This window comes from Orcinus orca, chromosome 14 (genome assembly GCF_937001465.1).
Source record: "Orcinus orca chromosome 14, mOrcOrc1.1, whole genome shotgun sequence".
Taxonomy (NCBI): domain Eukaryota; kingdom Metazoa; phylum Chordata; class Mammalia; order Artiodactyla; family Delphinidae; genus Orcinus; species Orcinus orca.
Window position 1 is genome coordinate 32,696,459 of NC_064572.1, and position 69,967 is coordinate 32,766,425.

At 47.4% G+C, this 69,967-nt stretch overlaps 4 protein-coding genes across 18 annotated transcripts in view; 1 reads left to right on the forward strand and 3 right to left on the reverse strand.

Moving 5' to 3' along the window:
- KAT6B (lysine acetyltransferase 6B) overlaps positions 1–6,725 on the forward strand; it is a 181,681-nt gene extending 174,956 nt beyond the window's left edge. Inside the window, 1 exon segment of the mRNA XM_004273083.3 lies at positions 2,587–6,725. Coding sequence (XP_004273131.2) covers positions 2,587–5,111 — 2,525 coding nt within the window. The 3' untranslated portion in view covers positions 5,112–6,725.
- A 5,044-nt stretch (positions 6,726–11,769) lies between these two features.
- DUSP29 (dual specificity phosphatase 29) lies at positions 11,770–40,931 on the reverse strand. 4 transcript variants are annotated; one of them, XM_049697251.1, is made up of 4 exons: positions 39,024–40,931; positions 35,093–35,326; positions 21,062–21,282; positions 11,770–12,073 (listed from the first exon to the last, which is right to left on the reverse strand). In XM_049697251.1, the coding sequence occupies exons 2-4, from the start codon at positions 35,290–35,292 to the stop codon at positions 11,844–11,846; spliced, it is 651 nt and encodes a 216-aa protein (XP_049553208.1). In that variant the 5' UTR covers positions 35,293–35,326; positions 39,024–40,931; the 3' UTR covers positions 11,770–11,843. The 4 variants fall into 4 exon arrangements, with proteins under 4 accessions (XP_049553208.1, XP_049553207.1, XP_033289818.2 ...); XM_049697250.1 differs by lacking the exon at positions 39,024–40,931 and adding an exon at positions 37,944–38,074; XM_033433927.2 differs by lacking the exon at positions 39,024–40,931 and having other exon boundaries at positions 35,093–36,647.
- Positions 40,932–43,071: 2,140 nt separating this feature from the next.
- LOC125961093 (uncharacterized) lies at positions 43,072–49,575 on the reverse strand. 4 transcript variants are annotated; one of them, XM_049697256.1, is made up of 4 exons: positions 46,430–49,575; positions 44,765–44,939; positions 44,083–44,156; positions 43,072–43,426 (listed from the first exon to the last, which is right to left on the reverse strand). In XM_049697256.1, the coding sequence occupies exons 1-4, from the start codon at positions 46,591–46,593 to the stop codon at positions 43,390–43,392; spliced, it is 450 nt and encodes a 149-aa protein (XP_049553213.1). In that variant the 5' UTR covers positions 46,594–49,575; the 3' UTR covers positions 43,072–43,389. The 4 variants fall into 4 exon arrangements, with proteins under 4 accessions (XP_049553213.1, XP_049553211.1, XP_049553212.1 ...); XM_049697254.1 differs by having other exon boundaries at positions 43,072–43,440; positions 46,430–49,562; XM_049697255.1 differs by having other exon boundaries at positions 43,072–43,440; positions 44,104–44,156; positions 46,430–49,556.
- A 16,394-nt stretch (positions 49,576–65,969) lies between these two features.
- Positions 65,970–69,967, reverse strand: part of DUSP13 (dual specificity phosphatase 13) — a 14,369-nt gene continuing 10,371 nt past the window's right edge. For 8 of the 9 annotated variants that reach the window (XM_049697241.1, XM_049697240.1, XM_049697245.1 and 5 more), the window contains 3 exons: positions 68,690–68,863; positions 67,072–67,292; positions 65,970–66,417 (listed from right to left, as the gene is read on the reverse strand). In XM_049697241.1, the coding sequence (XP_049553198.1) occupies positions 66,215–66,417; positions 67,072–67,292; positions 68,690–68,863 (598 nt within the window). In that variant the 3' untranslated portion in view covers positions 65,970–66,214. Of the gene's footprint in view, positions 66,418–67,071; positions 67,293–68,689; positions 68,864–69,734 lie in introns of all 9 variants that reach the window. The other variant, XM_033434048.2, reaches the window with a different exon arrangement.

Below are 69,967 nucleotides of genomic sequence, written 5' to 3' on the forward strand. Positions count from 1 at the left end.
GGCACTTCTGAGGCTGTACCGACCCACCAGAAATAAGTGCTCATCTGTCCTTTCTCATTCATAAAAGGTTCTATCCCTTCTTGGAATTGGATTTTTATGTTCAACAACTCTAGAAGTTTAACATAGTCCAGAACATCCCTCTAGGTGGGTTCATCTTACTTTCCAGAAATTGGCTTATCCTCCAAAATTCTGAAGTCTGTCAATAAGAAACACATTGCACTTCCTTGATTCTAATATGTACTTTTTTTCACATTTAACATTTCTGAAATCAGGGTGTATATTATTATTGATGTGAGCATTGAATGCAGTAGTTTCTTTCTTCCTGAAAAACAAATATTAGTAAATTGATGATGTGTCCTATAATCAGTGGTGTCTTTGGATATGTTCTTATCAAGAATCATCTAAAACCTACACACACCATCACTTTTAGCTTTGATAATATAGGATAATGTGGAAATCAGGAGATTATCCTTCCTTTCAAATTACTGTTTTACAGTTGCTATTGGCAGGGACACCCCACCCCATCTTCTAAAAAAAATATTAAACACCATTGACTCCTGTTTGATGCCCTATTTAAAAGAAACCATCCCTTGCCTGTCAGGCTGGGAACTTGAGCTCCCAGCTGAATCGTGAGGATTTGTGGGACAGTCTACTCTACAATGGAAATGACTCTATTCAAAACCTTACTTTATTTCAGTCTAGAGAACAGGCCATCTCACTTTCCTGGAAACCACAGGTTATCACTCCTGCCTTTGAAAAGCCACTGTTTTAAGAACATGAGCAAGCAGCTCCTTGACTTTCTTAATTAACAAGAATACTATTGCCACATACATACTTGGCTGAGGCAGTGACATTTCGCCCTGGGTATAGAGGAACCAAGCCTTGTTTGTTAGTTTCCTTAAACAAATAAACATACGAAACAACTGCAGAAAGAGGTCATTTTTTGGTCTGGAATTTGAGCCTTATTTCCACTTCTTAGCTGTCTTCTCGGGAGCCTGTACATGAATCATCACTGCCTTCATGCTCCACTTTGTGCCACTTGCCTTTAAAAATTCCAAGTTGCCATATTATACCTGATTCCTTTCAGGATCTTCTTTCTTAAAAAATAATTATTGGAAAGCTCATCTTCTGACTTAGAGGGGTTTCCTACAAATGCTGATAGGTCTAGTAGCACGTGGAATAAGAATGTGGAATCCAAGGTCATTGGCATGCCTGTTGCCTGTCCATACGTATAGAGATATGAACTTAGTGAGATGTCTATTAACTGGAGATTGTACTTTGCACTTCGGAAGGAATCAGTCTACAGCACCGTATCTTTTCAGCTAACCAATTTGAATGTAATACATTCAGGTAAGTTTACATGTAATCCTTTTATTACATAAATGAGCTAAGAGCTTACCCTGTTCTGCACTGATAGGATTAGATATCCAATCTGGCAAAAGGGATCTCTGTTCCACACTGATTATTAGATCTTGTTTTTGTTCTCCAAAATAGTGTTTCTAATAAGGCTATTTCTCTTTGTGAAGCTTTTCCTTTAAATTGACCCCTCTAGGAGATTAGTATAATCTTTAATTTTATAAATATCTTAAGACTTGGGTGTTTTATGTTTGTATTTATTCATATATTTACTTGTTTGCTTGCTTATATTTATATAAATATATTTATAATATATAAATATATTTACATATTTATTTATATTCATATATGCATATAGGTACAGTAAAAATAAGATTAGCTGAGCTAAAATGAACTTGACAGTTATGGTTTGCTTCTTATTTAATATTCAAACCATACCATACATTTGCACATTGATCCAAAATGCAATGTGGATAGAATTAGTGATAAAAAGAATACCTGTATTTTAAATGTTCAATAATTTCATGGTAAATACATTATAGTTTGTGTCATCCAGAAATGATGATCCTGGAGTAGATTACAGATGTATTTATGTTCTGGTTATTTAGTTATTTATTCATTTGTTTCAGAGGTACATAGTTTATTTTTATGCCAGAGAGAACATTCACATCAAAGTAAATAATGTCATCTGAGATCATTTCAATCCAGTAAATGTCCACAAGCTGAAGTTCACTTTCTCAGGATAAATATGCAAGTTAGTTCTATTCATTTCTCCAGTACAGTGGTGATTGGGATCTGAGCTAACTTTAACCCTTTCCCCTGCATTTCCTAATTTGCAAATATTCAAATTGATTCTCTTTACATTGTGGAATTCCAGGCTTTTGTATCAGACAATGTCTTGTTTGTCAAACTCAAATACGTTTATTATAGTGGCCTGTATCCATGTGCTTCCTATAAAAAGCACAGCTTTCTGTTAAGAGTGGGTTGTGTGTGGAGGTGTGTGGTGTGTGCGCCATATATTGTTTTCCGGGCCTAGGTTATTTACTCCATTTATACCACAATATTATTCTGTATTAGGTTTGACTGTGTCGTTAGCATCAACTCTTAAAATGCTAAATTGAAAGCAGTATGTGCTAAATTGTTTAGAAGAATAAATTCAAGTTGTTCATGGTGATGCTTTCTAAGATTTTATTTTCCTTCCTCTCTCTTTCTGTCTGTCTCCTCACTAAGACAATATGGATGATGATGCAAATAACTTGAAAGAAGCCAGTAGAGACAATCCTGAACCTCTAAAGTGCAAACAATGGCCAAAAGGAACAAAGCGTGGTCTATCTAAGTGGAGACCAAACAAAGAGAGGAAGACTGGATTTAAACTGAACTTGTACACCCCACCAGAAACACCCATGGAGCCCGATGACCAGGTAATAGTGGAAGAACAGAAGGAGACTCCAGCAGACAAAACCAGCCCCGCTCCCACCAGGACTGAGGAGGAGGTCAAGGAAGCCGTGGAACCCCTGCTGCCTGGGGACGAAAACAGAAGGGAGGAAACGTGTGCACCTGTAAGTCCAAATAAATCACCAGGTGAAAAACCTGAAGACGATCTAATCAAACCCGAGGAGGACGAGGAAGAGGAGGAGGAGGAGGAGGAAGAGGAAGAAGAAGGAAATGTAGAAAAAGACCCCTGTGGTGCCCAAAGCCAGGAAAAAGAGGAGCCAGAAGTCTGCACGGACAAAGAAGACCCCGTGCGTTTGGATGACCATGAAGAGGAGGAGGAAGAGGATGAAGAGCCATCTCACAACGAGGGGCATGATGCAGACGATGAAGATGACAGTCACATGGAGTCTGCCGAATCGGAGAAGGAAGAACGCCCAAGAGAAGGCTTCAAAGAAGTGCTGGAAACCCAGGAGGCTTTTTTAGACCTTAGTGTGCAGCCTAGTCATTCAAACGCAGAGGTCCTAATGGACTGCGGCGTTGACCTTACAGCTTCGTGTAACAGTGAACCTAAGGAGCTTGCTGGAGCCACTGAAACCGCCCCTGAATCTGATGAGGAACCCGCAGGAGAACAGGCACAGGAGCAGGACCAAAAGAACAGTGAAGAAGTAGATTCTGAGTTCAAAGAGGGAAACACAGCAACCTTGGAAATCGACTCTGAGACCGTCCAAGCGGTTCAGTCCTTGACCCAGGAGAACAGTGAACAGGACGATACCTTTCAGGATTGTGCCGAGACTCAAGAGGCCTGTAGAAGCCTACAGAACTACACTCACGCAGACCAAAGCCCACAGATCGCCGCCAGTCTAGACGACTGCCAACAGTCAGACCACAGCAGCCCAGTTTCATCCGTCCATTCCCACCCCAGCCAGTCAGTACGTTCTGTCAACAGCCCAAGTGTCCCTGCCCTGGAAAACAGCTATGCCCAAATCAGCCCAGATCAAAATGCCATCTCAGTGCCATCTTTGCAGAACATGGAAACCAGTCCAATGATGGATGTCCCATCCGTTTCAGATCACTCACAGCAAGTTGTAGACAGCGGATTTAGTGACCTGGGCAGTATCGAGAGTACAACTGAGAACTACGAGAACCCAAGCAGCTATGATTCTACTATGGGTGGCAGCATTTGTGGAAACGGCTCTTCACAGAACAGCTGCTCCTATAGCAACCTCACCTCCAGCAATCTGACACAGAGCAGCTGTGCTGTCACCCAGCAGATGTCCAACATCAGTGGGAGCTGCAGCATGCTGCAGCAGACCAGCATCAGCTCTCCCCCGACCTGCAGTGTCAAGTCTCCTCAAGGCTGCGTGGTGGAGAGGCCCCCGAGCAGCAGCCAGCAGCTGGCTCAGTGTAGCATGGCTGCTAACTTCACGCCGCCCATGCAGCTGGCTGAGATCCCCGAGACCGGCAATACCAACCTTGGCTTATATGAACGAATGGGTCAGAGTGATTTTGGGGCTGGGCATTACCCACAGCCGTCAGCCACCTTCAGCCTTGCCAAACTACAGCAGTTAACTAATACACTTATTGATCATTCATTGCCTTACAGCCATTCCGCTGCTGTAACTTCCTATGCAAACAGTGCCTCTTTGTCCACACCATTAAGTAACACAGGGCTTGTTCAGCTTTCTCAGTCTCCACACTCCGTCCCTGGGGGACCCCAAGCACAAGCTACCATGACCCCACCCCCCAACCTGACTCCTCCTCCGATGAATCTGCCACCGCCTCTTTTGCAACGGAACATGGCTGCATCAAACATTGGCATCTCCCACAGCCAAAGACTGCAAACCCAGATTGCCAGCAAGGGCCACGTCTCCATGAGAACCAAATCGACATCTCTGTCACCAGCCGCTGCCACCCATCAGTCGCAAATCTATGGGCGCTCCCAGACTGTAGCCATGCAGGGTCCTGCACGGACTTTAACGATGCAAAGAGGCATGAACATGAGTGTGAACTTGATGCCATCCCCAGCCTACAATGTCAACTCTGTGAACATGAACATGAACACTCTCAATGCCATGAATGGGTACAGCATGTCCCAGCCGATGATGAACAGTGGCTACCACAGCAATCATGGCTACATGAATCAAACGCCCCAATACCCTATGCAGATGCAGATGGGCATGATGGGAACCCAGCCATATGCCCAGCAGCCAATGCAGACCCCACCCCACAGTAACATGATGTACACGGCCCCCGGGCATCACGGCTACATGAACCCGGGCATGTCCAAACAGTCTCTCAATGGGTCCTACATGAGAAGGTAGGCAAAATGGGCAGTCACAAAACCCCTGGGCATCAATCTCGGATTGATCTGCACAAATACCTTCGAAGAGTACGATTTCAAAACCAGCAATTGGTGTGAATGCAAAAACATTTGTTGGCACCATTTATTTAAAAAAAAAAAAAAAGCTGTATGCAGCAGAAAGCCTTATACAAGTTGTTTTTCTTTCTTCTTTTTTCTTTTTTTTTTTCCTTTTTCTTTTTTGGTACCTTTGTTTCTGTTCCTTTTATATGAAATTCTCTGCAAAGGAAGGCCTCTCTTTGGACTACAGTTTGGAGCCAGCCACTTGCTGTGCCTGCTTCCATTAAACAATGTGGATATCAAGCCCCATGCCCCAGCCCACCCCCAATTATCTGTTTTAATACTGAACCTAGATTTTTTTTTTCTTCCCCGTCTACTCCATGTAAATGCCTTTAGCATTTCAGTTATTGTATATTTTGTTTGAGGTGACACTTCAGCATGCCGCTAATGTCTTTGTTAGTGACAGTGCATTTTGTAGTACTGTACAAGTGTTGTGCTAACGGTAAGCCATTTCTTAAGTTTTTTGCCTTGATTAGGGTGCCCTAATTTGAGGGTTTAAAAAAAAAACTATATTTTTGTTAATTATAAAACTGTAAAGAGCTATAAAAGCTATTCCCATTTGGTTAGTCAAAAGGGTTTTATTGCTAAATGTTTGGTGTAAAGTTGAGACCCTTTTCCATTTTGGTGACAGATTTCTTTGGGGAAAAAAAGGCAGCTTTCTGTTTTATAAATGCAGACTTCTGTTTATTGAATGAAGCATATCTCAGTGTTTATCTGTCAGGTTTTGAAACATTTCATATATGTCCAAATACTTGGCAGGATTTAAAAAAAAATAGTGAATTTGGTGTAAAGTTGCTATTTTATGGAAATGCCTCTAACTTTACATTTTCATTCCATCTGTAGATTTTTCTATCTTTATAAAATATTGGAGTTATTTTTTAAGGAAAAATAGAGAAGTAGCTTGTGAATAGCTCAAACTAAGCTTACAAATCGCATGTAAAAAAGCAAAAAAGTTATTTGTGTCTGTTTATATTGCTTCCTTTTTTGTAGCCTTTGTACCTGTACAGGGTGACTGTAAGGGCCAAGCAGGAGAGGCGTAATCCTTGTATAAAATAGGAGCCAGCGACACTCTTGTATTTATCTGTTCTCTTTTTAGTCAGTCACTTCAAGAAAAAAAAACAAAAAAAAAACAAAAAAAGCTGTACATTTTAACATAAAATAAATTATGATGAGCCATTTTTAGCCTCTTGTGTCCTGTCATATTATGATTGATAGAGAATGACCAATTGAACTGTATCATGTGTCACATCTCAGAACACATACACATTTTGGGAAAATAAATTATTTAGTGTAAATCAGAGTTAAGAGGTTTTCTGATTTGTTTTGACTTTGTGGGAGGGGGTTGGCAATAAATAAGAGTAATATCTAATAAAACCATCACATATACCAAATACCTATTTAATAAATTAATTTATAATGGATTTTAATGCTTTTCATGAAAGTTTATTTTATGCTAGTGCATACCTTCTGTATGCCAATCATTGTCTTTAAAATAAAGTGAATTTGTTTTTTTCTTTTTGACTTTGATCTTCATTTGCAAAGGGATCCTGCCCAAATACCCAGCTGCCTTATTTATACAGTCTGTATAAACTCGCCTCAGGGCCTAGTCCAGTGGTAGCAAACTTCATTTTTTTAAAGATTAATACAAAAAACACCCAATTTGGACTTGTATGTTTGAAAAATCATTTTCTTGAAAAAGGCGTGAAAGTTTTGCTCTGTTGTGAATGAGTGATTGGATGTTATTTTTTAGAATCTAAAGTTTAGATTCTAAAAAAAAAAAGTTATTGTTCACAAACGTTATCTTACGGCATTCAGAGAAAGTTCTGTCTGACTGTTAAAACATTTACTTATTCAAGTGACAGGCCTTGAAATGAATGCTTGACTTGGCACCCATGTGGAAAGGAGGACAGTACATACAGCCCCGAATCATAGGTCCCAATGGAGGGAGGATGCCCGGCAGGGTTTTGCCTTCTGCACTCACCCTTATTATCTTTTCCCACAGTTACGAAGCAGTCTGGGCTTAGTGTCAAGATTTTATCTTTTGGTCCCTTCTCCCCACAACTGCATAGCCAGTGGGGGGAGTATCTGTAGTGGCTGAGGAGGGCTTCCAAGAAGACGCGTCTGCAAGGGCTGTCATCACCACGAGGAGAAGAGAAGCTTTAAGGTGCTTTGCTGGTAGGAAAGGAAACCTCTCATCCCCCTCCAGAGCGGGAAGCGATGGTGTGCTGCCTGTTGGAATCAACTGCTGGCATCTGTGTGGGAGCTGCTGAGGATCTTAGCAGCCCAGTGGATCCACACCTCAGGCAAGAGGCTGCCCCAGCCTGGACGTGGGGGTGGGGGCGGGGCGGGGGTGAACCTGGTAACCAGCTGAAGAGAAACCACGCAGAACCTCCCACAGGGCCCACCTTGAAACCTTCTCATGGTTGGTCTCCTCTTGGGTTAAGTAAGGTTCTTTGGGAACTGAGATGGTCCTCTGTTCCATGTGTTGCAATGGCTTGTAACCACACACTTGTGGTCTGTGTGGGGCATCTGGGCTCCCCCCACTCTGCCTGCCTCATAGTCCTCCCGGGAACTTGAGGACAAGTCCCAGTCACTGCCCCAGACCTGCCGCACCATAATTTAAGAACAGTACTGGGGACTCCTTGTGTTTCACAGGCTCCCTAGGGATTGCGGCATAGCCAGAAAGGGGAGCCCCTCTGCTGGCCCAAAGTCCTAACGTTCATTGACAGAAGGGAAAGGCTTGGTGTAGGAGGGAAACTGCTGATCTGAGGTGGCCTCAGATCACCCTGCCCGCTGCTCTGCACTTCCTTACTCTCAGAGAAATCAGCTCGGCCTTAAATGTGACCCCAACGATCTGGGAGAACAGGAGCTTGGATTCATCAGGACTGAAACAGAGTCACCATTAGGTGAGATTCATCAGCAGGCCCCATCTTGTAAACCCAGTAACGTGTTCTTTCATTTATAGGAGGCTTAACAAGTGGTTGTCAGTTGCAGCTTTTATTTTTTACCGGCACAAGTCGTGCCTACCCAGGTGTGAAGGCATCGGCTTTCCTCGCCAACATTACGTGTTAGAAACAATGGCTCACAAATAGTATCACAAAAATAATGACTCACAAACATCCACCCTATGTAGGAAATGGGGCAGTTTCTCCAATTTACACATGAGGGGATTGAGGCTCAAACAAGCTAACCTAATTGCCCAAACACACTCAGCTGAAATCTGTGAGCAGAAACAAACTTGGTTCTCTCCAAATCGCAGCCCTTTGTCCTAGAACACTTCCCTCTGGGAAAAAGCCCTAACTTGTCATCTCTCTGATTTAAAGGCATAGGTAACAAATACATGATGCTTTTAAAACTGTTAGGTGCTCTACATATATAGGTTACTTTGTTGTTACAAGCAGTCCTGGTTTACAGTACAAGTACTGTTATATTCTGAAGCAGGACCATCAATTTCTCGGTACCCACACTCCTGGTCTTCCTTCCCCCTCCTCCATCTTCTTTCCTGGATCTGCCTCCCAACAAACAAACACTCAGGCCTGGGGCTCCCTCTCTGTTTTCTCTCATTATCTCACCCAGTACAATGACTTCCAACACCACCTCTATGCAGATAATGCCCAGGATTATGTCTCTAGTAGTGGACCTTCCTTTGAGCTCTCTCTAGATTCAAGGTGAAATGACATGGGACGCCTTTTGTATGCCTTAGACATGATATAACTGGTGATGTCCAACCCCCTACCCCCATTTCTGGCCCTGTCAACCCCATCTCAGTATTAAGGCACCACCAAGAAACCGAATCACTATCTTCTAATTCTCTCGCCCCTCCCAGCAGGTTCTGTGTATTCCCCAAGATAATTCCAAAATAATCTTGAATACTAGTCCCCTGGCACTAGCTTAGTCCAGACCATCTTCCTCCTTCCTGTCAACAGCTCCACAACCTCCTTACTGGTTGCCTCCTCCCTGCAGTCCATTCTCTCTACTTCAGTCAGGGTGATATTTTTTTCTTTCCAGAGTGATCTTCTTAAAACATAGATCAGACCATTCTGCTGCTTAAAATTCATCGATGGTTCTTATTTGTACTTGGAATAAAGTCCAATCTCTCTACCCTTCTGCGTCCACCTGCCCTCTCACCCACAAGCTCCAGCTTCACGGATGGGCAGCTCCTGAAACACACCACCTCGGGTTAGAAACACATCTCTTTGCCACTTTGGTGCCACTTCACCTGTGCTGTTCTTCAGCCTAGAATGTTCCCTCCCCATTTTGCAGGTGCTCTCCTTCAAGTCTCACTCATCCCATCCGCTCAGGTCTTCTTCAACCACCTCGTTTAAAGTGGGTTTTTCCCCATCCCATCCCCATGCTTCTCCACCTCAGTACCTGCTTCCCTCATTCCACTTTATCACAGCATACATTTTTGCATTGGCCTCCTAACCCAAATTTTAGCATGTGGTAGGTTCTCAAATACTTGTTGACCAAAGGAATAGTTTATTTCTGAAGAATTTAAATGCTTTTGCAAAAACTGTTCCTTGGATTTCCCTGGTGGTTCAGTGGTTAAGAATCTGCCTGCCAATGCAGGGGACACGGGTTCGAGCCCTGGTCTGGGAAGATCCCACATGCCGCGGAGCAACTAAGCCCGTGCACTACAACTACTGAGCCTACGCTCTAGAGCCCGCAAGCCACAACTACTGAAGCCCATGCACCTAGAGCCTGTGCTCCACAACAAGTGAAGCAACTGAAATGAGAAGGCCATGCACCGCAACGAAGAGTAGCCCCCACTCGCCGCAACTAGAGAAAGCCCACGTGCAGCAGCGAAGACCCAACACAGCCAAAAATAAATACATTTATTAAAAAAACAAAAAACTTCTGTTCCTCCTTTCCCCTACCCCTGGCTCCCATCTTAAAGAGACCAGACCTCCAACTTCTGCTTTCCTTAGCAGGACTTACAGCCCCACAAAGAGGTGGGAACGTGTGGGAAGGTTGGAGAGAGAACACCGAAAGAGCACTCCAGGAACACCAGCACTGGACCTGTCCTTCCCACATACGGATTCATTTAAGTGTAAATACTTCATTATGATGGATAAAAGTTAACATTTTATTAAAATGGAAATCTTTCTTTCTGGATAAGTAATAGATCAGACCTAGGAGATAACTGAGTTTAGAGGGGGCTATTGGGATCCTACGATGGGAAGGTCTAGGTAGGGGCCACTAGAATCCCTTTTGGTCTACATCTCTTTCCCAAAAGCCTGTGTATATGGTTCCCCTTACACCCAAATCTGAGTCATTATAAGGACCCATTATGGGCCAAGGTGACCATCCCAGAGCAGATACTAGCAGTCCCAGGAAGCCCTACCAGCCACAGGGGCCCAGGCCACAGGTCCTCCTCTCTGGCACAAAAGCAGGGCAGCCGCCCTAAGGTTACAGGGTGACCCTCGGGTGGCTTTACAAAGCTGCTGAGCCCCTAGTGGGCCCCTTTTCCTGTTTTCCCCGTAGGCCTTTATCAGGCAGTTGTGATTTCTGGTCCTGGACTGCTGGCATCTCCATCAGCATCTCTCTCTGGGTTCTGTCTGGTTTCCAGCTCCTGGTTCTAGAAGCCAGCTCTCCCCGCTTGGTGCCAGCTGCTGTTTTCTCCTCGAGAATGAGAATCACGCCATCATGGTGAATGGCTTAGCTCTCAGGGGCGGGGGCATCTCCACACCTGAGCTCACCCGGCTGCCTGGTTCTCTCATTCCAGGGCAAACACATTTGCAAATACTTTCTTCGGGGACTGAAAACAAGCTCATGTTGCTTTGACTAGAATCAAAGCAAAAGAAGCTTCCCCAAGTTCCGGTCCCCCAAAGATTGTCTCCTTCCAAAATTATAAAGTCAAACTCTTGTTCAAATTTACCAGAATTTGTTGAATTTTTCTGGGTAGTGGCGCCTCTGGCTAAGATTCTGAACAGCCCTGGCTCCCTGAGGAAGGTAGGGGAGCCCAAAGCGGGCGGCCTCTGTGCAGGGGACCGCCACTCCCTACCCCTACCAGATGAATTGCTCTCTGCCTCTTCCACAGAGCAGCATCTATGGATGGTGACCTGAGCCTGGGGATTCCATCGAAAGGAAGATGCAGGAGCCGCCGGTAAGGAAATGCGCGTCCTCCCCATGCCCACCCCCTACCCCAGACAGCCGACTGACTAACAAGCGGTGCAAACTCTCCTGTAACAGCTCTCGCAGGCACTTTTCTGTGGTTAGAAAATAAAGTTATATTTTTAAATTATTTTTAAAGAATGTGACTTTCAGACAAAGCCAAATATTTAATCAGCACAATGTCTACGCATCTTTAAATCCTTTTCCGCATCCGTCTTACCAACAACAACAACAAAAAAAAAAAAAACAGAAAAACGGCGCATGCGTGCTCACTTGTAGCCAGTGCCTCTGGGAAGCCCGTCTGCCCCATTTTGCTGTGAAGCCAAGTGCTGGCCTCCTACCGGAGGCCGCTATGAATTACCCGCTCTGTTCACCGGCCCCTGGGAAGTTTAAGATTGTTCGGAAGGAGTCAAGCTTTGGTTTCACGTCCCTTCTCTGTGACAAAGGAAGTCACAGGCCAGAGCTATTTTCAACCTTGCCCCTTCATTCCCGAGTATCCTGCTCACCCCGTGAGGGGGCCTTACAGCTCCGCACCGTCCGCGCCGCGCCGGGCCTGTCGCCTCTGCTGCACCAGTTGCTTGTCCAGTTCCCGGAGCTGCTTCAGAAAGCCCCGGTTGGGTAGGACACAGCGGTTCTTGGCCACTTGTTGGATGGCGTCCACCAGGGTCATGTTCCTGTGGATCATCAGGTAGGCCAGGACGAGAGTCGCCGACCGGCTGCGGCCCATGGCGCAGTGAACCAGGATCTTATCTGCAGTGGAGTGGGGAGAAGAAACACCTGCGTTGTAGGGGCAGGGTGGCCTGGAGGGTGGGGCATAGGTGTGAGGCTCACGCAGAGCCAGCTCAGATCCTGACTCTCCCACTATTGTAGGACCCTGGGCAGGTTACTGAGTGGCTGGGAGGCCCAGCTTCCCCATTTGTACAATGGGGATACTGTCAGTATCCTCTTCATTAGGGTCGGTGTGAAGGCAATTGGTGCAAAGCAACTTGGTACACTGCTTGGTGCATATTAAAGGTTCAATAAGTCACAGATGTTATAATTGTTGCCTCGGTGAGGAGGAGGCGGGATTGAAACTGATGCTTCCCACCTGCCAAAGCACCTCCAAGGGAGAGCCTTATGAGTTTTTTTTTAACGCTCACTTTTAATTTATTATATTTATAATATATTCATGTTATTTATTTACTTAATGCTTACTTAGTTTGAATAGGGCAGCCACTAGGGTTCGGATTTCAAAAGGTATAAAATGATGGCATTGAAAAGCCTCCCTCGCACCCACCTCCTCAGTTCCCCAAAGCAACAAGTATTACCAGTTTCTTCTAACGGAGAATTATCTGTGCATATACATAGCAAGAACATATTTTTTCTCTTCTTTTCTTGCCCAAAAGGTAGCAAGCGTTACAAACTTTTCTATCCCTTGCTTCTTCCATTTAACAATATATCTTGGAGACCTTTGTATATCAGTCTCTGAAGAGTTCTCTCTTTGTTATTTTTTTCTTGTGGCTGCACAGAGTTCCTCTGTATGGATGAACCATAATCCACTTTGAACAGGATGCATTCCATCCCGTCCACGGCTGCAGGTAGATTGTGGAGGAGTGCAGGCTTTCTGCACCATTTGCAGTGCTGCTGCATTTGACCTCGGATAAGGAGAGAGCACCCACAGTCCCAAAGGGCCCTTTGAGGGGCCGAGACAGAGGGTGCAGTCTGCTTGCCGTGGAGTCTGTGAGCATTCACGTGGCCTCAGGAGCCTGCAGAGCCCTGGCCTTCTCTCTTGCAGTCCTGGGTTCGAGATCGGTTCTGCTACTAACCACCTGGGTGTGGGGTAAGCCACTCAGCCTGTGGCGCCTCTACTTCCTCAGCTGTCAAAAGGGGCAGCAACCTCAGATCAGCTGTGAGCAAAGCCAATTCAGTAAAAATCACACGGTCAGATTTTTTAAAAATTAAAATAGTTTTATTGTGTCATGTGGTATAACCAGGGGATGAATAGTCTTACAGCTTAGGTGACCAAATTGTCATCTAGATCAGCGGTTCTCTAAGCATGAGCCAAGACCCTGGGGGTTCCCAAGGTACTCTGAGGAGATCTGTGGAGTTAACATTATTTTCAAAATAGTACTGCGGCGATGTTTGTCTCTTCCACTGTTTTGACATTTGCACTGATGGTACAAAGGCAGTGGTGGGAAGAACTGCTGGTGCCTTAGCGTGAATTATGGCAGGGACACTGAACTGTAGTAGTAATCGTTGCATTCACCACCAAGCACTCTTGGGGAAAAAACAAGCCAATTTCCTTTAAGAATATCTTTGATGAAGCAGTAAAAATTAATTTTATCGAATTTCAGCCCTTGGTTACACTTCTTAATATTCTGTGTGATGAAATGGGACGTGTACATAAAGCACTCTGGCTGCATACCGACGTACGATTGTTATCTCAAGGAAAAGCTTATGGGAGATTGAGTTGCAAGCTGAATTAGCCACTGTTTCATGAAACACCATTTTTACTTAAAAGAGTAAATGACAGAAAAACCATGGTAATTCAAACGGGTATTTGGCAGACTTTTTCTCGAAGGTGAACAAAGTGAGCCTGTCACATCAAAGAAAACAATTGAGAGTATCCGTTGCCAGTGATAAAATGCAAGCTTTCAAGCAAAAATTAGAATTTTGGAAAACTTGTATCTACTGTGAGATTGACAGTTTCACAATACTCTTAAGATTTTTCTGTTAAGATCGGCAGTCATATTAACAAATGTGTCTTCTGACAATGTACAGTGAAAGTGTCAACATTTGGAAGATCTGCATAACTTAGTGAACAAGATTTTCCACATAACCAATGTGAGATATTACAAAATCATGTGTGGGTAAAAAATCCATTCAAAATGCAAGAGAGACCAATGGATTTTCATGTAACAGAGTACGAAGTTTATAGGTATGGTTTCAGATTCCACATCACAACTCACCTTTAAGACGCTATCACTTGTCAAGTTTTGGTGTAGTATCAAAGAGGAATATCCACAGTTTTCTGAAAAGGCTGTTAACGTAGCCCTTTCTTCTCCAGCTATATATCTGAGTAAGGCTGGATTTTCTCCATATACTTCCACCAAAACACCATATCACAACAGACTGAATGCAGAAGCAGATATAAAAACCCACCTGGATTCTCATAAGCCTAACATCAAAGAGATTTGCAAAAATGTAAAATAATGCCGTGCTTCTCCATACTTTATTTTGGAAAATATAATTTTTTTCATAAAAATATGTTAATATGCAGTGGGTTCACTTTATTAGTTTTAAATAAATATTTTTACAATTTTCAGTTCTTATTTCTAATAGAGTAGATATTGATAGATCTACCCTACATAAATGCTCTTTGAGGCCTTCAATAATTTTTAGGAGTGTGAAAGGGATCTGAGACCATAAGGTTTGAGAACTGGAAGATCTAGAAGCATCTCCACACTGGACTTCCCTGGTGGTCCAGTGGTTAAGAATCCCCCTGCCAGTGCAGGAGACATGGGTTCGAGCCCTGGCTGGGAAGATCCCACATACCACAGGGCAACTAAGCCGGTGCACCACAACTACTGAGCCCATGCTCTAGAGCCCGTGAGCCACAACTACTGAAGCCCGTGCGCCTAGAGCCCGTGCTCCGCAACAAGAGAAGCCATCGCAGTGAGAAGCCCATGCACCACAACGAAGAGTAGCTCCCGCTCGCCACGACTACACAACTAGAGAAAGCCCTCCACAAGAAAAAAGCTCCCTTCCGCCACTATCATGGCAACAGCTGGGCCGAATGAGAAATCACCATGAGAAGCAGCTTTCCATCCTTCAGGCCTCCATTTGGTGGCACTCGAGCTCACAAAGCACCTCAACATGTTTTATCTCATTTCATCCTTAATACAACCATCAAGATTTCATCATCCGCATCCCTGCTTTACAGATGGGGAAAGAGTCGTGGCGAAATGACTGCTAGAGGTCACCCAGAAAGATGGTGCCATCTCCAGAAATAGTTCAAAGCAACTTGTTATTGAGACCCTACTGTGTGGTGGCTACTTGCTGCTGTGCTCTGGGGACAGAAAAAGTAATGAGATTAGCGTCTCTGGCTGTCCCCAGCACTGCCACCACTGCCATCCCAGTGGCGGCCCTCTCCTGTGGTTCTGGGATCCCTTTGCTGGGGTCAAGCTGGCTGGGGCACCTTGAGCTGTGTGACCCCAGTGCTGTCCCTGTTCCTGATTCTTATGCCTGAGGCCTGGAAGGATGACCAAGGAGACACTCACGGACATCACCGGGTTTATGGAGCACCAGCAGGAGATGAGCTTGGCAAAGAACACTTCTGAATGGACGTGGCTCCCCGTGTCCCTCTCACCTCCACTCCCCACCTGCCTCATGGGACCAAGCCCAGGACAGCGGTGATGGTCAGCAACCGTGGCAGCATGAGCCGTGCAGATGGGCCCGATACCAGGCACCAGGATTCTCTTTACCCACCCACCACAGCTGGAGAGGCCTGCACACCCTGCCCTATGGTAAGGACCCTGCTGGTGGCCTTTCCGCACACACAGTGCTGACACAGAAGGCGCCCATAAAGAACTGTTAATTTTATCACGATTCGTTTCCACACATCTCCACAGGCTAACCATGCAGGCCTCCAATCCCCATCGCTGAGCTGCAAGAGTGTGGCTGCCTTTTCCCCTCGTGCACCTGGGCCAGAAAGGCCAGAGGGCGAGAAGCAGGGCGGCTTCTTCAGTGCTGGGTGGGGTTTGGGGGCGGCTGGCCCAGCTCATGGACATGACTGTCCTCCTGGACTGGAACGTCTACCTCTGGCATTCTAATCCCCACAGACTGTTCCAGAGGCTGCCTGGCCCCTTGCCAGCTCTGCCGATAACTAAAGCGTTTCTTCCTCCCCTGGCAAAAAGGGTAATTCTTTCTGTCATGACTAAAGACTTGAAACAGACGAAAGCTGTAGTTCATTAAGTCTTTAGGGAGCCTGAAGTCTGTTAAGTGGGAGGGGGGAGGGGAGAGAGAGGGGGAAGGGGATGGGGGTCCTCCGCTCCAGCAGAAGGTCCTCCCGGCTGAACTTTGCTTTCACGACAGCAGCACTAATGCTGTCAGCCGTGTGAGCTTGGTGGGCCTCCTAGGGTAGAGGACCTGTCCCCAGACTCTCAGGGCACTGCTCCCTCTTTGCTGTGTGGCTCTGCTAAGCACCACCCTTTGGGGCCCAGCGTTGGATGGTGAGAAACTGCTCTCAGGAGAGTTCGGGAGACATGCAAGGAAGGCTGCATTCAGCCTGTTCACAGCATGGTCCATACCAGAGGAAGCCGAAGGGAGCATTGTCAGGCTTGGCATTTTCTAGGTCAGTGGCTTTCACACTTTTTTGTGTGACAACCGCCTCCCGCCCCCCGCAAATCATAAAATTCACAGCTAACAAGTACATGGGTTCAGCCTACCCCATATCTTCCAAGCACTTTATATGTTCGTTGTAGTCGGTCCTCAGAACAACCTGATGAGGTAGATGAAATTAGTATCCCTGTTTTATCGAGGAGGTAGCTGAAGTGCAGAGAAGCCATGTGTCTGAGTCACACAGCTGGGAAGTGGCAGGACTATGATTCAAGCCCAGGCCACTGAAGCCAGAGGACTTAGATGTTAAGGGGGCTTCACAGGTACGTGTGTATCAGACAAGACTTTCACAAACAATTTGTGCTTTTTTTACATGCAGTGTACGCTGAGGTCTTCTATTCTTTCCTAATCTTTTCAATTTTTTTTTTAAAGAAATCCTGGTCAAAGCCACGAAATTGATTTTATAACCCACTGATAGGCCACAATTTATGTTTGAAAAATGATGGTTTCAATTAAATATTTCTCCTTTGGCCTTCACCAAAAGGTGAATTCCCACAATCTTATGAAGAAAAGCCAAATCCAGAACCTCTACTGTTTACCTAATGGCACGTTTTCACTGACAACCAGAAGGTGGGCCTCTGTCACTCAAATCAGACGTATAGGCTAAGCCTGTTATCACCAACCACCCCCCTGACTTCCTTGGTTTGTGTGGGATGCCCTTTGTCTCCCACTCACTACCTTGGAACCTGCAAAAGCAGAGTTCCTACTTCTCCCAAAATAGTTCTGCACACATGGAAGTCCTCAGAAAAAGGATGCATGGCATGTTTTAGAACTGCCAGGGGGCAGGCTTGTATGTGCTGCAGTGGGTCAGGATACCCTTAAAATACCCTGAAAATCTGGTCTGATTAAAGCTCAGAAGCGCCGGAGAAACAGCCTCTTGCTCAAACACAGACTTCATTTATTTCTTCAAACCTACCGTATCCATAATAGATTGTAAGATGGCTTCCAAAGCAGCCTGTGGACTGTTTGTTCAAGTAAAAGAAAGAATAAAAGGAGAGTGGTGATACTACAATCTGATCTTTAGAGCCGCATGGTATCCGCCCTGGGATTTCTTAGAAGATTTCATTAAATTAAAACCACAGTAACTCAGCTCTGAGGATGCTGTGCCAGGAGCAGTGAAGGCAGTCCAAATGGGGCTCCCGAGGCAGTATGTTGTCCGTACTTCTTTTTCTGATGAAGAAGGACAAGTTCAGTTGTTTTAGATCCTATAACCAGCTGGAATGTCTCCCTTCCATGATATTGGGTGACCTCTTATACAGCAAAGTCACCAGATGCTCAAAATAAGGACAAAGGACTCTTCCGTGAGGCCTGAGTGACAGAAGCGATGCCCGTTGGCCCCTGATTAACTCTGTGACCCTCAGCACATCAGCTGGCTTCTCTGGGTCTCTGTTTCCCCAGCTCTCAGGGCAGAACACTGGACTAGATTATCTCTAAGATTTCTCAAGAGTGTCTGAGGTTGCCTGGGGAGTTCTTTCGGAAGGGTCAGATCAGCGTAGGGCAGACACAGGGGTGGGCCCCACGTGGCAGATTACAGACCACAGGTACAGCTCTGCAGCACCACAAGGGATGCTTTTCAAAAAGAGGGAACGAGACTGGCTGTGAGGAGCCGTGGTGGGAAACGCTATACACTAAGCTGAAGCTAGCCAAGGAAGAACAGGAAAGACAGCGAGGAAAAGGACATGTCTTTGCCTTTTGGCCAGACTGTCCATCAACACCTCTTACATCGAGAGTATAATAAGGAATATACGAGTGCGTCTGGCTCCTAAAATGCTACAGGAGTGTCCCGTGGTTTTCCAGGGAGTGACTAGACCCGTCCAGGCTGCCTACTGCCTGTGCCATACATGCTGAGCACACGCCATCTCCACGTATGGAGTCTCTGACAATGCTGACGAGCTTTTTATTTTGTTACTCTGACTGCTCAGGGCACAGGTTACAAACTGATGGCCACTGGGTTTCTTTTGTCTGGGCTGTGCCGCGTTTTAAGAGATTTTCAATTTGTTGCCAACACTTAAAATTTGAGCAATTTTACGTTAAAATCCAGATTGGAGACTTTTCATGAAAAGTCAGATCTACCACATTGGCACTGATTCTCACAAGACAATCATTGGTTGGGACTGAGTAGCAGCTGTCCCATTTGGAGGGGATATGGGGCTCTCAGCTCAGCCACAATCACCCTCTCCCCTCACCCCGCGGCCACACGCAGCCAGCGTCATCCATTTATGGCCTCTGCCTGGTCCTGAAGGGTTGGGGTTTGAGCCCTCAGCTTGAGGAATTCTTTAGATATGCAAATACAAAGGGCACAGAGAAGGGAGTCTGGCCTCCCACTGGCAACAGGGTCCTGTCCTGCTTCCCATCCCTAGCCAGCTGGGCGAGGCCCGCACTCCCTGCATGTCCTCTGACCTGTGGATGTGCTTTTCCCTCTTGCCTGTTTCTCGGCTAGGTGCTTGCGACCACCCGGTCTACCCGTCACGACCCACACCAGCCTGACATCTCCACATCGATGCTCTGAGGTCTGTCCAGGCCTAAACATATGACCCCAAAGCCCATTCTTTCCTAATCCGGCAGTGGGGGCAGACTCTGAAATGGCATGCCAGGACCCCGCAGGCTGTCCTCTGCATGTATCATACCACTGTAGTTCAAAGTTGGAATGTCTTTTTTTCATTTTTTTTTTTACCCCCTCTGGGGGTTGGAAACTTTATTATGATGATGTGCACGTGCTGGTGTGGTTATGTGCTTCGTGGTGCGAGACCTCTCTTTATCAAACACATCTGACAGCCTGCTGTGCACCAGGTTCTAGGCTAAGTGCTTTTTGTGGGTTACTGCTGATCCTCATTATAACCTTTCAAGGTAAATATTTTCATCACCGGATGGAGAAATCAAGGCTTAGAAATCACATTGTTGTGCAGCGTGAATTTGAATGCAGCCTCGTCTTCTCCAAAGCCTTCCAGGCCCCTTGCATTAAGGGGATGGTTGAAGATATAGTAACGGCAAGTTGAGCACATTAAACAGAATCGGAAGGATCGTGTGGTGGTAGCTTTTTGTTTTTTCATGTCAAATATGTTTTCAGTTAACTTCAAATACTGTGAGGCGAATTTCACCTTATGGTGATGAGTCAGAGTCCAGTTGCTTTTTTGATCCTGCTTGGAAACCCAGAATGTGCCTAACTCAAAAGATGGTCCATAAATAGACTCATAAAAAGGATGACTTTGAAATGAGGTATCCCCTAAGACAAGAACTTCAGCTCTGTGGGTTTTTTTTTTTTTTTTCCTTCCCTCTGTCATAGCCTTCTGAGCCAAAATAAAGACAAACTCTGGGACTGTCCAGCAGACGTGGCCTAGGCCCAGCTGCAGGTTGCAGTTCCTGAAACAGGCCCGTTGGTCAGTCACTGAGTCTTGTAATCCCAACCACTTGTGGTAAGAAAGGCCTTTAGTAACTGTATACCCTGAATTATGTGATGGCCCCATAAAAGGGTGTGACACGTGGGGCTGAAGTCAGAGCACAGATCAGGGAGTTGAAGTCCCTCTGGCCTCTGTGGAATGTCACTGAGATACATCCTGCAGTAATCACGGCATATTGGCTCAGCCAGATGCATACCTACACTGTGCCCTTCTCTCCAGAGTAGCCTTGTAGACTTTACCTGGATTAGGGCCGCTAAGACTGCATTTTGGCTACGAGGACTAGTACTGTGATTTAAAAGACGGTTAATTAACTTTGGGAAACTTGGACATTATGAGTGTAAAACTCAGATTCTCAAATATAGTTTGCCACTTAGAAAGAATAGGTTGTCAGCTTTCTACAGGAGGGTTCACTAGACTGAATATGACTAGGGTGGGAGGATGAGGGAGGCAGGTATGAACTTGGTTGGCTGGCAGGAGAATCTGGAGTCTCCCCTAGATTCCCACTCCAGTCAGCTCCCGGAGGGTTTTCGAGCATCGAGGCCCTTGGCTATTAGTCTGGTCTGGACCCAGGTACAATTAGCACCTTGGCAGCATCCCACCGTTGAGGGCTCCCAACCACCCCTGGCGTTCAAAAGATGGCTGCTGTGCCTCAGGGAAGACAGATTCAGGCCAAAGGCCTCTCCTCTGAGCCCTCCTGATTCTGATTTCCCCTAGCGGCAACCAAGGGCCAGACCCCAGCAGCAGCAAGCTCAGTGGTGCTCACAGCCTCCAGGGGAGCAGACATTTCCAGCAACCCTGGCAGGGCGGGATTTGCAAGGGGAGCTTACTTAAAGTGTGCAGATGCCTCTTCCCACCAGGCTGAGGGGCGGGGCCTCAGGCTGGGGGTGGGGCCTCGGGCTGGGGCGGGGCCTTGAGGTGGCCAAGGGCTGGGGGCGGGGCCGTGCGCAGGCCGAATGTCTCTTACTGTGATCGTAGCGGAGTGCAGCATCAATGAAAGCGGCCGCTGGGTAGAAGAAGACGCTGAGGTCGAAGGTGGGCAGGTCATCGGCCTCGACGCCGTGGTACTCGATGGCCATGTCGCGGTAGTAGTCGGGCCCGGTGTCTACGTTCCAGCGGCCGTGGGCCGCGTTCAGCACGTGCGTGAAGCCTGCCTTCTGCAGGCTGTAGCGGTCCAGCGCCGTCGCCCTGGGTGCGAGGGAAAGAGGCTGGTCGGCTGCGCGGAGCCTTGGCCTGGATCTGGGGGAAAGTCGGGTGCAGCCCATGGGTTTCCACTCTCGATTCCGGCTTCCAAAATAAGGCCTAGCCGTTGAAATGAAGGACTTGCCTACTCCAAGCCCTGCTCTTACTGACCCCTTGGCCACTGTGCCCTATTCTTTTGTCCATTCATTCTTTCATTCACCAAATACAGAAGAGCTTGGTGCTGGAGACCCCAGTGGTACGCGGGAGTGGACTGTCAGCTGCCAGATCCCCTCTAAGGCCATCAGAATAACCTGTTCATCAGGCAAAGCTGAATGTAAGAGAGAGGGCCACCTTCATAGAGCCTCGGGGAGACCCTTTAAAGCCGGCCCCTCCTCTGAACCCTCTGGATGTTGACAGTGTTTGGAGGTTGGGGCTCGAATGAATGGTTTCAGATGGGTCATTCAGGGAATTCCCTGACGGTCCAGTAGTTAGGACTCCACCCTTCCACTGCAGGGGCCACTGGTTCGATCCCTGTGCAGAGGAACTAAGATCCCACAAGCCAGTGTGTTGTACCCTCCCCCCCAAAAAAAAAAACTTGAAAAAAAAAATAAGATGGGTCATTCAGTGTGACGGTTTGATTGGGATCTGGCAAAATTCTTAATCTTGATGTTCAAGAGATTGGTGAACACAGTGCAAAACCTTTGCTTTGATAAGTGAATCATTGTCTACTTGGGCAAAGCACTGTTCTGAAGAGGAGAGCTGTTTGAGCAGTCTGTTACTGGAATTGATTTTAGGAAGTTCTTGAAGCCAAGAATTTCCAGGAACAAAGAGTAAAAGTCATGTTAAAGTAGGTGGCTTTGGAACATGGGGCAAAGGAAGCAGGAGCTATTTCGGCCTAGAAGGGCCAGGGGATACTTTATTGGAGAGAGGGCTTTGAGCCTGCCTTACTACAAGTGTCAACACTTGGTGCTGGAGGGGAAGAGGGAGGCAAGGGCATGCCCAAGCCAAAGAAATAGCACAACCTAAGGGATGGAGGCTGGAGATAATGAAGGGCTTCCAGGAAATGTTTATTATTTCCTGTAACCAATCATTTATCCCCAATTTAATGATTTAGAATCTATTGCGTGCCGAGCACTGTCCTGGGTACTGATGATGCAGCAATAAGCAGGTTAGTCAAGGTCCCTTGGGAAGCTTAGATTCTGATGGGGAAAGCAAATAAGTGGATAAATAATTTCAGATAGCAGTAAGAGCTGTGTAGAGTGACCGTGGTCCTGTTTTTGGTAAGGTAGTCAGGGAAGGCACCTGCGGGGAGGTGGCATTTAAGCTAAGACTGAGGGGTGATAAGGGCCTAGGCAGGGGAAGATTTGGAGGGAAAGTGTTTCCTCCAGGCAGAGGCAACAGCAGATGCTAAGAACAGAAGGGAGACTAGTGTGGCTGTAATAGCAAAGGTAGTAGTGGTACAAGGGGAAGCTGAAAAGGGAGGCTGGTTCACGGTGGGCCCTGTAGACCATAGGGAAGAGTTTGGATTTTACTCTGAGTAATGTGGGATGCCACATGCCACAGAGGAGTTTAAGGAAGGGCTGAGCATTGTTTGCTTTTTTAAAGATCAGTCTGGCTGATGCATGGAGATGGGTTGGAGAGGAACATAAAATAGAAGCGGGAGCTCTGTTGGAGGCTGTCACGGTTATACAGCCAAGAGAGGAAGGTGGCTGGAGTAAGTCACAGCACACTTGCTGATGGATGGGGAATGGGGGCAGGGAGGAGGGGACTGGTTTGGCCAGAGCATAGCATATGAGAGGAGAGATGAGAAAGGTCTGGAGAGGGAGTGTGGGATTTGACCATGGCGTGCTTGGATGTCAGGATCTGCATTTGGGCGTCAGGGAGAGCTTTTGATGGTGTTCGAGGAGGGTGATCCCATCTGAGCTTCGAGATGACGTCTCCCTCAACAGCACAAAGCCCAGTTCTACAGCTCAGGGAAGAGGTGACAAGGGTCTGGAACTGTAACAGTAGGAGGCTAAAAGTGGCAATGCGCTCCAGCTGAGGACTCATCTCAAGGCCGCTGGTAAAAGGACGTGGACAGAAGTGAGCATATTGGATGCCAATGTGGATCCACACCCTGAGCGGGGAGGCTCCATGCAGTAGAAACACAAGCCATGGTCCCTCGGCCAAGGGCCCCTTGGGTATCGCTGCTTTCCTGGGGCTTTTTATTGGTCATGAGAGGAACCACAGTGGAGTCCAGTGTTTGGAAGACCTGAACACAGGCCTTGAGCTTTTAGAAACATGTGCAAACAGCCCATGGGAACTGAGGTGTGGGGAGATGGGGAGTTCCACCAAGCCCTGCAGCTGGCTTTTAGGGCTGCCATCCTGACTACAAAACCCATTCTGCTTTCAATTTTTCCTCAGAAAGGTCTGTTTTTCATTTTTCTCCTCATCCCAAAGTATGTATACAACAAACATTATGCTTTGGGGACATAGATCTGCGCTCAATTAAAGCCTCCACTAATGCAGTCCATCTTGCTGAGTAGCAATCAACCTTACTTTGAGGTTGAGCTCAGTGGAAAAATTAAAATTAACTGTCCTTGACAGGAAGTTCCTACCCACCATAAAGACTGGTCTCGCTGGGTTCTGCAGCTGGGTTTCAACATAATCAACTGGCAGTAACAGTTTGCACTTTGCTGCTTTGGGGGTCAAGGATCAGGGTAGATATGCAACAAGACTCATTGCATGACACCTCTCCATTCACCGCGCCGACCCACCAGAGCTGGTTTTGACTGTGTCTGAGGGAGAGAAAGGGGCTCATGCGGAAGATTAGACCTGGTGGGTATCCTGAAGCCCATTGCAGGTTTTCGGGCTCTGTGGCTACCTGGGCCCGGAAGGGGAGGTGGCGTCCTCACACACCCCTCGGGAGATTTCCCCCAGCTTGGCTTACTTAGAGTCCAGTTGAGGGCTCTGGGTGGTATCCACGGCAGGATGGGGATTTGCAAATACCCAGAGTGACTCTCAGTAGACAGTGGCTGTTTGGGAGGCAGATCCCCAGTTGGCCCAGACACCTAGCTCATCTATCACTGGGAGTGGGGTAGGGTCGGAGGGTGCTGCCTGGTGCTGTGTTGTTTAATTTTCTTAACTTTCAGGGCCACCTGCTCAGATATGTGGGAAAGACTAAGAAATGTGCCTCTGCTGAAGGAGAAAAGCTCAGAAGAAATACAGGGTTAAGAAATTACTTCAAGGATTTAGGTGATTCAGGAGCCTAAACAGCAGTTTCTGGTTGTTTAAGAAAAATCTTAGGTGTAAGTAATCTATTGAGGACATGGGGGCGGGAGAGGGTAAGCTGGGACGATGTGAGAGAGTGGCATGGACATATATACACTACCAAATGTAAAATAGTTAGCTAGTGGGAAGCAGCCACGTAGCACAGGGATATCAGATCGGTGCTTTGTGACCACCTAGAGGGGTGGGATAGGGAGGGTGGGAGGGAGACGCAAGAGGGAGGGGATATGGGGATATAAGTATACATATAGCTGATTCACTTTGTGATACAGCAGAAACTAACACAACAATGTAAAGCAATTACACTCCAATAAATATATTAAAGAATTAAAATATGTCATTTAATTACAAAAATAACACATGTTCTATGCAGAATGTGGAAAACATATTCCCTCCCACACACACACAAAACACCTGTATTTCTACTCCCTAGAGATAAAGACTATTTGCCTTTTGATATAAGATCTTCCAGTTGTAAGCAGAAACTAACCCACCATTGTAAAGCAATTATACTCCAATAAAGATGTTAAAAAAAAAAAAAGATCTTCCAGTTGTCTTTCCTTGAATAGATTTGTATATTTTATATAAAGGTTGGGGTGGGGGTTACAATACTATATACAATACTATATATACAGTTTCCAAAACTTTGCATGGTGATATATTGTAAACTCTTTTTTTGGAAGCATTTTTTAAAGTTTATTTTATTTATTTATTTTTGGCTGCGTTGGGTCTTCGTTGCTGCGCGCGGGCTTTCTCTAGTTGCGGCGAGCAGAGACTTCTTTTGTGGCAGAGCACGGGCTCTAGGCGCACGGGCTTCAGTAGTTGTGGCACACAAGCTCAGTAGTTGTGGCTCGCAGGCTCTAGAGCTCAGGGTCAGTAGCTGTGGTGCACAGGCTTAGTTGCTCCACAGTATGTGAGATCTTCCCGGACCAGGGCTCGAACCCATGACCCCTGCATTGGCAGGTGGATTCTTAACCACTGCGCAACCAGGGAAGTCCCTGTAAACATCTTGTTAGGTCAACATACAGCCTTCAATAGCTGCATACTATTCCATTCCATAGGTAAATCTCAATTTTATCTCACCAAGCCCCTAGCTTTGGACATTTGTGTTCTCTCTCTCTCGTCTGTCTCTCTCGTCTGTCTTTCTCCTGGAGACAGAGTGATGGGTGTTACAATAAGAAACACTGTAAACAAACAACTTGCTGTGTTTCTTTGGGCACATCTCTGTGTCCTTAGGAGAGATTTTTTTGAAGTGGATTTGCTGGGTCAACAGATATGAGCATTTTAAACACAGTTGATACTCGTTACTAAATTGTCTTCCAGAAAGTTTGCTCAAATTAACATTCCGATTTTTGTTCATTTCTAATTTCATAGACCAAAAAAATGTCTCATTTTCATTAATTTTAGCAATGAGGCTGAACATTTTCTCCCACATTTGTTGGACTTGTACGGTTTTACTTTTGCAGAACGTTGTCACATCCCTGTTTCTGACCCAGATCTCTTTAGCTCTTCTTCCTGCCTGTGAACCTCTGGCCTCGCTCTGGATTCTGAATCTGTGTTGGAGGGCCGAGAAAGGAACTTTCTTCCTCAGAGACCTTCCCTCCTTTCCCCCTTCTCCGGCCTGGACCAGCCTCCTTTCAGCCCCTCATAGTTCCTCCAGGAAACTTGCTTTAACCAGCGTTGAGGAGTGGCAAGTAAGAGCAGTCTCCCTGGGCAGAGCTCTTGGCATTCCACTTTTTCGGACCTCTTGGGGGCCCTCCTGATTCCTAGCCTACATACCTCAGCCCCTGCCCGGAAGTCTATTTCCCACAGATGTGTACTGTCACAGAGAGGAGGAGGGACATGCAAGTACGCATCTGTACAAGCCATCCACCAGCTGTCTTGCAGTGGGAAACCAGCTGCTTCCGTGTTGCCAGGATTCTGCACTGGGCATTGACGAAAGTCCACTAAAGCTTGGGCAGTTCTCCGTACCCTCACGTCTGTGAGGACCCACTGAGTTCCCGCACCTAATCATGGACTCCTGTTCGCCCACGGCCCACATCCTGTAATCTGGCACCTTATCTATTCTGATGCGTGTGACACTGTGGTGGCACATCAGTTCGTGGGCATGACCCTGATGGTGACCTTCTCCTTCTCTGGAGTCTTGACCACACCTACTCCTTGCAAGTGAATTTTAAAACAGCAGGCACATTTCTAGCTTTTGATCTCCCTCAATTCACCTGATATGAAGGCAAAATTCACTAGCTGTCTGGTTTTTTGCATGTTCTTGTTACTTGCTGATGATGAAGCTGTTTGGCTGTGAGGCTCTGCAGAAAACACAGGGCTCACAGGTGTAGTTTGTAAGCTTAAACTGCTGCATGAACCAAAACAATGACCCTCTGGGACCCTCAGTTTTCTTTATTTGTTAAATAGAACCAATTACATTGGCAATACTTTCCTTACAAGATTCTTGTAAAGTTGAGTGATGCAATATTCAAGTTTCTTTAAAAGGTTAAAAGATAAATTCCAGGGTGGGGGGCAAACAATAGGAAGATGCACGACAAAATGTTATCAGTGGTTATCTCTGGGTAACAGAATTATAGGGAATTTTAATATTCTTTTTGTCTGTGCTTTGTAAATTTTCAGTAATGAACATAACGTATATTCACTTAGTGGGTAAATCTATACCATGATTTTTATTGCTGTTCTATCCTTAGTTCTCAGGAGAGACTGTTGCAAAGACATAAGGTGGTCTCGGTGTTTTTAACTCCTTAGAAATCTCTTCATCATCTTCCCCACCCCCCTAGACTCTAGACCTCCAAGGATGGAGGCTAAGAGGGGAAAGACAATGCATGGGAAGCCTGGTTTCAAGAAATGGTGTTGTATTAATCACTAGACTAGGCATTTGGCTAACCACGAAAGGAAATGGTTGACATCGCTGGGTGAAAAGCTGTCACCCAGCATGAGAAGGCCCAGCCAGGCCAGGGCCACCGCATCTCACCCTGGGCACCTTGCCCACGACTGGTGCCCAGTTGTACCTTAGTCGCCTTCGGTACCTGGAGGCTCAGAGTCCAGGTTTTCTAGTTCTTTCAGGTGACATTCAGCATGTTAAATTGTCAACCTTGGCTGTGTTTTTGCTGCCCACCCTGGACAAGCAGGTCAAGTTTTAGCTCTACTTGGTGCCTCAAGGCTGAATTAGTCCTTTCTTTTTTGGGGGGAGAGATTGCAGCTGTCCAGGTGCACCAGTGAGAGGTCCTCTCTTGAGCTGAGGACCGTCTCAGCCATTGATTTGCCTTCATCTCACTCTCCAGCCTCTTCGACTACAGGCAAGCCCCAGAGCTGCCACTGGCTTCAGAGGCTGTCGGTCTGGTTGGGAGCAGAAAAGCAGAAAGGGTGAGCTGGAGAGGCCCCTGGCAAGTGAGCTCAGGCTGGGTGGAGCTGGCCCAGGCATTTGAAGAGTCAGGCTTTATAGGGAGGGGCTGCTGGCTCTCGATGACCCCAAAAGCCAGATCTTGGAGGCAACTGTAGTTATAATAAAAATAGGGCTCCCACCATTCAGGCAGAGGCAGAGCAGCTTCGCAGAGCCTTGGTGTTGGCTTATAGGGCTGCCTCTATCGTGAGAGGGAAGAGAGATTTCTCAATTATCCTGTTGCAACCAAGCCTTACTATGGGGAGCCTGTCCTGCCTGGGACTTTACAATCTCTTTGATGGTAGCCAGGATATTTCCCCTCCTGCTGACTACTGGGGAGAAGCAAGACAGAAAGAAAAAAGAATTTGCTCAGAAAATGGAAGATGTGAGTGAGATTAAAGTGAGAATATTTAAATTACAGAAATTTAGTGCTTTCAAGCATCCTCAAGCACTTCTGAAGCACCCATTTAGGGACTGCTGATTGATAAGAGGTGATGAATTATTCTTATCTCATCATCAATGCCGGTCCCTGGCTCTCTGGAGGGCAACCCTTGGTTAACCTAATTTGAATCTAATTTGTATGACTTAAAAGTAGTAAAACATGTACGTGCTTGAGCCTAATAAAGCCTAATTTATTTAATAAGACATTTCTTAAAGAATTTTACTTTAGAGCTGGAAGGGACGTTGGAAATCATCCCTTTATTTTACAAATAAAGAAACTGAGTCCCAGAACAATAAGATGTTTTGCCAAAGGCCACACGGAATGGCCACCCACACTGGAGGCTTGAACTCTCTGCCCCGAATCCTGCTGGAGGGCTTTCGCTCTACTCTACACTGTCCCCAAGGTTCCCACTTGCAGATTCAGACCGCCTACCAAGTTGTAGGAAATGGGTGGGAGAGGGTGGCTGTGCTTTGAGCCCTTGAGCAAGGAAGACTTCCCCACGAGGCCACCAAAAGGTAGCTGCCTGGCCTGCACTGACCCCCACCGCTGACCCAGCACATTTCACACCAGCCACATCCCTCTGTCATTGGCCTCTTCTCGCCAGGCTGTGGTGATGGTGGAGTGGGTGGGAGGATGGGGGGGACATCTCTGCTCTCCTCAGGCTGGTAAGCAACAGACACTTGGAGTCACCAGGCATCCCATTTGGTGATCCCCTTGGAATAAGCTGAGATTGAGAAAATGCTTTAGACGTTCTGAAACCCACAAGCGTGTGAGGCTTTGATGTGGTACTGCCCCCTCAGGCCTTAGGCCACCCGGGTCCCTGGAAGGCCGGGACAGCATCCATGGAGGGAGTAGGCTGGAGAAGGCCCATTCAGAGGGACTTCCTTCCTTCCAACCTGGACTTGGGTTCATGATAGCATCTCCTGGGAGAAATTTGACCAGGGGTGTTTTCTGTCCCAAGGCTGCCCTTAGCAGAGGGACGCTGAGTGGCAAAGTGTAGTGACTGTTCTTTACCTCCGTCTCACACTGTGAGTTGGATTTCCAGAAGCTGCCTGATCTCTAATAGTTCACACACAGTGGGTGTGCCAGGAACTGTGCTGAGAATCAGATGTATTAACCCATTGAATCCACATCTTCTGGGTGAAGAAACTGAAGCTCCGAAAGCTTGAGTGACTTGCCCAAGGCCACATGGGAACCAGTAATTTGACCCAGACATTGTGGCTCCAGAGCAGATGCCCAGCCATTCTGTGCTTGAGGAGAGAGGAGTGGGGAAAGAGTGAGCTGCTTCTTGGGGGTCAGTCTGGTGCCCAGCAGGTCCCAGGCATCGTTGGTCTAGACTTCAGGAGCAGCCGGTGGCTCTAGCTGCCTCAGGACGCCCATTCTCACTCCTGGATCCTAACCACCGTAACTTTCAGATCCTTGGCTTTTAAGGATCTTAGGCGCTTTTAGGGAAGGAAACACTCAACCTAAATGCAAATATCAAATTAAAACTGAGGCTTCGTGCATGAGGAGCCAGCTATGAGCATTTCACTGCTCTGGCAATACCTACAAAGAGACGGAGAGACACGGGCAGCTGTGCCTGCTTTCAGCCAGGCTGTAACCTTGGTGTGGTTGCGTTGACGGTGGAATTAACTTCTTTCTCAGTAAGCATCTGTGAGTCTCATTAACCTTGTTAAGTGGGTGTCAAGGAGGGACCCTGAGCAGAGATGGGGACAAGGTCAGGTGGGTGCTGACCTTGGTCCTCTCCTGGGCTGTGCACGCAGGTCACACACGCTGACTGTGGAGCCTGCCTAGACTGTGCGTGTGTGTTTGTTTGGGGGCTCAGTTAGGCAGAGCTGGATTGAATCAAAAGGGCAGTGACATTCCCTTGCTTGAAGGAAGCAAACTTATGGTCAGATGTCAAGGAAGTAAGCATATCTTATTGCGTCAAACCCTACTGTCTGTCACTCTATTACACTAGGCCATTTGTATCCTGCTCAGACACTCAGTGGCTTCCTGAATAAAGTCCCTTGGCCCTGACCTACCTTCCCAGGTTTCTTTCTCACTAAGTAGCAATAATAACAACATTTGCATTTGTCTGCTACTTCATAATTTACAAAATGCTTTCACATTCCATTATTTCTTTGAATCCTCTCAGTAACCATCTTTGGAGGCCCAGAAAGGTGAAAGGACCTACCCAAAGCCTCTGCACCTGGAGACGACTGTGGCTGTGGTACCTTGTGTGTTACCCTTTGGAATGTTTGCTGCCCATCCGGAGGGGTGTGTTACACTTTCCTGCCCCATTGTCATGAGGCTTTGGCATGGACTTGCTTTGGCCAGTGAAATGTGGGCATCAGTGTCTTGTGTCACTTCCAAGTCAGTCTGTGGTTTGCCATGTCTCTCTTTTCCCTCTGCCGGGAGCCTGACAATATCCCAGAGAGGGGCTGAGTCCTGAGTCCTGGAGTCGAGTGGAGAGACCATGGACATGTCACATGAGGGAGAAGTAAACCACTGTTCTGGTAGGCCAACAAGATGTTGGGGATACCCGTCATCACAGCATAGCTAAGTCTAAGCTGATCACACAGTAGTAAAACTTGGCTTAATCTCAGACCCTCTGGAAGCACATTCTCTACTGCATTCATCCCCAATGTTCCAGATGAATCACCCTGTTTGTTCGCACCTCCATGCCTTTTCTCACCCTGTTCCCTCTGCCTAGAATTCTGTTGAAATCCTATCCATCTTCCAAAGCCAAGCTTAGAACTCACCACTCCTATGATGCTTTCTCAGATCCATAATACCAAGCACTTACTGAGCATTTACTATGTGGCAGCTACTACTCTAGCACTTCACTTGTTTTAATTCATTTAATCTTCACCTGTGAGATAAGCCTTGTTACTGTTGCCATAGAAGAGGAAGAGAGGTAAAATAACTTGTCCAAAATCACACACTGGTAAATGGCAGAGCCAAGACTCAACCCCATGCTCCTTCCAACCCACTACTTATTTCTCTTTCTATTCCCTGTTACATGTCTACACATCTCTTCTCCTCAACTGGAAAACAGCTTCTTTATCTGACTGACCACATTTTCTTGATCCTGGTTTGAGAATATATCCTGCCACTGCCTGGTGGTGTACCCTTGGGCTGGTCACTTAATTTCTCTGAACCTCAGTTTCCTCTTTGTATCCCCCAAAGCTCCTAGCAAGGTGCCCAGTAAATACTGACTGACTAAATGGATGAACTCCATGAGGCTTGGTTTGCTCATTTGTTAAATGGGAGAGATAATGGTACCTCCTTCATAGAGTTGTTAGGGGGGTTCAATGATGCCTAGCACAGGGCACGGCACATGGTAAGAATCCAATATAATTTGGCTATTGTTACTATTATAAGCTGTAGGGAAGGTAAATGTAGTATGTAATATACAGAGAGAAAAAACTTACTTCTCACCATGGGGATTGGGAAAGCTAACTTCATGGCAGAAGTGATTTGAGTGGACTTTGAAGAATGCCTAGAATCTGGACACGGAGATGAGGTGAAGGGAAGGGCATTTTAGGCAAAGGGAGCAGCACAGAGAAAGACACAGAGACAGTGTAAATCTTTAAATCTTAATCCTCCTTCCCCTATTTATACCATTTGTAGGGTCAGATCTCAGGAAATAATCCTAAATATAAAAATAAGTTTATGAGTAAAGATGTCCACTGCAGCATTATTTATAAAAGTGAGAACGTGAAAGTGACCGATATGTCCAATAGTAGGGAAGGTGGTTAAATAAATGATCTTCTATCCATTTGATATAATACATATATAATTATAGTTACTATTATAATGAAATATATGAGAAGTATATAGTAAGGGAAAAGTTTATGAATGACGCTATGTGGAAAAGAGACAAGATAAAATGAATAATCAATATTGTCACAACTATATAAAAAGAATTTAAAACCAAATGTATCATGTAGAAAGTGTAGGAGGAAATGTACTGCAGTCTTAGTAGGCTTGGCGTGATGGACTTGGGTGATTGTTTTGAGATATTTAAAAGTTTTCTTCCTTACATTAATCACTATTTTATTATTATAGCTAAACTTTTTCAGTGCTTACTCTGTACTAAGCACTGCACTAATATTTGACATATATTATCTCAATCCATACAATCCTATGAGGAAGGTTCTCTTGTTAACCTGTTACAAATAGGGAAGCTAAGAGGTCTATATTTATACAATGAGTTTACATTACTTTTAAAATAGGAAAACAATATAGTTACTACGTTTATGTAATATTTTATTATTAAAAGATAAGAGATTCAGATTTCCCCCCCTTTTTTGCTACTTCAAATAATGATAAACATTGTACATATTTCCTTGTGTATTGGTACTCTTATTTCTGTAAGTCACATTTCTGAAAGCGATATTTGAGGTCAAAGTGTATGCATGCCTTTTTTATTTTGAACTAATTTTAGACTTACAGAAAAGTTGCAAAAATAGTACAGAGATTATTTGGCAATAAAGAAGAATAAAACACTGATACACACTACAGCTTGGATGAACCTTGAAAACAGTATGCTAAGTGTAAGAAGCCAGTCACAATTGGCCATTTATTATTATTCCATTTATATGAAATGTCCAGGATAGGTAAATACATAGAAACAGCAGATTGTTGGCTGCCTAAGGCTGGGGGAATATGGGGAATTGAGAGTGATTACTTAACGGGTTCAGGGTTTCCTTTTGAGGTGATGGAAATGCTTTGAAATTAGCTGGTGGTTGTACAGCTCTGTAAATATAATAAAACCACTGAATTGTACACTCTAAAAGGGTGAATTTTATGGAATGCAAGTTATATCTCAATAAAGCTATTGTTTCTTAAAAAGTAAACAATAGAGTCCCTATTTAGGGGAACCCACATTCCCCAATGTTCATAACTGAGAAATGATTGGATAAATTATGGTACAGCTATACTAAGGAATATTGAAAGTACAGAAGAGTATAATTCCTTTTTTCTGCTAAAAATTATTTAAAAGAAATAAAAATTCTGGGCTTCCCTGGTGGCGCAGTGGTTGAGAGTCCACCTGCCGATGCAGGGGACACGGGTTCGTGCCCCAGTCCGGGAAGATCCCACATGCCGCGGAGCGGCTGAGCCCGTGAGCCATGGCCGCTGAGCCTGCGCGTCCGGAGCCTGTGCTCCGCAACGGGAGAGGCCACAACAGTGAGAGGCCTGCGTACCACACACACACACACACACAAATCCTTTAAATGTATGCATATATTTCCTTATGTTTGCAATAACATACATAAAGTGAGCTTAATGCTGGTTACTCAGGGCAGAGTTAAGAGAGGACAAAGGGAGATTATGCAGTTTTTTATAACCCTCTATTTAGTTTAATTTAGTGTAAAAGGGCATATAATTTTTGTAACTTTTTCCATTTAAAAATATTAAGAAAAAAAAAAGAAAAGGGGTTCTGCCCCTGATTTCCCATGACTCGACAGTTATCTCTAGGTTTTTAAGCAGCAAGGTGTTTATTAAAAATCACACATGCAGTGGTCCTGCACCATCTCAGAGAGATGAGCCATGAGCTGGAATCCTGGGGGATGGCGGGAGGAGCAGGAGTGCTGGTCAGGATGAAAGCTTCTGCGTTAGGCCAAACGGCATTTGAATCCCAGCTCTCAGCCATTTACTGAGCTGTGGACCTTGGGCCAGTTACTTAACTGCTCTGTGCCTCAGTTTCCTTGTCTTTAAAATGGGAGTAATTAGATGACCTCTCATTGGGCTGTAGTGAAAATAAAGTGAGGTCATGCATGCAAGATGCTTAGCACAGTGCCTGGCACATAGTATTCAATAAAGAATAAGTACAATTATTATTATTATTTACAGTAGGCACTTCCTAATTGTTTGAAGAGTGGGGAATGGTGACTATAAAAATCTAGAGGGGACAGTGACCTCAACTTTGCTAGGTCTACCGTGCTTCCTGACACATATGGTGATGTGCTCTTATGCCACCCACCTGAGAACTGACTTTATTCTTGCTGGTCTTATACCCATCTAAAATAAAAGACTACATTTCCCAGCTTCCCTTGCAGCTAAGGGCAGGGGAAGTCTTGGGTGGGACTTCCCTTCGGGAAGATGTCCTTTTCCTCTTCCTTGCCTTCAGCCTTCCGGTGGTCTGGATCCTACAGTTGATGGCAGGGTCCCTGTTAGCAGTGTCAGACCTTGAAGCAACCCTGGAGGAAGAAGCCACACTCTGGGGATGGTGGAGGCCGAGCCTGGGAGCCTGAGCCCCTGGTGACCCTGGAGTCACTATGCCAGCCCCAGCTCGCCTTCCTCTGCACTTCTTTTCTGTGAGAGAGAAACCGATCTCTATCTTGCTTAAGCCCCTTTTTTTTTTTTTTTTTTTTTTTTTTGGCGGTACGCGGGCCTCTCACCGCTGTGGCCTCTCCTGTTGCGGAGCTCAGGCTCCGGATGCGCAGGCTCAGCGGCCATGGCCCACGGGCCCAGCCTCTCCGCGTCATGTGGGATCTTCCCGGACCGAGCACGAACCCGCGTCCCCTGCATCGGACTCTCAACCACTGCGCCACCAGGGAAGCCCAAGCCCGTTTTCTGAGTTTTCTGTGATAGGAAAATAAACCCAGCCCTAGCTAATAGAGTTCTCTCAGAACCAACCTAAAAAGCAAGAGCTCATGGCAGGAAGGTGGCGAGGGCTGTGCCCTGGGGAGGGCTGGCTACCAAAGGTGAGGCTGGGCCTCGCCACTTACTCATCGCCGATGTAGAGCTTGGGCCAGACCTCGTTGACATGCGTGTACTGGGGACTGCCCTTCCAGAAGAGACGCTCCAGCTCAAAGGCTCCGGGGGTACAGTAATCCTCAGCCTCCCCCTCCTCCTCCACCTTCGGCAGCAGCTTCTTGGCAGACGGGTAAGCGTTCTTGAGGCTTGTCTTCGGTTCTCTGGATGTCATTTTGGAGCCAAGGGATTTTCTTTCCTTTCTGCAGCTGGTCATGAAAGAGGGTCAGGATTGCGGTTAGCAGGGACAGAGGTAGGGAATGGGCTTTACAAAAAAGAGGAGGGTATATAAGCTGGCATTTCCCCAGCCTGTTATGCTCCTGCTTCCTCTTCCCAGGCCACAGAGGTCAATAGGGAAGGCCATGATAGCAGTTAAACAGCACTTCCCCAAGATTCCATTCTCCTGCAAAGCAAGCATGCTGGGCACCCTCTGAAGTGGGCATTTGCTGCAGACACAAACAGGCTTCAGGTCTAAGAAATCCCTGCAGGCTGCCTGTCCTCTGCCACCTTTCTTTTAGATTTAACCCCTTTTTTGGTGCCTGTTCTTTCCTTTATGTGACCGGAGTCTGCTGGCTCAGGCCATTTAGAACCTGAATAAGAAGGCCCAGGAGGTCCCTGCCATTCCAGGCCTGTGGTATTCAGCGTCTGCAGAGAGCTGTCATCCAGTGGAAAGGGCACACCTGGAAATCCAGAGCCTGTGTGGTCTGGGCAGCCACACACATTCCGGGGCTTCGGAAGTCTTGGGGTGGAAGGAAACTTGGCTGTGTGAGGGTTTGTCAACTTGTTAGGAAGTTGAAGTCAACGCTGGCTGCTCTCACACTAGGAGGCTGGCAGTTGTGCTAGCTTACCAGGGGTTTGGAAGAGACATTCCAAGCTAGAAAGCTGTGTCTGCAGATTGGAACGTGTATTTGCAGAGCTTGTCAGGCTCTGCGGGTGGAATATGGGTGAAGAGTTTCCATTGTCCCCGAAGAAATGAATTCATTGAGGAATTGGGCACCATGTGTTCCGTGAGCTGAGTGACCGATACACTCAGGCAGCCTGGGAAGGGAGGTTATACTCGTCCTGCTGGGAGACTGGAGGGAAGGGGGAAAGGGTGGAGTGACTGAGAAATGTGAGTGCAGGTGAGTGATGGGGAGGGAACGTTACTCATTTATGTAACAAATATGTAGCACTTACTGTGTGCTAGGCACTGTTCCAAGTGCTTTGCAATTATTAACTCATTTAATCTTCTTAACAACCCTAAGAAACAGGCACCATGATTATCTCCATTTTGGAGATGAGGAAAACTGTAAATTGAGGATGCTTATAACACATGGTCTAAGTCTTCTGAGAAAAAAAAAAATTGCCCAGAGGGTAGGGGTTGGGGTGGAGGATGCAGGGTGGGGAGGGGCAGGCCAGGGACTTGAAGAATGTAATAAAGCCCCAGTAGCTTCAAAGACCATTAGGATCCTATCGAAAAGACCCAGAACACATCTTGAAGAGGCTCCCACTTATCAAAAATGGGACAATTTGAGCATGAATAATAAAAATAACTGCAGTTAGTAGAAACACATCAAACATTTAAATCATAATGATACTGAAAACAATTATTCACTTTTGGAAGATGCTAGAGAGTCAGCTCATTATGAAGACAGGCCAGTGAAAGGAAGGAATCTAGCATTTGTCATTCCTTTTGGATGCAAACTGTACTACTGGATAGATGAGGGAAATTTTCTTTTATAGAAGAACTTCAATAAAGAAGGAAGGAAGCACCATTTTACAACACCCGATGAGCTAATGGATGTAGGCACTGAGCACTGACTGCTGGCAGCATAAGAGACGTCAGACGTTACGGGCCTTCTGATGGAGGAACACACCACCGCTACCACGAAAGGAGCCTCGCCAAAGGAAGACCTGGATCTTTGAACAGAGTCCTCAGAGTCTAGATCTAGCAACCAATTTGCAGGAGATTCAGAAGACAGTTAAATTATACCTCAGGGCCTTATCTTTTGGAAATACGTAGTAAAATGTTCACAGATGAAATGATATAATGTCTGGGATTTGCTTCAAAAATAATACTATTGGAAAATACAATAATATATTGTGTCGGAGAGAGGGGTATAGGTGGAGGTATGATGAGGCAGGATTTGCCAAGGATGATGGCTGCAAGGTCATACTGTTCCTCTTTGTGTTTGAAATTGTCCATTAAATTTTTAAAAAAAGAACAGGAAAATGCTGAAACCACCGCTCTGGGAAATTTGATTCTCCCAAGTTCACAGGAGATGAATTAAAGGATCACTGGCTAGCAGTGTTTGGGGGGAAGCCTGGATCTGTGACTTTCTCCTGCAGAATCCTGAGTTGAGGTGTGGGGGGGCCATGGGCTACAGAGGCCACCCTTCTTTGGAGTCCGCCAAAGCATGATCTAAAGACCACCTCCCACAGAATCATCTGGCACTTGCTAAAAATACAGACTCCTGGGTTGCACCCTAGGCCAGAGTGGGGCCTAGGAGTCTGTATTTTAACAAGCTCCCAAGTGAGTCTGTTGCTCACTAAAGTTTGATAATAATTGCCCAAGAATGTGGTTCAAGAGTCAAGGAGCTGGGATAACCCTGGTGGTCCAGTGGTAAAGAATCTGCCTTTCAATGCGGGGGACGTGGGTTCGATCCCTGGTCAGGGAACTAAGATCCCACATACCGCGGGGCAACTAAGCCCACACGCCATGACTACCAAGCTCGTGCACCTCAACTAGAGAGCCCGCGTGCCGCAAACTACAGAGCCCACGCGCCCTGGAGCCTGCGAGACACACCTAGAGAGAAGCCCACGCGCCTTAACCAAGAGCCCGCATACCTCAATGAAGATCCTGCGTGCCACAACTAAGACCCAACGCAGCCAAAAAAAAAAGAAAAAAAAGAGTCAAGGAGCTGTTGAGTCAAGAGAAGGGTAGGAAGGGTGCTCAATATGCTTTCCATCTTCTCATTGACGTGCAGACCCAGGTATTTAGCCCAGAGTAAGGGTGTGGGACTGGGACGAGGGAAGGGCTGGACAGCCTTATTCCAAGGCTCCTTGAAGATGCTCTTTCATGTTGTTTTCAGCCTCGGTGTCTGACACATAAGAGGTGCTCAGAAGGTGAATGAGGGGATGGCCTAGTGAATGAATGGAAGGAGTGACTCGGGGTGAACGAGTAAGACTGGGGGGCCTGTGCTAGGGGCTCAGTTGGAGCTGATGAGGCAGGATGGAGCCTTGGGCTAATTTGGAGGCGGGGGAAGGTGAGCGAGGAACAGAGTACAGGATGGACAGCCCTCTGCAGCAGGGACTTGCTCAGACCCGAACTTCACTCTGGGGCCTGGCGGCTGGCATATCCAGTCACCAAAGGAGGTGTTATTTTAAGGGATGGTCTGAAACTTCTACAGCAGAGCCAGTCCAGACACCTCAGTCTCCTGAGAGTGGCCACGCCCTCCCTGCTGCAGGCCTGAGGCGCCTTGACTTTGAGAAGTCTGGAGTTCTGCCCGTCTGTGGCACCAGCTCTTCTTGTTTCCAAGGGAGTCAAAGCTGGGCACCATTTACCTAAATTTAGAGGTTTGGGCCATTTTGAACCCTGCCTGCCACCAAAGGAGGCTTCAGAAGAAGGGATTTTAGGGAGACACTGGAGTAACTGCATGCTGAACCTTCTGCCCGCCTCCTTGTATTACTGAAGCTGACCTCACCCTTGCGGAGGCTGGTCCTCCTTCATTATACTGTGGAAGGAGCCATCCCCATCCCCATCTCCGTGCTGAAAGCCTCGGCTGGATTTCCAGACAGAAGAGGAAGTGGTGTGGTCTACCCAGAGCGGCTTGGCACTCAGAGGGAGCTCTGGGATCTATTATCCTCCAGCATGCAGATTGGATGGGGTACGAGAACAAAGCACAGAGCCGTCCAGAAACCACAGACCTGTAATCTTTCCAAATCCTGAAGGCGGCTTGTGTGCATCCCTCTCTGCATGGCTCCCAGATCTTTGAATCTCAGAAAGGCCGGGAGTGTCTGTTTCCCAGATCACAGCCAAAATGGAAGGGGAAGACAAATCTGTTCTGTTTGGTTTCCATAGATTCGACCTAGAGATTAACTGCCAAGGTCTTGATGACACATACAATATCAATCACAGGCTAAATGTCATAATGAGAGCTGGGCAGGTTGTCAAGAGAGGCCTCCAGGTTCCTGTTACAGCTTCATATTTAAAGGTTTGGTCCCAGGAAACCACATGCCAACTTGAAGGCTATATGGCCTATATGTGCAGCAGCAGCCTGCCTCTTCCTCAAAGGATAGCAGACTCAGGCTCCTTCCTGGACGGGCCAGGCAGGTAACACAGAGGAGTTAAGTGCATTGGGTGTTAAAGAATAAAACAAACAAGCAAGAACCTAACTATTGGCCTCAGGTAGGAGGCATCAGGGAGTGGTGGGGACTGTGGCAGAGTAGAGAGCAAATGCCCCCACGGAAGGGGGTGGCAGCTTGCCATTCCATGTGGGAATGCAAGCCCAGATGGTCGGATGGTTTTATGAAAAGTCAGAAAGCCAGAGTTTTGTGGGAAATCTGCTGATTTTAAAATTTTAAGTCAGCAGGCAGCTGTAACAGAGGCTATCCTTGTCGTGTCACATTCCTCAGCTGAGATCACTGCGGTATAAGTGGACAGCTCCCTTACACAAAAGGCTTCCTCACACAAGCCCCTGTATTTCCCTGATTGAGGCTGTTTTCTGGTCTTTGTGCTGGTCATGGAGTTACCTGCTTCCTGGAACACCTCACAAACAATTTGTTCCCAAACTCTGGTCTCAGTGTCCACCTTTGAGGGAACCCAAACTAAGATACTGCTAATTTTAAAGCATTTAAAGACACTGTGATAACAGAGAATGCAGGGCCAAGTGTTACTTGACCCATAAGATCTGGAGTGCCATCTTCCTCTGTGAAACAGTGCCCTTGCCTTTGAGGAGCTATATCCAGGAATAATCAAAATAGGGATCCCTATCCTGACTCCATTTCAGACTTTTCAGTGGTACAGCTCGTGTTTGGTTAAAGGTTTCCCTTGCCCAGTGAGGAAAGGCTTTAATCTGAATTCAAAAATATAGTTTTGACACCATGATTTGACTTTATATATTAAAAAAAACCCTTATAGAATTTAGGATTAACACATACACACTACTATATATAAAATAGATAACCAACAAGGACCTACTGTATAGCACAGGGAACTGTACTCAATATTTTGTAATAATCTATAAGGGAAAAGAATCTGAAAAAGAAAAGACAAATATATATATATATATATATATAGTATATAACTGAATCACTGTGCTGTACCCCTGAAACTAACACAACATTCTAAATCAACTATACTTCAATTAAGAAAAAAACTAACTTGTGTATTTTTGTTCTTGTTTTTAACTAGAAAAAAAAAAAAAACCAGCAAAAGATCAATACTGTGGACAGTGGCAGGACTCAGGGAGATTTTTTTCCTGTCTTCTGTTTTGGGATTCTTTTAATAAATAATCCTATTTTATAATAAATAACCATGTCTATATTTTTTTAACTATGCTGGCCAAATAGAACAGTCTGGGCTGGAAGCTGCTTGTGACTTCTCACTCCATCTTACGTGTTCCCAGGACCTGGCTCTTTCCTGGGGCTCCTCTACCTCTCTGTCCCTCTCTCCCCACATTCACTGGCTTGTGGCTCTTCTCTGCTCTCAGAGCCCCAGCAGTCACTGAGGACTCAGATCTACACGTCTTATCCTCCCTGAGCTTCGCTTTCTTCTTTAATAAAATGGAGCTGTAACAAGAGAGGTAAAGGCGATTTTAAAAACAAACAAACAAAAACCCAACCTGAATTCTTTTGCTTTCTAAGGTGGAAGATGGGAGAAGCCCAGTGGAGAGATGCATCATTCATTTGAGTGGGCAACTTAAACCCCTAAGTGGACCCCTTGAGCCTGCAGAGACTGGCCGGGTAGCCATGCCCAGGAGTGTGAGCCACAGAACAGGCCTCCTGCTCAACAAAAAAACACAATTTAAGGATCCTTTTCTTGGGGAAAAGGTAAGTCCTAAAGCGTGATTCAGAAAGTGATGGAGTGAACAAAGAGAGCTAAATTGTTCTGTGCAAGAAACCAAGGGGCGTTCCAAGCCTCTAGAACATCCCCAGAAGGGGTGTGAGGGACCCTGCTGCGGAGTGGCGAAGGGAGGGCTTGGGGCCAGAGACAGCCAGGTGAGAAGCATCCAGGGCACACAGCCACGGGACTCCTGAGAAAAGTGACCCTAATGCCTAACTTTGCGGCGCCCCCGGCAGCATCAGCCCTCTCTTTGTCACCCCAAACCTTCAGTGAAATTGTTAGGACAGACAGCTGTGTTCGTGGTGGGTTTGAGAAATCAAAGGGGAAGAGGCTTGTGCTGGTAGAGAGAAGAGACCAGAAGTTTATGCAGCAGCGTGGACAGTCTGATTCCGTTCTTATAGAAAAATACATATCATCAAAATATTAACACTGGCTCTATGTTTATTTTAGAATGATGAAAAATTATATGAGATTCTTTTTTTTTAAGGAACCATCTTCTCTATAAATCTCTGTGCTGAACATATATTACTTGAGTATATGGAGGGGGAAAAAGAGCCTGTGAAAGTTGTATTTGAGAACCGTTCTGGATGTAGCAGATGCCCACCCTAAACCTACGGGCTGAGGCACGGGAAGGAGGCCTTCAGGACAAGGCCTAACCAGGTGTTCTTTACATCACATGTGGCACTGAGCGCCCTCCCAGTCAGTGTGAGCTCCCCAAAGGCGGGCCTGTGTCCTCCTTGAGCCCTCTGGTGGCAGAACCAGGCCTAGGTCGTGTCACAAAGTCGTTCTAATCCCTCAGTGCTTCCCGGGAAACCAGAAGGAAGTCAAGTTTTATGGCTCCTGAAATGTATACCATTTAAGAAAAAGAAAAACAAACAGGTGCAGGGCCTTAGAAGAGGCTGGTGCAAGGGGTTCTGAAGCTTTGGGGTAAATCTACCTCTGAAAGAAGATTCCTTCCCCTTTGACTGGAGGCAGACCTCAGATGAAGAGGGCAGCATCCCTCCCCATCCCTTGGGGCTCTTTGACTTTCCTGACCCTGGTCTTGGTTTAGGCTAAGTCAGCCAGCATCAGGGGTGCTCTGGTGGGTCATGAGTGGGCATGGGAAGTGGCCTTGTTTTGTTTGTTTGTTTGACCGTGCCACGTGTGCAGCCTGTGGGATCTTAGTTCCCCAACCAGGGATTGAACCCGAGTTGTCCGCAGTGAAAGCTCAGAGTCCTAACCACTGGACCCAGGAAATTCCCTTGTTGTTTTTTACTTCACCTCAGATGTTCGGCCTGGCCCTGCCTGCCCCCACATGCCTTCACATCCCTCTGTTCAGCACCAGGGATGGGCTGGGCCAGAAAGGTCTCTGCCTTCTTCAAGTTTTTGGTCTAGTAGAGCAGTTATAATCTAATCTTTTAAAAATGTGTCCTCTTCCTTTGAAGGTATTCTGTATCTGTGGATATCACATATTTACGTTCCTTAATGCGTTGGGCTCATGGGGGAAAGTTAGTGTGTGTTGCATGCATACCACATTTTTTCCATGACACCACCCAAGTTGGGTTTGGAATGTGCCTTGAAAGAAGAGGGAGGGTACAAATGTTATTGTGGTTGGGAAAATTACTCTATTAGGAGAGTAATACCTACTGCCAGGGTACGTGGAGGGGCAGAATTTGGCAGCAGTATACATATATACATATACATATTTTTAATTTACTGCAAGTCATGCTTGTCCTTACTCATCTTAAATCTACAAAAACGATCCCAACTAGGAAATAAAAGTTGTGGGATTTTTAAAAAGTTAAAACCTGGCCGTAAAAACCCTAGGAATTTTTTGTTGCTATAGTTTAATTCCTAATGTATCAGACACAATCCAAGTTTAACAGATACTTTTTTCTTTTGGATTCTGGCAAGTATGTTAATAGGAGGCAATTATGTGAATTAATAGAAAACCCTTTTATTTAAAAAACAGAAATGACTTCATTTAAAGAGGTAATTTAATATTTCTTCTAAGATGGTGTTGATGTCATTAACTTGTTTGATTAACTCTTCAGATGGTTTCAAAATGCTTCGGGGTGGTAATTTATGAACTCCTAATTGATTTTTCCAATCTCAGTCTGGCAGAGTTGGGCCTCCTGGAAACTGTGAGGGGGCTGAATGCTCACATGTGGCTTCCTTCTTAGACAAGGCAGCCGGCCGGGATGGACTTGATCTCTGTGGTCGGCCCAGTGGGGCTGAGGAAGCTCTGGGTCAGGAGACAAGAGGCCATGATGTCTGACCAGGCCAGCTGTGGTGGAAACACTGCAGGCAATTACACAGCTCATGAATTCAGGAACAGATGGCCTTTTAGCCCCGCTCTTTTGAGAATCACTGCCTACTCTGTGTCACCTCAGAACATTAGGCTTCCTTGTGTGGGAGAAAGATGGGGGGGTAGACTGGCGGGGTGCAGCCCTCACCATGGTCTCACCACCTCTCACTTCCTGTCCCCACCACTGTTACTCACTAGGCCGGTGTCTCAGTGCTGCACGGGGCAGGCTCTGGACCTTGGGAAGGCTGTAGGCCATGCTCCCACCTCTTAAAGATGCCACAAAAGCTCACTGAGAAACCCAGGCCCTGGCAGGACCCAGCGAAATGACCAGTATACTCGGTGACTCTTAACGTGTGCCTGGTGATTATCTACTCTCAAAACCTCCTCGATAGGGAATAGCTGCCCCCACTTTACAGATGAGAAAAATGAGGGTCAGAGAGTTTAGTCACATGATACCAAGCTAGTAAGTGGTATGACTGGGCCTCAACACAGGCAGCCAAGCGTCCGCACCCAGGCCACTAGATAGGTCACTGTATCTTAGTCACAAGGTATACGTTCCTGAGGGCGGGCCTGGGCCTAGACCTCCCTCCCCACGTGAACCCCAGAGCAGTGGGAAGTTGTGGAAGAGCCCTCACCGGCCTTGGGGGCTCACGTACCCAGGCTTCAGCTTCCTCACCTGCAGAATGGGGATAACATCGGCGCCTCCCTGCTTGTTGGTTAAAGGGGATAACATGAGTCCTTAACACATGGACGTGGACTCGGAGAGCGTGTCATGTAGGGGGACAGGAGCGGCGGGGGCGGGTGGGGAATTCCCAGCTGTGTTGGGAGCTAAGTGCTGAGCTTAGCACTTAGCTAAGGGAGAGTAAGGGAGCGGGGTAAAGCAGTTTGGCAGGGACCAAGGGTTTTTGTACTTGTGGCAAATGGGTCAGGGCGCTAATGAGTCTGAGCATCCTCCTCTGAGTGATGGGGCGCCTTTGCTCATGGGTGAAGTACAGGCAAGGCTTTTGGGAGGGGGAGTAAGGTCTCTCTCCAGCCTGTTGATACCTGGTGACCATGCCAGGCTGTGATGAGACTTGATCCCCTGTTTACTGCGCAAGTGGTAGGCCCAGAACCATCAAGGCTCACCTGAAGCGAAAAGTCAAGCACCACGTGCGTGCCCTGGAGTCAGGCTGAAGAGGACTAACGCAGCTACCCCCCGCGCGGCCCCAGCCCGGCTTCCCCGGCACCGGGACCTGGAGAGGCCGCCCCCAGGCCCAGGTGGGAGTTCAGGCAGCGGGGGGAAGCGAGAGAGAGAGGCGTGCCCCCGCCCCCAGCTCACCCCACGGGAGGGACACCCAAGCTCAGTGGCTCTGCCGTCAGGCCCTGAGGCGCACTGGCCTCACTGCGGTCTGGGCTGTGTGATGTCGGGCAAAGCACTCCACGGCCTTGTGTCTCAGTTTCCTCATCTGAAGCGACGTCGACAAGGTACACCCCGCCCAGGGCTGCCGCAGTTCTGAGGAGTAAGTACATGAGCTGCTACTCAGAAGGGAAGCTCTCGGAACCGTGCCTGGCACACGGTCAGCCAGGGCCCCTTAACGATTCACGGGGTTGCACGGCGTCGGGGGAAGGCCAACCCTGGCTCCGTGGAGGTCAGGCTGCCCCCTCCCCAAGTGGACCCAGCTGGGCATCACCAGGGTTGCAGGGAACACTAACAGCCAAGCCCCCGGCCTCAGGGCCCCTCTCTGGTCCTTGTACCCCTCGAGTTTGTCAACAGCCACAGGAACTCCACCCTCCGTCAGGACTCAGTTCCCTCCAACCCAGTGCCACCCCAGGACCGAAAGGTCCACCGTGAGGGCTTCAGCTTATCAGATGGTAGAGGACCAATGTCCCCCCCTCACCCTCAGCCCAGATCTGCTTTTGCCCCTGAAGAGCCTCCGACCTCCCCGTCACTCCTCAGACCCTCTCCCACGTCCCACTGCCCCCCCGCCCCGACAATACCCAAGGCTCTTCCCTTGTACGGGACTCAGTCAGAAGCCCTTCAGGTGTTGTTTGCAAATGTCATTTGGTGGGAACAATCTGCTTGTGCCATGAAGAGAACAAGGAAGGGCAACAGAACAAACACTGAGTACCAGAGACCCTCAGATGCTGGGATCGGAAGCGAGGAGACCCCGCCCCACATACACCCCATGCCCTGTCCCATCTTACTCAGCAGTTTTTCCCTTTGGAATGTTTTCAGCTTTTCTGAACAGTCAGAGCCCCCCACTCCTTGGGTTCCAGGCCCGTGAGGGGCCACTGGGGCCTCAGGACAAGGGCCCAGGATCTAATGGGAGAGCCCTGGTCTGAGACACAAGACATCTTCCCACCATCCTGCTTACACGCGCTGCTGTCTTGGTCCAGAGGCCAAGTACCTCAGTGACCCAGTCTCCCCGTCTCTACCAGAGCAGTCATCCCCAACCCCATCCTCCCACCAGGACTGGGAAAAGCTTCAAAAATAGTCACTCTGTCCAAAGGATGCTCAGCGTTACCCAGGACACAGGAAGAGTTCTCATCCCCGGGGTTTGGAGTACTTAGTTGTAATTTGTGCTGCCCTATGCTTGATGTGAGTCACTACGGGTGTCTCCATTCCGCCCCCACCTCCCGCTGAGACTTTTTTCCCCTCTACTGGCTAAATGGATAAATGGAGAACCTTGCTGGAATATGATATGCGATACAATGCATCCAGGGCCTCAGAAGGGCCCAATGAGCTTTAACCTGCCCTATTATCCTTTAGAAATGGTCATTGAACTGGAAGCCTAGATTTAGAGGAAGGGAAGTGGAGAAAATTTCTTGGAGTCTCTAGGGAAAGACGGGGCAAGAAGAAGCCTGTCAAACAGAAAAGATGTCAGCTGTTCTCTGCCGCTCCAGAAACAGGGTGGAAAGGGGTCTTCTAATCCCCACACCCAGGCCCCCAAAGAACATTTGATTGGACCCAACAGGTGCCGGCCTCCCACCGAAGGGGCTCACCTTTGCGCACCAGGTCCTGGCCAGGTCGGTAGGTGCTGGTCCGTGGGGCGTGTGGCAGCAGCGCACCCAGCCACCCCGACTGGCATCCAAGAGCCTATTTTTAGGGTCAGATCTGCTGACGCTGACCTTGTGTGCTGCCCAGTCCGAGAAGAGACCCGTGGCATCTGCTCGCAAAATGATTTGCCAGTGTGACCTGAAACCCTTGACTTCGGGAGTTCTGTACCTGGAGCCCACACGCTTGTCCCTGGCCCGGCTACAGAGGCAGGACATGCAGGCACCAGGGCGGGGACAGGCAGGGGGAATTTCCCAGCTTTGCTTTCTTGGGATGGACGAGGCCAGGTGGCTGCTCAGCCCTGCCCAGGGCTCTGTCCTGGAACAGCTGGAACGGGGGAGGTTTGCCCACTGGCACAGAGCCTGTGGGAGGGTCGGGGGGCACCCAGCCTGGAGAACTCTCCACTCCAGTCTTTTCTGGGAGTTTGTGGAGCCGTCTCTGGAGAGTGGTTGGAATGAATGCCACATCATGCAGGGCGATCAGTGCAACACCTCCGCCTTCCAGAGAAACTCTGGAAGCTTGGGTTCATTTGCATTGTGTCACTTCCTGTGGGACCTCCAGCAAGTGTCCAATCTGTCTGGACTTCAGTGGGGAAAATAATCATAATGTTGCCCTCTTATGTTGTTATGAGGGTTAAATGAGATAAAGTTTGGAAAGTACTTAGCACAATGCCTGGCACATGCTAAACATTTAAAAAATGCTGGATGGTATTAGGGTGCCAAAAATATTCCCAATTCAACAGACATTCCCAGGTCTCTCTTCTTGGCGGTTCCTTCTCTCAACCTCCTTCCTCTTTGGCTCTAGCCTTCTTTGCTCCAGGATCCCCACCACCACCCCTACCACTGTGGTCCTCCGTTTTAGGGCTGAAGGGGGGTGGTCCTGTCCAGGCCTCTCTATTTTTCTAGTAAAATCTTTCCAGCGCTTCCTATAGGTCCTGTTAATGAATGACGTGGTTTTCCATCCTTCCCCATCCTTTCACTCTCTTTGGGCATCCTTCAATGTGTGAAGGATTAGGGGGAGTGGGAAGGGGGTCCCCAGTCTCTCCACATCCTTCACTTAATAGGGTCTTTTTATGTTGGAGTCATTATATTGGCCTCTGCAACTTTGTATTCAGCAAACCAAAGATCTTCCTCACAAGTTGCATGTTTAGCTACTGGCGGTTTTATTTAGGGTGATATTTCTTCTGGTATTTTTCATTGCGAAACTTCTGAAAAGACTCTGCTTCTGTTGATTTCTTGGTGCAGAGAATATTCACAAGGCAGAGTTCTCAGGATCTAAGTGTACAAGGAGGTCAAAATGTCAGGGTCCAAATGTCCTTGCTGTCAAGTGCTGGAGTGAGAGCAGCAGGGTCAAAGGCCCTTCTGCAATTACCCCAAGAACGAGAGGAGCCAGAGATGCTGGATCTGACAAAGACTGAAGAAAGATTTCCATCTAGCTGGGAGCCTGGGGGGCCGGTCCCAGCCCTAGCCCCAACCCCAGCCCAAGGTAAGGGCTAAGGAGGCAAGAGGAGCTGCTGAAGATATAAGTTGAGAGGGGGCAAAAAATCAAATATCTAAAGACATCTGAGATAGACAGATAGATAGGTTGATAGATAACCTGTAAGAGAGGGGGGATAATACTCCACACTGTCTAGAAGGGTGGCCAAGTAAATAAGGCCAAGAAACGAATGAGGTGGGTTGCTGGATTATCACCTCCATTAGAGTAGCCCCTAAATGCTGTGACCAGAAGACTGGTGCCCCTCTCCCCATACCCCGCATGCCCCCAATCCTTCACACATTAAAGGATGCCCAAAAGAGAGTGACCAGGGTGGGGAAGGGTGGAAACATCATTATTTATGAGGAACTATAGGAAGCCCTGGGAAGAGGTTTTTAGAAAAGAGTGGTGCTAGCAGCAACAGACACCTGGTCGGTCTTCTAGCAGCTGAAGGGCTGACCTGTGAGAAACAACAGCCTTCTCTGCGCAGCTCTCAGGGCAGAGCTCAGGCCGTGGGTAGATACCCCAAGAGCTGCCTTGTGTGGACGCAGCAAACACACCATTATGCAAGGATGGGAGCAAGCCAGGTAACCATCAACTGGACTCAGAGATGTCTCCAACTGTTCAGGACTCCAGGCATAGTCCACCAGGATTCTGTGCAACAGCAAGCTGCCCTAGTGCAGATAAACTGTGATCTGTAGAAACAGCTGTTATTTTCATGGTAGCTTCTTAGTAACTTACATACGGCAACATTTGACATAGGTTTCTCCCCAACACCACCGCTTTCTCTGACCCATGTGATTTTCATTAACAAACGCCCTTCCCCCAGAATCTCCCTCTACTTTCTCCATTTTCACGTGTAGGTAGACATTGCTCTTTGTCCCAGCTTCTCTGGATCAGAATCCCACTTAGGCCCAGTGGCAAGGTGTGATAGGCAGAATACAGCCACCCCCACCCCACCCCCAAAGATGTCCACATCCTAATGCCTGGGACCTGTGAATAGGTTATGTTACAAGGCAAAGGGGAATGAAGGTTGCAGGTGGAATTAAGATTGCTAATCATCTGACCTTAAGATACGGAGAGTAGCCTGGATCACCCAGGTGGGCCCAATGCGATTAGAAAGGCTCTTAAAAGTGAAAGAGAGAGACCGAAGAAGAGGGTGGAGCGATGCCACATGAGAAGGACTGAACTCCCTGTTGCCGGCTTTGAAGATGGAGGAAGGGGCCCTAAGCCAAAGAAAAGCCTCGAGAAGGCAAGGAAACGGATTCTCCCCCAGAACCTGCAGAAGGACTACAGTCCTGCCAACACCTTGATTTAGCCCAGTGAGACCCACGTCAGGCTTCTGACCTACATAACTGTAAGAAGATAAGTGCTGCTTTAAGCTGCAAAGTTTGAGGTGGTTTGTTACAGCTGCAGCAGGAAACGAATACGTGAGATTTAATAATACATGACTTTTCTGGGTTGAAAAATTCCAGAGGCTTCTAGTGCGCTGTGGACACCTGACTTTATGTGGAGGCTGAATCTAGCTAGAGCCCCGGGGCGAGGGTGCCCTCCCACCTCGGCTGCAGGTGTGTGTAGTCTGATGGCTATAAGTCCTCTGCCCTCCAAGAAGTGTCTTTCTTCCTTCATATTAAGAAGAAAAGCAAACAGACTGAGGCCCATGTTCCGCAGGCCACCCAGGACCCTCCACAGCATCTTGAAGGACTGCTTTCCTCTGGGAGAAGTACAGGTAGGATGGCTCTCATTTCTCCTGAGTCAGTTTCCCTGTAGCCTTCTTGCCTCTCCACCTCACTGGCATCCGCCAGCCTCGCCCTCCTTCAACCTCACCCCCCTTCAACCTCACCCCAAGTGCGACACCACCCTCTTCTGTTCTTCCTCCAAAGCACCACCCACTCAGCGCCATTGTATGCGGCAGAGGGGACCACAGCCCAGAACAGGAGACAACTCCAAATTCAATGTCTGAGCTCCTTATTCTTAGAAAATTGTTGTCTGGGCCCCCTCCCCAGGGGATTTCTCCCTCTAGAGACGACCGTCCTTGTACCTGTCATGTTCACGAGGCTCCCCTCCGTGTATACAATTGTCGCAGCTTTCCTTTTTCTCCATTCTGGGCCTCTTCCCCTCTTCTCTAGAGCTCCTTCAAAAGGCTCCAGATTCCTCCTCTCTGATGACTATGCCGAACAGGTCAGCTCCTTTAGTTTCAACCTCCCAAGCAGGCTAAGCTAGGGGCCTCCCTTTCTCATCAAAAAGCCCACCATGGCATTTTCCTAGAAGAGTTACCATCACCAATCCAAGAGGGGAATTTTTTGACTCCCTTAGACAATATCATCCACAGACCCTGGAAACAGGAGCCCTTTAGAGGTCCATGCATCTGTCTGTCTGTCTGTCTGTCTGTCTCTCTTTCTCTCTCTCTCTCTCTTGCACACACACACATACTGAGATGCTGCTAAGCACTCATTAGAATAGCTAAAACCAAACAAGAACTCAGCCATACCAAACCCGGGTAAGATTTTTTGGGGGTGGGGAAATGTTCTGTATCTTGGTCATAGCGGTGGTCACACAACTATACGCGTTTGTCAGTAAAACTAAGAAGAGTGAACTTTGCTGTGTTAAATTTAAAAATAAAAAGGATATGGGTGCCTCATTCACCTGCGATTTGGCTTTCGGCACAGGCAAAGAGTGACCTGTAACTCTATCCACTTTTGTGACGAACACCACGTAGGCCGCAGAGAGTGTGTTTCCCCTTCCCTTACTCTGTGTCCTCAAAACAAAAGGTGACCGGTCTGAATTCCTTGAAGGTGAAGGTCGGTGGGTTGTGTTGCTGCTAATCTGGGGTCCAGGGAGGATTGGAGCTGTGGAAGCCCATGGCCGATAGAACAGACAGCTTATCCGGCCGAACCTGGTAGCGCCAAGCATCCACTGTGCGTCTGTGTTCTGCTCCAGGGCTCTGAAGGTGACCTGGCGTTATTGTGGTATTCACAACAGTCACACAACAGCTGAGGGATATTTTGGTGCATTAAACAACTCATAGGCTTCTCTAAAGCATATATATGTAGGTCTAGATGTAATAACTGTGAAGCAAAATGCCAGTTCTTTACATTGACTACTAGAATTGTCAATCATTTTATTTTTGTAACAGTCGTTTATAAGATTTAACAAAGGTTTCAAAGACGTGAGTTAAGATTTTGAGGTTTACTTAGATCATTTTGATTTAAAACTTTGATATTCAATAATTACATATTCCTTTTTACTTTTAATAGAAACTTTGAATATTTTAGAAAAAGAACTCTTTTGAAAATGTACATGGAAATGTTTTTCATGTTTTATTGTTTTCATTTAACTTGCATTTTGATAAAAAAATTACCTTTGTTCACTTTGAATTCAATTACATTTTTTAATTTTATTTTTGGCTGCATTGGGTCTTCGTTGCTGCGTGCGGGCTTTCTTTAGTTGCAGCGAGCAGGGGCTACTCTTTGTTGCAGTGCATGGGCTTCTCATTGAGGTGGCTTCTCTTGTTGCGGAGCACGGGCTGTAGGCACGTGGGCTCAGTAGTTGTGGCTCATGGGCTCTAGAGTGCAGGCTCAGTAGTTGTGGTGCACGGGCTTAGTTGCTTCACGGCATGTGGGATCTTCCTGGACCAGGGATCGAACCTGTGTCTCCTGCATTGGCAGCCGGATTCTTAACGACTGTGCCACCAGGAAAGACCTCAATTACATTTAATTTTTGATCCTTCAGATCAGCACTGTCCAATAGATAATGCAAGCCATGTATGCAATTTAAAGTTTTCTAGTAGCCACATAGTGAAAAACAGGTGAAATTAATTTTCCAGGCAGAATTTTATTTATTTATCTATCTATTTATTTATTTATTTTTGGTCGTGCCTCACTGCATGTGGGATCTTAGTTCCCCAACCAGGGATTGAACCCCTTTCCCTGCAGTGGAAGCGCATAACCACTGGACCACCAGGGGAGTCCCCCAGCTGAAATTAATGTTAATAATATATTTTATTTAACTATGCCCCAAATATTATCATGTCAACATGTACTCAATATGAAAATTATTGAGATATTTGATGTTCTTTTTTCCATGTGAAATCTGAGTATCCTACACTTAAAGCACATCTCAAGTTGGACCAGCCACATCTGAAGTGCTCAATAGCCCCACGGGGCTGGGGGCTCCCATACTGGACAGCCAAGGTCTAGATCGCTGAGAGTGAGACAAGTCATTGTGCTAATGGGCGTCAGGATGGGGATTTCTGTTTGTCCTCTTGCCCAGACCTGACCTACCTCCTTCCAGCCTGGGTTGTCCCCCGTTCCTGAAGCCCACCGTGTGGGTGCCTTGGAGGTTTCTGTGGCTCTCCAGGGAGTTTGCTGGCAGCCGGCAGGGGCACGTCTGTTGTGGAGCTGTCACTCTTGACTTTGATGGCCTAGCGATGTCAGGACTTCATGTTTGGAAAGAAAGCCTAGGGCCGAGGATGTTTCTCTGAAATCAGTACCTCTGTTTATCTCCCTGGCTGTCAAAACACTGGAGTGCCTCCTGCCAACCTCCTGCTGGAGGGCTGCGGAGCCCTTAGGACCCAGGGCATGGGCTGTGCGTCGTGGTCCTCCCAAACTCCCCCCTTTCCCAGGAGATTGCCGTTTGAGCCCTGCTCAAGTCTGTCAGTGATCTCAGCAAATGGGTAAATTGCATCTCTATTAGCACCTCTCTCTGCACGCCAGGACTTACTTATTTTACAGATAGATGGCTGTTTCCTTTTCACGGCCTGTTAGTGCATCAAAGTGACATTGATGAGGCTTGACAGTGTGATTATTCGTGTGTGGGAGGCAGGAGAGCAGGGGAGGGATGGGCATGTGCTTTCAAAACATCAAGACTTGGGTTCAAATTCTGCCCCTGCCACTTAGCTCTGGGCTGGTACAAGTCCCTTACCTTCCCTGAGCCTGTACATTGGGACTAATAACAGGATCTACCTATGGGGTTACCATGCAGATTAAATAATATCATGCACGTGAAGCTCTTGGCTTGGAAGAAGCATTGATGTTCTTCTCATTCTCCCTCAACTCTGGTTAATTGTTTTATCTCCCATTGGACGGATTAAGAAATCCCTAAAGAGGATTAAATTAATAAACCATTAGGTTAGGAGCTGAAATCCCCCTGTGGTTTCAGCAGATGTTTATTGAAGTGATGCCCTACTCTGTGTCCAGGCCCTGTTGTAGAAGCAGGTGGTGGTACCAGAGGCAGGAAGTCAGGGCCTGCGTTGGGTGAACTCACCGTGCAGTGGGGAAACAGACGTCTAAGCACCCACCGGCAGCTCAGTGAGCAAGGGCTGTGTTGGGGGTGCATAAGGGGCCAGGGTTGCCCAGAAGAGCCCGGAAACTCAAAAATGTCTGAGAAGGGGCTTCCCTGGTGGCGCAGTGGTTGAGAGTCCGCCTGCTGATGCAGGGGATGCGGGTTCATGCCCCGGTCCGGGAAGATCCCACATGCCGCGGAGCGGCTGGGCCCATGAGCCATGGCCGCTGAGGCTATACTTCCGGAGCCTGTGCTCTGCAACGGGAGAGGCCACAGCAGTGAGAGGCCCGCGAACCGCACACAAAAAAAAAAAAAAAAAAGTCTGAGAAGGCTAACTTTAGCAAAGTGGGAAGAAGGCTTGATGGGAGTATCCCGTGGTAATGTGCTGGTCATCCATGAACCCAGTAGGCACTCAACAAACTGTCATGGACATTTTTAGTTCAATCATTGGCATTAGCCAACCCATGATAGTTTAGTCATGACAGGTACCTTGAGCCAATTCTAGTTAGATCTGGGGGCATCGTCTGGGATGGGGAAAAACACACACATATACACATATACACTCACACGCATATATACACACACCCATACACACACCCCACACACCCATGTATATACACACACCCACATATATACAAATATATATACACATACCCATATGTATAGATACACCCATATATATAGAAATATATATACACACACATATATATATGGGCTGGACTGAGCTCAATTTTAGGAAGGGGTTGACTTTGACATTGTGTGCAGTGAACCCTTATCAGTCAGGGTCAAAAAGGGACAGAATTCACCAGGGATGGTTTAAATGAAAAGATATTGATGGCCTACATACAGAGTGTGAGCAGGGTTAAGGGAACAAACCCGGGATACCGAAGCACCCAGGAAGTAGCAACAGTGGAAAGCCAGGGGCTACCGATGTGGCTGTGACCCAGCTTCGACCAGGCAGACGAGGTCAACACTCTAGGGGATGGTAGAGCAGTGAGGTGGAAGGCACCTGGGTCCCTGCATGACCTCCTGGAGCTGAGTCCCCTCACCCGTCTGGACTGCCCTCCTACCTCTGTACAGTGACATGAGAGAGAAATAAGCAGCTGTCTGTTTAAGCCACTGTGTTTCGGAGTCTCGGTTACAGTAACCTAGCCTGGACCCTAATGCAGTCAAAGGCTAGTGTGGTTGCAACAGGGTGAAGGAGGGAGAAAATGTTGGCAGGTGAGGGCCTGTAATCGTGGGGCCTTGTGGCCATGGTTAGGAGTTTGGATTTTCTTCTAGGGAAGATGCTTACATGATTTGATTTGCATTTTAAGAAGAACATCTTGACTGGTATGTGGGGAATGGAATGTGGTGAACAAAAAGTGAACTAAGGAGGGGACTGCTCTGGTTGTCCAGGGAAGAGATGCTGGGGCCTTGGTCAAGGATGGCAGCAACAGAATTTGTGAGAAGGGAGTCACGTTCCAGATATGTTTTGATGGCAGATTATAAAGAATTAGCTGGTGACTTTGAGGTATTTGTTGTATGTTCAGGTATAAATGAAATAAAGTGCTTAACACAGACCTTAGCACACAGTATTATTGTTGTTTTAATAAAGGTTCTATGACTCTGATGAGGTAACTTTTTCCTGCACAAGATGCTGATGGATCTTAGGGAAGAAACTCATGTTTTATTAAGCGACTCACCACTTTGGTGTCTGTGCACATGGTCTCAGACTGTCCCTGAGGTCACTTCTCAGGGAGGGAGGTCAGGTGTGCCCAGGACCCGGGGAGACCCTCACTGCTGCAGTCAGTCTGGCTTGGAATGGGTGGAAAATTCACTCATTCTGCCCATTTCCCAGTAGAGCACCTGTCATGTGCTGGGCAGTGTTCTAGAAACGGAGGGAAAGACAACAACAAGCTATGCTATGTCACTGCCCTCATGTTGCTGTGATTCTTTTCACTGGGATGTACAAAGAAAGTGAGGTGTCTTTATTTTTCTTTAGCTCTTCTAATCTTTCCCACAAGCCCCTCCCTATCTGCTGGGAATGGCAGACACTTAAATTTGCTAAGTAATAATATCCCAGCCTCTTCCCATTTAAAAGCTCAAACTCTCAGAATCCTCTTCTGTTGCACAAGATGGATTGTGGATGTACATCAGGGTTTATTGCAAGAACCAAGGTGGGGAGGGAGCCTTGATGCTGGGGGACCCCTTGAGCCTGGCTGCTGCTCGCCTTGGGCAAAATGGTCTCCTTCCAGAAGACTAAATAGGTAAAGAGCAAAGCACTCCCTGCACGTTTCACTCTGTCCCTGGGACGCTGTCTTAGAGAACAGAGGTCACCACCTCTAGGCCTCACTGCCACCTGCCCCCTCCTCTATGCCTTGTTCTCTTCAGTCATTCACTTTCTTTTACTTTCTTACCTGAACATCCTCTGGATTTGGCCTCTTTTTCCCATTTGTCAGGGGCTATAATAGTGAAGTGACTTTCAGGTAGGGTTGACTGATTTACAAATACATTTTTAGTATAAGTATGTCCTCTGCCATATTTGGGGCATATTTATACTAAAAAATTATTTGTTGCTTATCTGAAATTCAAATTTAACTGGTATCCTGTATTTTGTCTGGCAATCCTGCTTCTAGGGAACTTGATTATGGGGGAGAGGGATGAAAAACACAGCCATTTAGTATTTTCAAAATGTTATGCCTAATATAAGGCTTCGCTCCTGCTGGCCTCTTGGCTGGACAGATTTAGAGGCCTTCCGAAAGAAGGAGGCTGCCCCCCGCCACCCCCTCCCTAGCATGGGCTGTTCCCAGTTCCTCCGAGGAGTCCATTGTGTGTGTGTTGTATGGAGAGGGGCAGATGGTAAAGGAGCCAGCTTTGGCTTCCTGCCCTCCCCCCCACGCCCCACCCATCACACCAGGCAGGCCTCCCTGCGATGTGGGTAGACCCATCCTGCTGGCAAAGCTATTGCTTACCTAGAACTTTTATGAGGGCATTTTTATTGAACTGTAATTGAAAAGAAAAAAAAAAACAAAACTCCAAGACATTCCAGATTTTTCTCATAAGCCTGCTTCAGGCATGTGTGTGTCTGTGAGTGTGTGTGTGTGTGTGTGTGTGTGTGTGTGTGTGTGTGTGTGAGTGACATTTAACTTTTCTCTCTTCTTCCCTAAGTTAAGGACCAGAATAAAGATGAACTGGCAGTCTGGAGAGCCTGTAAAACTCTTTTCATTAAGCAAATATTCTAGTGTTTGGAGAACCAGGGCTTTATGTAAGAGGGCTACATTTGTCATTACAGTCTAATATCCTAATGTAAGTTTACAACCATATCTAAGAAACCTGTGATAGAATGCAGAGCCTCTTATATGTGTAAAACTGCTTGGCAAAAGTTTATAAATCATATACATCTATTTAAAAGAATGTGAAAGTAAATCCAGATGATGGCCTTTGAGAAACAGGCTGATCGTGGCCACCCCATTGTGCCCCATTGCTGATCTGAGAAGCTTCAGAAAAAAATTGCGTCTTTCTTGGGGTCTGTGTGACCAGCCCTCCCCTCCCTCACCCAGGAAGGATGGCGATCCAGACCTTCCTTCCCAAGTCCCTGGCTTTCTCAGCAGGAAGGAAAGAAGCGCAAGCTTTTTTCGAGGGCCTGCTATGAGCCAGGCACTGGGGCTGCTTCTCTTGTTTCCATGCTTACAGCAGCCCTGTGCAATGCTGGGATCCATCTCATTTTTACACTTGAGGGATGTGAGGCTCAGAGGAGCTAACCTGCCCAGGCTCACATAGCTGGTTAAAGGATGGAGTCTGAAAGAAAACCGGAGTCCATGTGTGTCCAGGGCTCCTGTCCTTCCTACCTCCCCTTTCCCACCCCAGGCCACTCAGCTCAGCGGTGGCGGTGTCTGTTGTGATCTCCTTGCCTAGAGACGTAGTGCCGCTTCTCAGGAGCCACAAAGCCAGACTGAGAGTGAGAGGGGTCTCAGGCCAGCCCCTTCTGTGTGGTGGCCGTTTCTGAGACAGGACTGCCTCCACTGACCCATTGTCCTGCCCAAGGGACACTTTCTCGTCAGGGGATGCCTGTGGTCTTACAGAAGTTCAGGAAGTGAATAGATGAGCTTCTTTCGGGTGCCCAAAGATAAACTCACTCTCCAGTGACCCCAGGGATTCATTGTAAGAACACACTGGAAAGCAATGAATCTCCTGGAGGATGGGAATATCTCCCAGGATACAGCACGGCTCCAGTGACCAGGTTCAGGTGGGGTCTCATCAGGTGTGGGCTGCTCCTCACTCCAGGGCTCTGGCTTTACGGGGACCTGGCCCCTCTGTTTGGCTTCTAGTATTGCTGTCACCACCAGCTGACTCCTTCTGCTTCTCCACTTTGTGATTTCTGCTGCCCATGGCTCCTGCTTCCTGATTTCAGGTACCCACCACCCATCCTGCTATCTCTAATTGCCTCCCACTTAGACTCCCCAGGAGAGAGGACCTCATTGGGTCTGTAGCCTTGCCCAGGACAGAACACCCATCAGTGACAGCCTCTTACATCAGACCAGTTTGGCTGCAAGTAACAGAGACTTGGAAAACAATGGTTTAAACAAGACAGACATTTCTTTCCCTCTCATGTAAAAGAAGTGTGGAGGCAGAGCAGTCCAGGGCTAGCAGGGAGCCCGGCCAATGCCATTCACACTCTAAGTGGCACCATGGAGGGGGGTGGGGGTGGGGGTCAAAGGACACACACTTTGCCCTTTAAGGAGACTTATCAGAAGTTCCACACAATAATTCCACTACATCCAATTGGCTGGAACATAGTCACTTGGCCAAACTTACCTACAAGGGAGGTTGAGAGAGGTTCTACTTTGGCTGGTTGCATTGCCACCCAGCTAACAATTGAGGTTCTTCACCAAAGTAAAAGGGGAGGATGGATATGGAGAGCAAATATGCCCTGGAACCCATCCTGATGCAGCCATCTATGGCTAGGACAGTAGAGCAGCAGAGTCATATGACAGAGTGTGTGACACCAGGAATCCCTCAGAACGGGGTGCTGGCATGATGGGGGCCTTGCATGGGCTGTACAGAGTGCTATCTGTGTGGTATGGTCTCTAAGGGACCATGAGAGCCCCTTCACCCACTCGCAAGTTTCCCCGTTGTAGTCCTGCCGGCAAGTTCAACATTCAAGTGAAGCAGTGCCTTACCTGCACCCTTTTTATTTTTTGTTTTTTACTGAAGTACAGTGGATTTACAGTGTTGTGCCCATCTCTGCTGTACAGCAAGGTGACTCAGTTATACACATAGAGACATTCTTTTTTCGTATTCTTTTCCATTACGGTTTGTCACAGGATATTGAATATAGTTCCCTGTGCTATATATTAGGACCTTGTTGTTTATCCATTCTAAACATAATAGTTTGCATCTACCAACCCCAAATTTCCGGTCCATCCCTCCCCCTCCCCCACCCTTGGAAACCACAAGTCTGTTATCTTTGTCTGAGTCTGTTTCTGTTTGTAGATAGGTTCATTTGTGCCATATTTTAGATTCCACATATAAGTGATGTCATATGGTATTTGTCTTTCTCTTTTTGACTTACTTCACTTAGTATGATAATCTCTAGTTGCATCCATGTTGCTGCAAATGGCATTATTTCATTCTTTTTAATGGCTGAGTCGTATTCCATTGTATATATGTGCCACATCTTCTTTATCCATTCATCTGCGGATGGACATTTAGATTGTTTCCATGTTTTGGCTATTGTGAACGGTGCTGCTATGAACATAGGGGGTGCATGTATCCTTTTGAATTATAGTTTTGTCTGGGTATATATGTGCAGGAGTGGAATTGCTGGATCATATGGTAATTCTATTTTTAGTTTTCTGAGGAACCTCCATACTGTTTTCCGTAGTGGCTGTCCCAACTTACATTCCCATCAACAGTGTAAGAGGGTTCCCTTTTCTCCACATCCTCTCCGGCATTTGCTATTTGTAGACTTTTTAATGACGGCCATTCTGACTGGTATGAGGTGGTACCTCACTGTAGTTTCGGTTTGCGTTTCTCTAATAATTAGCGATGTGTTGTGCATCTTTTCATGTGCCTACTGGCCATCTGCATGTCGTCTTTCCGGCACCCCTTTTAAAGTGTGCATGTGATCCTGGGGAAATTAACCTGTCCTCAATTCTTTACACTTGCATGTATATTTTCTCGTGTCTGCTTAATGAGTAAACCTCCGCCCCAGTTGCTACCAGGACCAGGAGGGCCTGAGCAGTCAACAGCACTAAGCCCTGAGAGGCTTGAAAACTAGTCTGATGGGGTCCCAGAAGTCCCATTGTGGGCCCGGAGGGTACAGGAGACCAAGTCTGAATACCTGTGCAGGACTGTGAAAGGGAAAGTGTTTCGAGGGATGGGCTTATGGAAGGCTCTGAAGTAGGAGCTGGGGTGCAGGAAATCTCAGAGGAGGGGAAATTCTAGCAGGTCCCAAGGAGAGAAGGCCAGGCTGACCAGACATCAAATGGCTCAGGAAGCACAGATGAAGAGATTAGTGCAGAAACCTGGGAGCGTAACCTAAAAAGAGCTGAGTGATCGGGGAAAGGGAGAACACCGGTAGCCCATTCCTCCTGCTTACTAAGGAAGGCGGGACCTGGGTAGGTAGGGGTGGGGTGGGGTATTTGAGTTTTCCTCCAGCCAGGTTTCCCCAAGGCCCCAGTGGCTGCAGAGTTCATACTGCAGCTGCCTTCCCCAACCCCAGTGGGAGAAGAAATGGAGGAGGCAGGTGTCAAGGCCAGACTGTGAGCTAGAGGCCAGCAGACCCACAGGGGCCTCCTGGGGACCAGGAGTCTTGGGCCACTCAGCAGGAGTCTGTTGGCCTGGAAGGTAGGGCGGCCAGAGCTTACGACAGAGCTTGGGAGAGCAGGGCGATGTTCCATTCCTGGCAACCTCCCCACCTTGCCCACCCCACAGCCTGTGCCACCACCATTCCCCTTGGGCCTCTAACCATCTTTGGTTTCCATTGGGGCTCTGGGCAGATAAAAGCCAGGGCTCTATTGTCATCTGTACTCCTCTGTAGCTGTGACATCATCTTCATGCACTTGGCATGGGGGTGGATCGATGTGGCTGCTCTGTCCTTTTCTCATTCACATATTCCTCCAGAGGCTGATTCAGTGATTAAAAACTGGGACTTTAGTTCAGACCCGGCTCCACCGTTGTTATCTACTGATACATAACAAACTACCCCAAATGTTAGTGACTTAGAACAAGAGCATTTTGTTTTAGCTCGTGATTTTGTGGGCCCTTAATTCAGGCAGGTTCAAGTGGACTCTTCTTCTGTTCTACGTGGCATTGACACCTATTGCAAGTGGTATTCAGCTGGCAGGTGTGCTGAGGTCACTGTAATGTCTAGGGTCTTGGCAGGGAGGCTAGAAGGCTGGACTCAGCAGGGCCTACACCAGTTCACCTACACAGGGCTTCTCCAACCTGGTGGCCTTTGGGGAGTCAGACTTCTTGCAAGGTGGCTCAGGGCTCCCAGAGAGTGTGTTCTGCCCCAGGCAGAAGTTTGCAAGGCATTTTATGACCCGTCCCAGAATGTTACTCCTTCCCCAAATTCTATTGGCAAGCAAGTTACTAAAGGCCAACCCAGAATGAAGGCTCAGGAAGTGTTTAAGAAAATAGGCTTGTTGACTGAGTTTGTAATATGGTTCTACAAGTGCTAGCTAAGTGACCTTGAGAAAGTTTACTTAAGCTCTCTTTGAACCTCAGTTTTCACATCTATAAGATGGGAATATTAATAATAGTATCTACTGCTATGGCTTATGAGAATTAAACGATTTTATATATATATATATATATATATATCTCTTAACAATGCCTGCTCTGGAAACACCTGCTCAAGAGCTCAAGATCACCAATATCTGCAGTTTCCTCTTCTTCCCGGGCGCCCTGCTAGACAACATTTCCCAGCTGCCTCTGCAGTTAGGTATGACCATGTGACTGAGTTCTCGCCCTGGAAACTAGAGGCGAAGTAATATATCTGGCCTCTACATCCTCCATGCTTGCTCCCCCTTGCACCCATCAACTTGTGTTGTGAAAGAGAAATAAAGCTTTGTCAGAGCCACAAGCCTGACTAACCCTCAGGTACATAAGCTCTCAAAGTTAGCTGCTATCTGGCTTAACCTCTCTCCACCTGTGTTCTTGTCTGTAAAATGGGGTGATAATGGGACCTATCCCTTAGGGTTGTGAGGATTAAATGAAATGTACAGTTGACCTTTGAACAACGAGGGGGTTCGGGGCACAGACCCTTCTACAGAGTTGAAAATTCATGTGTATAACTTATAGTTGGCTCTCCTTACACATGGTTCCTCCATATCCACGGTGCCTCTGGATTGTATCAGTGATTCACATTGGTGGATTCAACCAACTATATATCGTGTAGTACAATATTTCCTTTTTTTTTTTTTTTTTTTTTTGCGGTACGCGGGCCTCTCACTGTTGTGGCCTCTCCCGTTGCAGAGCACAGGCTCCGGATGCGCAGGCTCAGCGGCCATGGCTCATGGGCCCAGCCGCTCCGCGGCATGTGGGATCTTCCCGGACTGGGGCACAAACCTGTGTCCCCTGCATCGGCAGGCGGACTCTCAACCATGGCGCCACCAGGGAAGCCCTACAATATTTACTATTGCAAACAATCTGTGTATAAATAGACCTGCACAGGTTTAACTGAACCTTGAACCTTCGTTGTTCAAGGGTCAACTGTATAGTTTGACTTACTGGCCTAGCTTCCCTTTGATCACAGTTATTTCATCTAAACTCTATAAACTGGTCATCATTACCTTTTTCTTGAAGCAAGATTATCCATAATCAAGCCTCTTGAAGGTTTTAAAAGGATAACATGAATTTGCAGTATTTTAGGCCTAAAGCCAATAATAATGGCACCATTTTAATTCAGAATAGTTCCTAAAACCCATTTGCTGATGGCTTTCAAAACCTAAATATAGAGAATAGAATGTTTCTAATTTTAAAAGTCAGTCAATTTATTTTTGACTTTTTAAATTAGGAAATATTTTAAGAATACAAAAAAAATAACAGACACCTATATTCCCAAAGCTCAATATGGTCAAATCTTAACATTTTGCTGTATTTGATTTGTGTTTTTTCTAAAGAAATAAAACATCACGAATGAAACTCAAAATATATATATATATATATATATATATGACGTATCTAAACCATTTAGCATAGTACCTGGCATATGCAAAGCAGTCAGTAATTGTCAACAAATTTTTAAAACGTTTTACTTTGAACTAATTTTAGATTTACAGAAGAGTTATAAAGATAGCAGAGACATTTCTTAGATGCTCTTCACCCAGCTTCCTTTAATGTTAACTTCTTATATAACCATGGTCCATTTATCAAAGACATTAAAATTGGTGTAACACTATTAACTAAACCACAGAGTTTTTTCAGATTTCACCAGTTTTTCTGCTTAAGTCTTTTGCTGTGCTCAAATCCAATCCGGGGTACCATGTTGCATTTAGGTCAGCTAATTTTTAATCATTCATTCATTCAATTCACTGAGAGTGCTGCCAGCCTTTAGTCCAAGACTGGGAGTTCCTGTGCAGCAGGTGATGCCAGGGGCCCCCGTACTACGTACCATGACAATAGTCAGAGCTCTCATTTTTGAGAGCTTGCCACATGTTGTACAACACATTTTCTATGTGCCCCACTTTATCCTTACAACAATCCTGTATGTTGGCTATTATTACTCCCATGTTACAGATGGGGGAAACTGAGGTATGGAGAGGTTAACTGAGTTTACACACCTGGTAAGGGGCAGAGGTAGAAGTTGAACCTAGGCAATCTGGCTCCAAATTCACAGTCTTAACAATACCTCACTCCTTTCACGAGGCTGCTCTATAGAACAGGAAGAGTAGATGCACCATCGCAGACTTCCTGGGCCAAGTGTGGCAGGCAGGAAGGGTTCCCGGTGGAGGTGTCAGTCTGGAGCTCAACCTCTGTTTCCTTGTGTGCTCTGGGGAATGTGTGGCTTTCCCTGCCTCTTCTCCCCATAGCCCCAGAATCTGAGCCCAACCCTCGAAGCCCGAAGAAGGTAACCTGCTGAAACTCAAGCCGCAGGCCCAGGGTGTGGCTCTGTCCCAGGTTCAGGGCACTCTACCCCAGCCAGCAAGGGCAGGCTGCCCACAGTCATAGACCCGGATGTTGATTTAGAGACTGGCTTCTGGAGCCACTATTTTGGATCCTGCTGACCATGCATAAGCAAGAGATAGCAACAAGGGCTGAGTTGTCAGGCTGAGTGGGGGGACCCAAGGGAATTGGGGGTGCGCAGACTACTGACGGGACTAGCTTTGTCTGCTCTGGAAAATTATAGGCCCCACCAACCTGAGGATAAACTGAGAAGTTTTCCATCCTGCCTGGTTGGGCACAGCAGCACCAGCCCTCCTGCCAAACTCCAGCTAGGACATGTGTTTACCCTTTGGAAAAGGCCCAGAGAGCACCTTAGGTAGCCAACAGCCAGCTGGGATTAGGACCAAGCACTGCAGGCAGCAGAGCAGGGGATCTGCTGGGCAGTACCTGCCCTTTGAGGCCAGAGCCTGGAGATCCTGGATCCAGGAGGCAACATCCAGCCTCATTTTAGCTTCTCTGAGCATCAGTTTGTTCATCTGTAAAATGGGGATATTAATCCCTATGGCCCAGAGAGGGCTGTCTACATTTGTGCAGTTTATAAATTGAAGGAGGAGTAAATGGGGCCTAAAACCCAGCCTGTGCTCAGCTCACTGAGTTGGGCACCATAACTTGGAACTATGTCTACTTGGGAGGAAGGGACACCTTTTTCTTGACCAAACTGTTTGCCCAGGAGTGCTCCTGCCTAAAAGGCTGGTTTGGTCAGAGGGTGCCCCTTTTTGGATTTGCACAAAGGAAAAGCACTTGCCCTCTGGAAATAGAGCAGATGGTGGAGAAGGGCAAAGGGCCCTTAAGTTCCCAGGAGAAGGCAGGGCTGTTCCCCGAGAGCCTTGGCAGGGGAGCAAAGAGGGAAGTCAAAGGTGGCCCAAGGGGACAAGATGAGCTGGGAAGAGGGTGTCAGGGTGACCAAATGGTGAGATGCTGTGTGCACGTGGAGCTGGGGGGAGAGGAGGTGCCTTCCGGAGGCTGGCCCAGTCCCAGGGGCAAGTCCACTCCCCCTGGTGGCCCCTGTAGAGAGGGCCCAGTAACATGGAACTCTACCTGATGGCAGGGTCATAGCCAGAGAGTGCGGGAGTCATGGGGACCTTGAGCCCAGGGAAAGCCTGGTGAGAGACAGCCAGCTGGAAGAGAATGACAAGGCACCAGGCAATCATAGTTCAGTGTGACAGGTGGTCCCACAAGGGGTGGATGGACATTTTGGTAGCATGAGGAAAAATACTCCACTCAGGTTTGCTGGGTCCAGGGGTATCCCCAGAAGTGACACCTAAACTGAGACCTCAAAGAGACCCCAACAAAAATGAGTGAGGATGTGCATTCAGGTGCTGCAACCTGAAGCATGTGCAAAGCACCAAGAGGTAAGCAGGTGGTACATTCTGGAAACTGCAAGTGTATTTAGCATTTCTTAATTACATGGCATGTATGGGAACAGAATTAGAAGAGAGATGTCTGGAGACATGAGACGGTCTCAGAAAATGAAGAATCTTTATGCTTTGTCAAGGTGTTTGTCCTTCAGGGGTTGTAAGTTTTGGGGTGATGTGATGCGATTTTCCTTTTAGTAAGCTGTCTGGGGCCCGCATGGAGATTGGAGGGGGCAAGGCTAGAAGCAGAGAGACCATCAGGGGCCTGAGCAAGAATCCAGGTGAGAGGTAAGGTGGCTTGAACTTGGGTAGTCAGCAAAGATGAAGCTAAGTGAGCAGGTCTGAGCCCTGTTTAAGAGGTAGAGTTGGTAGGCCAATTGGAAGAGTGGCAGAAGTCCACCACTGACTTGGATGACAAGGCCTATCAGAGCCCTTCACTAAAATGGGAACTAGGAAAAGGAGTGGGTCTGGGTGGGAGGTGATGAAAAGTTCAGTTTGAAGCTCAGGTTCAATATTCAAATGAAGGTGGCCAGTAGGATACAGAGGTTCTGAACTCAGGAGAGAGAATTGGGCCGCCGTAGGGGTCTGAGAGTCATCAGCCTAGAGATGTGAACTGAGGCTGTGGGGACAAGAGGACCCCCAGGAGAGCGAGAACACTGAAGGAGAGAAGAGGCAGAGGCCAGCGTCCTCAGACACCTTGATGTTTAAAGGTCAGCTGGAGAAGGCCAGGGCTGCATGGAAACAGCCAGAGAGGGAGGAGGAATGCCAGCCCATCTAATCCTCATAAATACCTCACGTACAGGTGAGGAACCTATGGGCTTTTTACATTGTTTTATTTTATTAGGGTACAAACAGTAAGAAACTCACAGCCAAATGTTGCCCCATCATATAACCGTCCCTCACCAGGAATTCTGGCATGTCTCCTCCCAAACCCCTGTGCTCTAGTTTAATGCTTCTGTTAGGTTTCTGTGACTTTAGTCAGTCCTTTTTGAAAGAAGAACGAAAGTGAAAAAACTGACCGGATTCAGGAGATGCTGTTTGTGCACAGCGAGTTTTGATAGTCGGTGTTTGATACAGGGTGGGCATGGAAAGGATGGTGATGCATTGAACTTTGGTCTTTACTCAGACAGTTGACTCAGACTCCACCTCTAGGCTGCCATCATGGGCTGGCAAGCCTTCTGGAGCCTCGTGACCACTGCCCCACAAACCACCAGAAGGTCTCCTGTCTTTATTATGATGAACCTTTTATTATAGAGACAGACTGAACTCTTTTCTGCATAAAGAATCTTTGGATTGGGTCAGGGAGATCCACCTGCTAAAGGTCACCACCCAGCTCTCCCTGCCTCTGCCTCAGCTAAGCCCCCACTTGCTATTTACATCTCAAGGTGACTGGAAGCAAGGTCCCCAGGGTCAGGCTGGTTGGGTGGGCCATGCTGGCTGGAGGGTCAGGGTTCCTGGTTGCCCACCAGGTCACAGCCGCCCCGTCTCCTGCCCCAGTCGGTTGTCCAGAACCTGGAGCTGCCGGAGGAAGCCTGAGTTGGGGCAGATATCCCGGTGCGCCTGCACTGTCTGGATGGCCTCCACCAGCGTCATGTTCTCGCAGATCATGAGGAAGGCCAGGACAACCGTGGCAGAGCGGCTCACCCCCATGGCACAGTGTACCAGCACGCGGCCTGCGGGGAGACCCAACCTAGCATCAGCTACCTGTTCTCACACCGCTTGCCCCTTAGGGAATCAGGGATGCTTCTGCCCACCTATCACAGCATCCTGGAGTACTGACACTGTCTTCATTGTCATATGGGGCAACTGAGGCCCAGAGAGGAAAGGGACTCGCTCAAGGTCACAAAGCAAGTTAGTGGCAGGGCAAAGGTTAGCAGCGGGACTCCCTTCTCCTGGTGCAAGGTGCCTCCTCTGGCATCCCTTGCCACTCTAGCACGGTGGGGAGTCAGTACTCCTGGAGTCCCCTGGGTTTGCAGGGGGTGTCCACCTCCCTCCCTTTCCCCCAGTTCTGCCCTCTCCCCAGCCCCTGCAGCTCTACACTGAGGCCTCATCTTAGCAAACGCTCTTGAGCAGTTTTCTCTAGGTCCTGTACCTTTTGCCCAACACCTGGCCTCTTACCAAGCGACGACCACACTGGACCTTAGTTATATCTATGATTGTTGGTTTCCAGGGTGTCCCTGAAGGGGATGCTCACTAAATGGTAGTAGTGAGCCCCATGAGGTGGGAGGTTGCTGAAGGACCCCACCATCCATGCTCCTGGAAAAGTAGATAGCCCCAGACCCTGCCTGCACCCCACCTCCACCCCAGTGCCTTCCCCAGCAGCTGACCTTGGGGAATGATGAGGGCACTTTGGATGTATCGAGCAACGGGCAGAAAGTAGACACTGAGGTCGAAGAAGGGGTTGTCATCAGCCTCAATGCCATAGTACTCCAAGGGCATTCCACGGTAGAAGTTGGCACCTGTGTCCACCTGAAACTTTCCTGCGGCAACATTCACGATGTGGGTGATGCCCAGCTGGGTCAGCTTGTTCTTGTCCCGGGCTGCGTACCTGGGGGGGAGGGGCACGGGGGGAGTTGGGAGGTGGGGTAGAGCTCACTGGGTCAGCTCTGGCTGGCCTGGAACTTGCCCCCTTGCCTCCTCTGCCATCCTCCTCCAAGGGTAGACTGGAACCAGTGAACTGGCTTGGGTGAAGGGGCTCCTCTAGTAGGAGTTCAAGACTCCCTTTCACTCAGCCCAACTTTTCTGGAAGGCAGGTCGGCCACATGGCATCAGAAGCCTCGAAAATGTACACTTACTTTGCCCCAGCAGGTCTCCTAGGAACTTAAAGAATCCCAAATGTGCTCACAGACAAATGTAAACTGGATCTAATGTTTAAGATAGAGAAAAAGTGGGAAAAAAATCACTAAATAGCCTATAAAAGAAGATTGACTATGGTATAGCTAAATCTACCACACTAAAATGTGGTAGATAGATGCTGGTGAACCAAGAAAGGTGTTGGTGCTATATTGAGAAAAACGGAGGATAACAAAACAGAACATTGTTTTAAAGTGTTTTAAAAGTATGCTGTGCAATTCCATTTAAAAAGTTTTCTATATAAAGCAGATTACAAGATGGAATTATAAAGCGATACCATTTTTGTATGCATTTTTAAAAAGTCAACAAGGATTTTATTACTGGTTATCTGTGTGTGTAGGGGGGATACATATTTGCCCTATTGTTAATAGGATATTGATCTATATTTTCTAAATATTAAGGAAAACATAAAATCCACATATATTCATCCATATGTTCTAAATTTTAAGAAAACTTTTGGGGAAAATGACTCACATTCCACTCTATATATACATCCTAGAGAAACGTGTGTGTTCCCAAGGCACATGTACTAGCTTCTAGAATCACCATTTATAATAGCCCCAAAGTGGAAACAACTCAAATAGAATAAATAAACTGTGGTGTATTCATACAAACGAATAATATATAGCAACCAAAAATGAATGAACTATAGCTACACGTAATGTCGGCGAATCTCGCAATTTTGAGCAAATGACGCCAGGCACAAAATACACAATATGATTCTATTCCTATCACTTTAAAACATAGGCAAAACTAACACAAATGGCGAAACTAAAAGGAAAAGCAAGGAAATTATTGTTTCAATACTCAATGATTATCTACAGGGAAAAGGGTTATGATGAGAAGGGTTCCACAGGGGCTTCTGAGGCACAACTAATGTCCTATTTCTTGACCTGGGGGGTGAAACTGTTCGTTTATGCTCTGTGTACTTTTCTTAGGTGTGTTCTATTTCCACAAAGTAATAATTGTGTAAAAGGAAATAAACATGTGGAAAGAGATGGTTGGAGGCAAAGAGGGTGCCAACTCTGCCCCTTGGCTCTGGAAGAGGCTCCCCTTCTGTTCTCCCCAACACCCACTGTGGATCGTACTTACGCATCTCCCAGGAAGAGGTTGGGCCAGACTTCGTTAATGTGGCTCAGCACGGCAGCCCGACGGACCCACAGCAAGCGCTGCAGTGAGGCCAGCGTGGGTGGCTGATAGGGGGGCACCCGGACTGCCCTGTGGATCTTGGGCCTCCGGAGGTCCTGTTTCTGCAGCGAGTCCATCCTGGAACAGAGTGGAAACTGTGGTGGCGAGGGGCAGGCTCCCCGCAGGTGGGTCCAGCTGACAGGGAGGCCCAGGCATGGTGCAGTGCCCAGGTGCCACTAGGATGCTTCAGAAGGGCCTCAGTTATTTCACATGAGGTTATTAACCAGCTCAGCTGGGGCTGAGGCCTTTCCCCAGGGAACAAGGGAATCAACCCCTCGTCACCGCTGTGGAGCTGGGAAGCCCTCTCCTGCCCTCTCCAGAGGCCCCTGATGTTGGAAGCTTTTTTCAAGGGGTTCTTGGAGTTCCCTGTTTGTAACAACTAGTCAGTGCAGACCCCACCCCTTAAGTCTGTGGTTACTTGGGACTTCGTAGGGGTGGGGACTCCAGATGGCTGTGGCCCTCAGAGGGCACCTAGGAAGACCCCTGCCAACTGGGCAGCTCATCTCAAGCCCCCTTCTCCGCTACTTCCAGGGCTGGTCCTCAGACTCCCATCCCTGTAACAGGTGCTTGAAGGTCAGAGCCCATCTCTGGAGGGAGGGGCCTGGGCTATGAACTGACATTTGTTAACACTTCCGTACTGAATGAGCTAATGCCTCTTAGGGGCCTGGTGCCTCACGCATGGTAGGTCCCTATCATACATAGGAGGAAGCTGAAGCAGAAACGTGAAGGTCACAGAGAATAATTTTTAAGTAATGCTCAGTCTTACGGCTGTTAAGGAGCAAGGCCGGGGTTTCAGTCCAGTTCTGTTCTCCTTCAGTTCCGTCCCCAAGCGTTCGAGTTACCACCTTCAGGGACTCCAGAGAATGGTCGCTAACTCATCTGGCTCTACAGGGGAGCCTAGTGCAGCTGTTCCATATCTGCCTATAGGCCCTGGGATTTCCTTCCTTACCCGCATGACTCAGGCCAGTGCTGCAGGTCAGGCCTCACCCAGGTGGGGTGGCTTGTGTCAGGAGTCAGCTGGCTGAGGGGGTCCGAGACCCTGCAGAGCTGGAATGTCAGTGGCACCAGAACCTGGGTCTGGTGCTGGGCTTGGAAGGAGTGCCTCTCTTGGCTAACTGTCCCTGGTCCCCTCAACCAGTAACTAGGGAAGGTACAAACTGGGAAGAACTTCTTTGCTCTTTG

Coding starts and splice junctions, on each gene's coding strand:
- DUSP29 (XM_033433927.2), bottom strand. CDS start 35,334: ATGACCAGCTGCAGAAAGGAAAGAAAATCCCTTGGCTCCAAAATGACA. Junction 21,283..35,092: donor AAGCTCTACATCGGCGATGA/GTAAGTGGCGAG, acceptor CCTCGCACCCAG/GGCGACGGCGCTGGACCGCT. Junction 12,074..21,061: donor TGCACTCCGCTACGATCACA/GTAAGAGACATT, acceptor ACTCCACTGCAG/ATAAGATCCTGGTTCACTGC.
- LOC125961093 (XM_049697253.1), bottom strand. CDS start 46,951: ATGATGTGGCATTCATTCCAACCACTCTCCAGAGACGGCTCCACAAAC. Junction 44,157..46,428: donor CAGGACCTGGTGCGCAAAGG/TGAGCCCCTTCG, acceptor TTAACCAACAAG/CAGGGAGGCGCCGATGTTAT. Junction 43,427..44,103: donor GTGAGGAAGCTGAAGCCTGG/GTACGTGAGCCC, acceptor TTTCCACCACAG/CTGGCCTGGTCAGACATCAT.